Raw genomic sequence first — 72,089 nt, forward strand, 5'->3', positions numbered from 1 at the left:
GCATAACCGATTTCTTTAGCTTATAAATAGAAAATCCGAGCTCATCCTTCTAAAACCACATACAAAACTCCAAATCTATATACCTTTATAACTTTAGATCTTCCGTTTTTTTTTTTTTTTTTTTTGGGGCACAAAAAAAAAAAAAAAAAAAAAAAGATCTTCCGTTTTTATTATTGTTATTGTTGTCGTTGAGTTTTTAACTCCGACCCTTTTATCTGTATCTTCCTCCTCTATTGGAGTTTCTTCCTCCTCTAATGGAGTGTAAACCTATTATCTAATAGATGATTAAGTTCTTCCTAGATAAAGCATTAGAAGATGGTAGACAAAGTAATCGTTTAATTTTCATAAGAACCTTGAAGGAACATATGGAAATTGAAAAACCTTATCGACGATGGTGATAGTTATGTAAGGACCTTTGCTTCTTTCCATAGTCACGAAATAAATTAAACCAAACTTTTTTTTGGATTCTCACCAATCCAAGAGACTGATGCTGAACACATCATTTGCTTGCAAAAGCCAAAGTCAAAGTCACAATTCACAAATTTAGAGCTGATTGTGTTCTTCATTGATAGAATTTTCACATAGACTTAACAAAAGACTAAAAAAAAACAAAAACAAAATCATTGATTCTAAAGATCAAAAACTTTAACCAACCTATTTCCTTAATTTAATCTGCAAAATAAGAATTCAGAGATGACGTGTCCCAAAACTTGATGAAAAAAAAGAACTAAAAATTCCTTACCTCTGAGATAGAACCTCACATCAACACACATAGAAATTGACAAATCAATCAAGACCTACGATCATAAAATCCACGTTTTGAAAATAGAAACGTTAGTCTACCAAAGAAAAAGAGGAGAATATAAATTGCAGAGAACTTTGATTAAGAACTAGAACTTTTTAATTTAACAGAGACATAGAACTTGATAGTGCATAAGAACGACACGAGGATCTTTGGGATGAATCTGACTTAAGCACTTTCTCAAAAAATTTGTTCGCCACCATAAAGAAGTAAGAGGAAAAGAAATCATATGATAGTTATTAGAAATATAGGACAAGGAGTTTTTCATAGGATCCAAAAGCTGTAATCAATATATTTTCTTAACCTAATCTTCATCTAACAGATAAATATGGAAATATATGCACTGAAAGAACCTCATCGGCGAAGGTGATAACAAGCTAAGGATATATGCTTCAAGCGTTGAGTATCGCGAGTCTAATATGCTAGCAAATAGCAATCAAAGCAGCTTTTGATAAATCGATTTTTTTCAAAAACGTTGAAATAAATTTGAAAATTGTGAATCCAGATTGTTAATAATCTGAAATTTGATGAAATAAAAAGGAAGAATAACGCATCACTTACCTCATGATACAGTCCCAAATCAACACATGGATTCGATTATCGGTTAGTCTCTTGAACTCCTTCGAAACAACTTTCGCACTTTCCTTTTCCTTTCTTTTTTTTCTTTTGTCGGCTCAGTTTGTTTTTCTCCCTATTATCCCATATTTATTGTCTTTATTTGTTAACAATGTTTGAATTATAATTCTTTACCCTTTATAAGGTTATTTATTATTTAATGCCGGATTTTGTGATCCGGCAACCCTTTACCCTTAATGGCATTCTTTGTAATTCTTTACCCTTTATAAGGTTATTTATTATTTAATGCTTCTCAATTAATAGTATAGATGATGGTCCCGCATTGAGATCACTAGAAATGGAGCCATATATTATATTTAACTTTTATAATTTTGTAAGAATATCTTTTGTTATTACAATTATTTGAAAAATATAAGAAATTCAATTGGTAAAAACATGGTTATAAACTTTCAACTGATAAAAAATAATGAAAAAAGTTGTGATAAAATGTGGTGCTAATATAACTCACAAAAGTTCTAAATTAGTTTCAGTATTTGACATCATAGGAAGGTTATTTTGGTCAAAAAGTTCAATAGGTTAAAATTTGCTAAAAACTAACTAAACATTCGTAGATGTTTAAGCACCTAGGAAATTAATTAGATATTTTTTTCTTTATATTTTTTGAATATTAAATTATTATTAAATTATTATAAATATATTATAAATTATTATAAACATTATACTAAATATATTATTTCATTTTATTTTTCCTTTAAGACATTTTATTAAAATGTAATTAAAAAACAAATTAATAGGTCTCCTACATGGCTAAGCCAAAACAATTGTTGACCTTCCAATGCCGGCCAAAATAGAGAGTGTGGATCGTTCTAGCCGTTTAGATGCTTAGCCATAACATTACTTTCTATCCAACTATTACCTGTAATTTAAATGATTTATTAATTCTATTAAGAGAAAATAGAAAAATGTATAGATTGAAGAAATATCTTAAATTACCTTTTGATATAATTTTTTTTACTTTGTATGGACTTCCTAAATGAAAAATAAATCACATTACATATGTGATACAACTTTTTTCCTAAATATCTCGTTTTATGCATAAAAGATTATATACCAAAGTTTAATAAGAATCATATAAACATAAATATATGATTCTTATTTCACTTTTATTTGATCTTATATTTATATTATTTTAAATTATTATAAAATATATAAATAGTTAGTAAATTTTAGTTTTTTTTTTTTTTTCTGCATATGTTACAATTCAAATTTTTTAAAACGGACATATATTACTCAATCGATGAATAAAAATATGTGTGTAATCTATATTAACATTTTTAAGAACAAATTGAGCATTTAATCATGTCGTTATTTTATTCAGACCCGAAATTGAGTCATTCGGATCTTTCTTTAATTTTTACAATTATCTAAAATGGGACAGTATATCACGGGTGAAATCCTAATTAGTATTTTAAGATACAATTATAAATTGTTTTTACGGGTTGGTCCAAAAACACACACTAATTTAAAAATATACATGGAAACTATTTGAAAGCAAATTTCAAATTAACTCGAATTATATGACATTTAAATAAAAGTGTTATTAAAAAATAACAAAATGATGTTTAATTTCATTTTAGATTATATGGTTGGACGGGTTTGGGTCAATATTAATACGAGACAATATACCACAGGTGAAATCCTATAAATAACAAATCAAAATACAATTATACAATCTTAAACACTAAACAAAACAAATACAACTTAAAATTTTTTATTTTAGATACAACGCATGTGACCCGCGGTATACAACAAAAAATATTATACACAATAAATTCATCAATTTATAAAAATAAAAAATCAAATAATTAACCCGCGGTGTACCGCGGGTCATATCCTAGTAAATTATATTTTCGCAAGAAAACTTTGAGAAAAACCTTTTCCTTTCCGTCGTGTTTTTTTGTAGGGAATGCATTTTCATTTGCAGCGGAAACTTGAGAACGGGTACGCTAGAGGGGCCAAAACCAAGTTGGGGTCAAAGCAATTTTTATTTACTTATGAGTTTATAAGATCTGGGGCCTATTTATGTAATAGAAAAAAATTATTGGGGCATAAATATGTGACTAATGGGATAAAAAATATTTCAGGCCCGAAACATATGTTTCACTAGAATGTGCTTAAGTCCGACCCTGCGGGCACAGGACGAAACTTAATGAGACGGGTTAAAACACAATGGATGAAACGGATACAAGATGGGATCAAACGGGTCGAGACGAAATGAAACGGGAACTATGCTACTTACATTTTTTGAATAATTTTAAAAATCTATAGCTATACTATTAACTTGGAATCATTGGAAAGAATATAACCTTAGTAAGTGTAGAATATTACATAGAATGTCATTGGTAATTTTGAATTTGAAAAAGGAATAAAATTTATAAAAAGTATTTGTGTCTATTTGTTGCTTAAAAACCAGTGGATCTTAGGTTGATCCGTTGTTATCGGGTAAGATAAACACATGGTTGTTTATAAAAAAATTTCAATTAAATCAACAAATTATAACTACCCAATATTTATGGAAATTGTTTAAAGTAGTTTTTCATAAAAATCAGGCTATTAATGTCGAAATTGTATAAATGTTATTTAATTTGGTGAATCTCAATATCCCACGGGTTTGGGTTGTTTGCGGGCTTTTGAAAAAATTTATATACTATTAAAATCTTAAAATATATTTTAATATATATATATATATATAATAATTTCAGTTTTGTGGAATTATATTTTTATTTATGTTTAAAATTATTTACTATTTATATTAATTTATTGTTAGCTTTAAATATTTTATATAAATTCTTAAAATTGATTTATTGAAATGCCAGTTACCTACGGGTTTTGCGAATTCAAGCGGGACGGATGCACATATTACTCCCGTGGATTTCACGGGTCGAGTTTTACTGTGCAGACCTATCGGGACGGGTTTGACGTACTTGACAATTTAAATCATCCGTTTTGGGAAGTTTAATCTTTTTGGCGGTTGTTTACTGGTTTGATAGTTCACATTCGATTCAAATCCGTCGACATATCGATCTAAATTTTATTGTGAAATAAATTATTATTTCAAATATTCACAAATTGAATAATACCAAACCACCATAAGTTTGAGTTATAATTATATATCAAATAATTATACCTACAAACATAATCCCGCACGTAGGTGCGGGTCCGGATCTAATCTATATAATTAATTGGGAATCACTAGATATTAAATAACCTTATGAAAGATACAATATTACATAAGATGTCATTGGTTTTTAGTGTTTTTAAATAAATTCATTAAGGGTACAATAGATAATCACAAATTTAATATATTTAAATAAAATATAGTAAAATTATTTTATGTAATTATTAGTTTCCAAAAAATTAAACTCACTTTCTCTCTCTTATTAATTATGGACGAAAATATTAAATGAATTTCAAAAAAATTATTAACCAATGAAAATTGAAAAACTAAGATTTGATATCCAACTTACATTTTATCTAAACCAATCCTAATAAATTATTCTATATCAAAAATACAAATAAAAATATCATTTTAATTCAAAATTAAAACACTACCGTTTAAAAAGTTTTATCAATGGAGGATTTTAAGATTACGTGACGAGATGGGAGAAGAATATAAATTAAAAATCAAACTAAATACTCAACTGGTATGAGTTCGGGTTATGAGCACTACATAAAATAAATTTGTTTACACACATAACCCTACACATACATTTTCAATTACACATATTCTATTTATGATGGACACAGGACCATAATATTTTTATTTCAAGTATACGAAACGGGTTAAGGGACGAAGAATTTATAACAAATACATGACGGGATAGGTTTCCCGTTCTAAAATAGTTACGCCTAGCTAATATACATGAAATAACTCAAACTAAAACCGAATCCATATCTTATTTAACACATGTAATCAAACTGTTTAAAATGTTTTGATTAGTTTAGAAAATAAAAACGTAACATCACTTAACTTTCGCAACTAAATTATATCTTAAATATACTTTCGCACGTACGTTTAGGTCTGGATTTTAAAATATAACTATGCACTAACGCAACTGAATTTCTTTTATTACGAAGTTCACTAACACAACAAAATATTTTATACTTTTAAATTATATATAATAATTTCTATAAAAAATATTTACGTACATACGTGTGGATCCAGATCTAATACACTAAAATATATATCATAAAAACAACAAAATAATCTATATTGAATTAAAATTTGTTATATTTTTTTTTTAAAATATGAAACCCCGCACGTACGTGCGGGTCAGGATCTAGTGTTATATACGAAGAATGTCTATATACATTATTTTCTCTGTTTTGTAACAATAAACGAGTAATGAAATTATATTTTATTGGTTTCAATTTGTAACAACCAAACAAGAGGTCGAATGAGCCAACTAGAATACAGCCCACGATCAATAATCAAACCCATGAAACTTCCTTCTCTCTTTCCTTTAACATTTCCAAACACTATATAAACTAATGTCACTTACCTCAATTTTCCATCAACAATACATTTGAGATATCAATGCTCCTGAGAAGAAAATGAAGCTTTCTTGTGGTACAAGTTTTTCGTTCTTAATTCTGTTTCTTCTTGCGGGACAATATGTGCATGTCTATGCGGGTAGCTTCCACAAAGACGTTCAGATACATTGGGGTGATGGCCGCGGAAAGATTCACGACAAAGATGGAAAACTTCTTTCTCTCTCGCTCGACAAATCCTCTGGATCCGGTTTTCAGTCTAACCAGGAGTTTCTCTATGGCAAAGCCGAGGTTCAAATGAAACTTGTTCCTGGTAATTCAGCTGGAACAGTAACAACATTCTATGTAAGTCGTTACATACAACTTCAAACCATTTTTGTCATCTTTTGCTATTCCCTAGAGTACATACATTTAGGCCTACATGTATTGAGTATGTTGGTGTTTATGATGACTTTGTGTAGCTAAAATCGCCGGGAACTACGTGGGATGAGATCGATTTCGAGTTCTTGGGAAACATAAGTGGTCATCCGTATACTCTCCATACTAATGTTTACACAAAAGGCACAGGAGACAAAGAACAACAATTTCATCTATGGTTCGACCCAACCGTTAACTTTCACACTTATTGCATCACATGGAATCCCCAAAGGATTATGTAAGCGTGACCTTTGATCCCTCGTAACATTTGAATAATCTTCTAAGTTTTGAGGCTATGCGCGCATGAACTTACGTTCTCTTTTTTTTTTTTTTTTTCCTTCTTACAGTTTTACGGTTGATGGAATTCCTATTAGAGAGTTCAAAAACTCTGAGGCAATTGGAGTTCCGTTCCCAACGAGACAACCAATGAGGCTCTACGCGAGTCTCTGGGAAGCCGAGCATTGGGCAACAAGAGGAGGATTAGAGAAAACAGATTGGTCAAAAGCTCCTTTTACTGCTTTCTACAGAAACTACAATGTCGATGGATGGTATGGGCTAACGGAAAATCATCATGTTCCGCGAATTCCCCATGGTTCACTCAAAAACTCGATTCAAATGGCCAGACAAGAATGAAAGGTGTACAAAGTAAATACATGATCTACAACTATTGCACCGATAAAAGAAGGTTTCCTCGCGATGTTCCTGCAGTGTGCACTTAAATTGTTGATTCTTTGATGAATAAGTTACTTGGTATTGCCTTTGTAACTCAATTAAGTTTTTATCTATTTTTATCATTTATTTGTTGCTCATATATATGTGGTGTTTATGTAAAGATGTTTGCAAGAAGTAATAAATATAAATTATTGAAAAAAGCTTTTATTTGTAAACGTAATGAAAACTTAACTGGCTTCACTATATTGTTAAAAAAAAAAAAGAAAAACACTGAAGGAGGTGGTTCAATAATTCTACAAGAATGCTTGGGAAGAACATATATCATAGGCTTACTAATAATATGAAGAACTGACGACCTATCTGATATTTGCACTGATTTATTAGTTTTTTGGTAAAGAATTAATGTTCGATTATATCTAAAAATGGATACATTGTTCTGATCAATATACTTTTCTTCAAGAACACAAACAACTATCCTTACAAAACTCTTTTACAACCAAAGTATGGAATCACAAAATACAAAATACAAAAGACACACAAATATTTTCTTATTTAGATAATAAAAAGTAGAAGGGAGATACAATCTAGGATCCACACAACCTTCTACAACATATACGCAAACTGAAAACAACTTATTAAAATACTAGCACCAGATATGTCTAGCCTTTTTGTCACATACACGACAATTATCGTATGAAAACAGTACTCTTAAGGGTAGCCACTCCTCCACTTACATAATCTTGTTTAGACAATTTCAACTTTCAATTGTGGTTTTAGAGTCCTTGGTGCAGAAAGTAGAACATGCCTTGGTACAGTTTTCAGCTGCTCCATTCAAAGTTTCACTTTCATCTAGTTATCGAAACAAAATTTGAATGGATTAGTATTCTCTTGTTCCAGTTATAATAACAATACTATAATGGTTCTTGGTACATAATCTTTTACTTAACAAAATAATAATAATATATGAGTTTGGAGAATTTGCTTTACCGGAGTTCTCTAGAGTGGTTAGGACGCAACACACAGAGTATGCACACCCCAACTTGCAATATTCACTAACCGTATCATGCACCTTGAGTCAAAAATCAAAATACATGTAACTTGCATCAAAAAACAGAATCTTGATCAATGTTGTAACAAATAACATAATAAAGCATAATATAATATAATGTAATAAAAAAAATACTTTTGTCTTTGTGAATGACATGATAATATCCCACAGACTACAAGAAGAATGCACATTCTTAGCTCACGAGAAGCACTACTATACGTAATCAATAGTGTTTTTTTAAACGCTATTTCTGCGCCATCTATGATAGGATCACCGTGTATAATAGCTTTTTTTGGTAAGCTATTATATCGTTTTCGATAATAGCATTAAACAAATGATGCAATATATATTCTTATTCACAATTTTATTGTTGTTTTATATTGTGTCGTAGCACTTTGTATTTGCCTTATTAGATTTACCTATAACTCTTTTTTATGATATAATCTATTGTTATATGCTATTCTATTTCATATATTTGTACCCTCTTTTGCATAATATATTAAATTGGATTTATATAAATTTTCTATTGCATTAATTATATATCCAAAACATACATACCAAATCTTAGACTACATCAAACCAAGTCTTATATAAACTAACACTACTAGCTAACACCAAAACAAGTTGATGAGAGGTGGTATCCATAATGAAGTCTCTTTGAATCTCATGTAAAAATCTATTTGAAACCTGAGTTTCATCCTTCCTCGGATCAACTCCTCTTCAGATCCAGTTGCAACTCTCTGAAACAATTAAAAAAAAAAACAGAACATGTCAACTAAGTAAGACTGCATGGAGTGTATACAAAACGTTGTATTTCATGAGTGTAATGAAGTTAATATCAAATCAATTGTAGTCAGACTCTAGAAACAAACGACACAAATAAGCAAAACGAAAACCCATTCCAATTCCAAACACACAAACCACACTCCAACAGACATATCCACAAAAAAAAAACCGTTAGACCTATTACCTCATTGATAACAAACTTGATCATCGACAGCCATTTCACTGTTTCAGTGATACTATTAATTTACCTTTCACACCAAAGAAAAAGCTTGCAACTTTATATAGAAAACATGAGTTAATAATTGTACATGGAGACCAACTGATTTTATGGAGAGAAACCAAACGCAGAAACCCCACCAAAGATAAACCAGACATCTTCACTACACTTCTACAAGTTAGTGACCTGGAAGGTAGAGTCTTAAGCACCTGGAAGTTTCAACAGCAACACCACAAAACCAAAATCAACACAAACAATTTCAAAACTCTATTTTTTATTCACAACAAATCTCCATTCTATTTAGAGCTTATTGAGGTTTCAAAATCTGAACCTTAGAAGTAAATTTTCGATTTAGTAAACATAACCAAGTAAAAAACAATGACTTAATGCAGCTTTGTCAATTAATTAAACTACTGAATATTCTTAAATCTAGTAATACTAATAGCAAATGAGATATGTATATCAAATAGAAATCAGCTTACAGAAAGCCAAACAATGTTAAGAAACAAGCCAAGCCAATAATGAGGGAATTCGTTGAACGCCTGGAGGGCATGAAAAGCATCATCAGTTTACACAACATAAACCACTCCACTCCGTCCAAACACTTCTAAGAAACCAGGGCTGGACTCACAATTTCTATCCCAAGGAGAAACCAAAACATTTTGATGCAAATTAAATGGCTAACATGTTAAGAAAATCCTATGTTTTCTTGTAGTGACACTAGATAAGATAGTGTCCGAGTGTAAGGGCTGAGAAGGTTGTAGCTTAGCAATAAAGAATAAGAAAATAAATTCGTATCAAAGCCATAGATGAGGAGATAAAAAAAAAGGCACCTGATAATAGTCTCCATCAGACGATACGAGGAGAACAACACTATTGATAATTTTGTCGTATTAATTTGATCGAGCTCATGTTATAATCTTCGTTGTCAAACTCATTTCATTAACTTAAACATCCAGATTACAAAAGTAGATGAGAATCTTCAACAAGAGATTACCACACAGCACAAAAAAAAAAAGAGATAGAATGACAGCAGTTCCATGATGAACCAACAGTGGAGAAAGTCTGGTGTCATGTTATCATCTAGTATATTATTTATACTAAATTCATGATCATCTCGGTGAATATCACCGATGAACGAATGTTTGGTGATATAGAGGCCCGAATCCACCCAACAGTCGTGGAGTTCGCAGTTCAATATTGATCGCAAGATGAGATGTAGTTGCTGGAATTTGCAAACTTACGTCAACGAACCATGTTTTCCGCTTTGCTCGAAGGGCATATTCCAGCTAAGTTGCCCATGCAGCATAATTTTCTACATTCAATTCTCTGATACCATGTAAACTCTAGAATATTATAGTTATACGACTTGTGTAACGAACTTGGGAGATTTTCACTTATATATAAACATCAATATATATCATCTATTGGAGAGATTCACATACATATCATAAAATGTCTTGATAACATTAACAAAAACAGAGGGATCGATCAAACCCAAAACATACAGACACGAGCACTAAGGTGAGATCTGACAAAAGTAAAAGAAAAGCTTTGCGCTTGATATTGTCTTAATACAAACAAGAATGGAAGTTATTTTCAGCACATTCTTCGATTTTTTCTGAAAAAACGAAAGCAGCTCAACATAACCCATTGAAACATTTCATGAAATACCTGGCAGGCAATACTTTGTAGCAATGCCTTTGTGTTTATATTCTGGTTTGAGGGGACGACTGAGGAAGAAATGTCTTGGTTAGAGTCGAAATGGGTTTCACCTGAAGGAGAAGAAGAGTCGTTACATATTAAGAGATCTTTGGATCTTCTTTAATTCTTTGGCAACTTCCACCATCGTTGGAACTTCTTCACTAGGACCGATGCATCTCAGTGAGAGCATTCGGAAAGCTTCCATTTGACAAAGCTCTTGTTCTGAAATTTGACCCATCTTTTCTATCATCTTTGGATCTGCAATCTCTTGGATTCGTCCGTCTTCCTTTAATTTTGACGGCAAAAATTTCTCATAATACTTCGAAATGCGTTGGTATCCTAATAGAAGCCTTAGACCCATAAACATTCCAAAGGTAAAGACATGCCTTATTTAGATACGGTTTTTATAAGGTTCCTCCTTCGAATGAAATTTAATGGGATCCGCAGAGACCATGTCTTCATCCATAGGATTCCAAGTACCCGGATCAATCGAAAGCTCGATTCTCTCTGAACTACTCATTTTCAAATAATATCCACATTGTTCACAAACATTCATTTTGACTTTCTTATACATTAATCCATAACAATTGTCGCATTGAATCCACAATTGATTGTAGTTTTGAGTTATATCAAAATCCTTAGAACTTATTAAATTACTACGATTCCTATTAGTTCTTATCTTGTAATTTTTGCTTTCACGAATCTTTCCACTTTCACTACAAATGAAATTATAAATGTAACTTTCATTGGAATTATTACTATCGCTTAAAAAGTTACTATCAATACAGATGTAAGAACGAAAATAAGAATCAATGCAACTATTAATGTGATTAGTACAATTATATTTAGTATCCTTAATGTAAGGATCATAGTGCAAATCGTTGTCACCTTTAGATCTATTATTCAGATAACTAGAACTACAATAACTATAAAAAAAAATTTCTAGGTCACTAAAATCATTGTCAATCTCAAAATTTTTTTTTTTTTATCAAAATATATAGAATAACTATTATTATTACTATCCCTAACAAAAAAGGTATCATCCGATATGAAATTGCGAATGTCCTTGGAGCTAACTAAAAGATCAACATTATTGGAATAACTAGAACGCTCACCCCAACCATAAAAGTTTTTATCCATATCATATATAAAATGGTCTTGACTTATAGTAGTCTTTTCACCAGGAGCAAAACTATCCATTGCTTTACTTAGCTCGCCTCTGTATTCCAATTCTCCCTTAGAAAACATAAAATTGAACCACGATTTTTCCATAGAGCTTCTGGCCTCTATTTAAATGAAAATACAATAACAATAGATGAATAGTCATTCAATGAAAAAATTGAAAAATGCAAAAAAATTTTGAATAGTTCATTTTCTATTCAGAGTAAGCAAAACATATCGATGCAATTGCTAAGATTATTAAGTAAAAGTAAAGTAATTGAAATTAATAAATTTCAATTCTAAAAGAAAATAAGGATTTTCTTATATTGTGTAAAATTCTCATAAAAAAAAAAAGAAATATTTGTTCTTCGCTTATGAATATAAGGATATGAAGAACTTTTTTAGTAAAATCTCGTATACTAATATAAAATATAAAATAAAAAAACTTTTTTTATTCCAATACGGAATGAAAAGAAAAGGACAACATGCAGGATGGGGTAGAAGAAGCGGGGATACTTGGTTCAAGCCCTGACACGAAAGACTATAACACTCCTAAGAATCCATGTTTCGTATAGGATTTCTTGTGAACACTACAATAACAAAATTGTAGTTGTGTTTAATCTTCTTTTTTTTATTGAAGAGTTTTTTTATATCTAGATTTAAGTATGTATCTATAAAAAAAAATAGTATATACAACAGATAAACTCGGCTCAATCTTTTTAGTAAAAAAAAAGATTGAGCCGAGTGCAATTAAACTAATAAAACAAACGTGAATTACTAATCTAATTTATCTACTCTTGGCCATCTAATTTATCGACGGTTGGGAAGTTAAATCTGATCTCTTTCCATACTTCACAAGCAGCAGCTAGTTCAGGACTCCACTTGCAAGCTTCACGGATAATTTCATTACCCTCGACTGCAAGATCACGTCCCTCATTACGAGCTTGTACACATGCTTCCAGAGCTACTCGGTTAGCTACGGCACCCGGTGCATTTCCCCAAGGGTGGCCTAAAGTTCCTCCACCGAATTGTAGTACAGAATCATCTCCAAAGATCTCGGTCAAAGCAGGCATATGCCAAACGTGAATACCCCCTGAAGCCACAGGCAGAACACCTGGTAGTGAGACCCAATCTTGAGTGAAAAAGATACCGCGGCTTCGATCTTTTTCAACATAATCATCGCGCAGTAAATCAACAAAGCCCAAAGTTGACTCCCTGTCTCCTTCAAGTTTACCTACTACTGTACCCGCGTGAACATGATCTCCACCAGATAGACGTAAAGCTTTAGTTAGTACACGGAAGTGCATACCATGATTCTTCTGTCTATCAATAACAGCGTGCATTGCACGGTGGATGTGAAGAAGTAGGCCATTATCTCGGCAATAATGAGCCAAACTAGTATTTGCGGTGAATCCCCCTGTTAAGTAGTCATGCATTACGATAGGAACTCCCAATTCTCTGGCAAATACAGCTCTTTTGATCATTTCTTCGCATGTACCCGCAGTAGCATTCAAATAATGCCCTTTGATTTCACCTGTTTCAGCCTGTGATTTATAAATAGCTTCGGCACAAAATAAGAAACGGTCTCTCCAACGCATAAATGGTTGGGAGTTCACATTCTCATCATCTTTGGTAAAATCAAGTCCACCACGTAGACATTCATAAACTGCTCTACCATAGTTCTTCGCGGATAACCCCAATTTTGGTTTAATAGTACATCCTAATAGGGGACGTCCATACTTGTTCAATTTATCTCTTTCAACTTGGATACCATGAGGTGGTCCTTGGAAAGTTTTAGTATAAGCAGGAGGGATTCGCAGATCCTCTAGACGTAGAGCAGCCAGGGCTTTGAACCCAAATACATTACCCACAATCGAGGTAAACATGTTAGTAACCAAACCTTCTTCAAAAAGGTCTAAGGGGTAAGCTACATACGCAATAAATTGAGTTTCTTCTCCTGGAACGGGCTCGAAGTGGTAGCATCGTCCTTTGTAACGATCAAGGCTGGTAAGCCCATCGGTCCATACAGTTGTCCATGTACCAGTAGAAGATTCAGCAGCTACCGCAGCCCCTGCTTCTTCAGGTGGAACTCCAGGTTGAGGAGTTACTTGGAATGCTGCCAAGATATCAGTATCCTTGGTTTCATATTCAGGAGTATAATAAGTCAATTTATACTCTTTAACACCAGCTTTGAATCCAACACTTGCTTTAGTCTCTGTTTGTGGTGACATAAGTCCCTCCCTACAAGTCATGAATTTAGAATTCTTGCAATAAAACAAAACAACAAGGTCTACTCGACATAAATTAGGAATAGATTTAATTAACCTTTTTCACAGGAATCTTTCACAAAATTATCAACTAATCAGAATGATTCTTTATTAGACCATGATATTTGATTCGCCAAATACATCATTATTGTATATTCTTTCATATGTATAGCGCAACCTAATACTTCTTTTTCAAGTTTTGAATCTTTGACTTTTTATAAATCCAAATATTTAATATTAAAATATTAATAAAATCACTCTTGACAGTAATATATGTTGTATATGTAAATCCTAGATATGACAATATGCGGAATTCATCCATGAAAATGAAAAACAAGAGGGTGGGGGGGGAGGGGGGTTGCTAAAGGGATGAATAAATGGGACGCATAACCGGATATGCTAAAATGAAAATATGAAAAAAAAGGCTAATGAGATCGAAATAATGAATCATAACTAAAGTTCCGTTTAGAATTCGCTAGATAAAAGATAAAACAAAGGCTTGCCTATTCTATTATGATAAATAAATCAAAGACTTTCCGCAAAAAAATTTTTTATTCATATATTTTTTATTTTAAAACTAGGTTTCAGTTAGTTGAGCTTGAAAATGACTATTCCTTCATTGAATAAGTAAAAAATTGAATTCCACATCCGCTTGGGTGGTACCAACGAAATCGAGCGCTTACTCCCATTTTTTATTGAATTAACCGATGAATTTGCTATCGAAGATTTTTTCTTTATTCGAAAAATTTCGCAACAAAATTTAACATATTTTTTTTATTATGAGAACAAATCCTACTACTTCGGATCCAGAGGTTTCGATACGTGAAAAAAAAAACCTGGGACGTATCGCTCAAATCATTGGTCCGGTACTGGATGTAGCCTTTCCCCCGGGCAAAATGCCTAATATTTACAATGCTCTGGTGGTTAAGGGTCGAGATACTCTTGGTCAAGAAATTAATGTGACTTGTGAAGTACAGCAATTATTAGGAAATAATCGAGTTAGAGATGTAGCTATGAGTGCGACAGAGGGTTTAAAGAGAGGAATGGACGTGGTTGATATGGGAAATCCTCTAAGTGTTCCAGTCGGCGGAGCGACTCTAGGACGAATTTTCAACGTGCTTGGGGAACCCGTTGATAATTTAGGTCCTGTCGATACTCGCACAACATCTCCTATCCATAAATCCGCGCCTGCTTTTATACAATTAGATACAAAATTATCAATTTTTGAAACAGGAATTAAAGTAGTAGATCTTTTGGCCCCTTATCGTCGTGGGGGAAAAATTGGACTATTCGGTGGGGCTGGCGTGGGTAAAACAGTACTAATTATGGAATTGATCAACAACATTGCTAAAGCTCATGGTGGTGTATCCGTATTTGGTGGAGTAGGCGAACGGACTCGTGAAGGAAATGATCTTTACATGGAAATGAAAGAATCTGGAGTCATTAATGAACAAAATCTTGCGGAATCCAAAGTGGCCCTAGTCTATGGTCAGATGAATGAACCACCAGGAGCTCGTATGAGAGTTGGTCTGACTGCCTTAACTATGGCAGAATATTTCCGAGATGTTAATGAGCAAGACGTACTTCTATTTATCGACAATATCTTCCGTTTCGTACAAGCAGGATCCGAGGTATCCGCCTTATTGGGTAGAATGCCTTCTGCTGTGGGTTATCAACCCACCCTTAGTACCGAAATGGGTACTTTACAAGAAAGAATTACTTCTACAAAAAAGGGGTCCATAACCTCTATTCAAGCAGTTTATGTACCTGCAGATGATTTGACTGACCCCGCTCCTGCCACCACATTTGCACATTTAGATGCGACTACCGTACTATCAAGAGGATTAGCTGCCAAAGGTATCTATCCAGCGGTAGATCCTTTAGATTCAACGTCAACTATGCTACAACCTCGAATCGTTGGCGAGGAACATTATGAAACTGCGCAACAAGTAAAGCAAACTTTACAACGTTACAAGGAGCTTCAGGACATTATAGCTATCCTGGGGTTGGACGAATTATCCGAAGAGGATCGCTTAACCGTAGCAAGAGCACGAAAAATTGAGCGTTTCTTATCACAACCCTTTTTCGTAGCAGAAGTATTTACAGGTTCTCCGGGAAAATATGTTGGTCTAGCGGAAACAATTAGAGGGTTTAAATTGATCCTTTCCGGAGAATTTGATTCTCTTCCTGAACAGGCCTTTTACTTAGTGGGTAACATCGACGAAGCTACTGTGAAGGCTACAAACTTAGAAATGGAGAGTAAATTGAAGAAATGACCTTAAATCTTTGTGTACTGACTCCGAATCGAATTGTTTGGGATTCAGAAGTAAAAGAAATCATTTTATCTACTAATAGTGGACAAATTGGTGTATTACCGAACCACGCGCTGATTGCCACAGCTGTTGATATAGGTATTTTGAAAATACGCCTTACTAACCAATGGTTAACGATGGCTCTGATGGGCGGTTTTGCTAGAATAGGCAATAATGAAATAACTATTTTAGTAAATGATGCAGAGAAGAATAGTGACATTGATCCACAAGAAGCTCAGCAAACTCTTGAAATAGCAGAAGCTAACTTGAGAAAAGCTGAAGGTAAGAGACAGACAATTGAGGCTAATCTAGCTCTCAGACGAGCTCGGACACGAGTCGAGGCTCTCAATACGATTTGATTTTGTAACTAGCTGACGTGTAAAAAAAAAAAAGAATGTATAAAAAAAATAGGATCGAAAAGCGAGAAAAACAATAAAATAAAAAAAGCTGGTTACAAAAACTTATTAGACACCATTGATCATGGTGTCTAATAAGTTATACCTACTATTGGATTTGAACCAATGACTCCTGCCGTATGAAAGCAATACTCTAACCACTGAGTTAAGTAGGTTATTTATCATCGTAAAGAGAAGGAAAGGGGATACCTATCACATCGATAGGATTATAAATCCAATATTATTTCTAAGCAATACCAATAAACAACGAGATCAAAGAGATATAATGTTCAATCATGTAATATTAATCTTGACAAGAAATTATCTACATGATAAGATAAAATGTGTATCACAAACACAAGGTCTATAGCTCAGTTAGGTAGAGCACCTCGTTTACACGTGCGCCAAAGTTTTTCAGAGGAGTCCATCACGCAATCAAACTAATTGATTGATCTTATTAAGAAATCGATGTCTTACTCCATGACTTTTTTTTAGGAAAAAAGAGGAGAACAACAGCCTGACATTAGGTCCTATTAAAGTACCCCGTTAGGTAGGGAATGAATAGAACCCATCATTGATTTGAGATATTGATAGGGTGAATACCCAGTCTACTCAATGCTAGGTAGAATGAGTATAAGGAACTCAAAAATAATCTTTTCGTCCTATGAACCTTAAGGTGTATCAAGTTTCATGTTTGATTTTTTAATCAGGATGTTAGAGACTATATTTAACTTAAGTTGATCTAGACCAAAAGCAAACCTACGTCAAGAGAACCCTTTTTTGAAACACTTTGGTAGTTCTTCTGTATTGTATTAGAATTTAAAAATAATCAATCAGAGTACTTGGAACCATTTCTTATCTTTTTTTTAAGAAAAAATATGGTAGACTAACTGATCCAAAGATCAGTTAATGAAAGAGCCCAATGCAAAAAAAAATGCATGTTGGGTCTTTGAAAGAGTTCGAATCATTTTGATAATAATAAGTTCGAACTCTTTTACCGAGCAGGTCTACGGTTCGAGTCCGTATAGCCCTAACTAAGAAATTCATTCTAATAAATCACATTAAAATCAAAATAATTGGATAATTTTTTTTACTTTTATTGTATTCTTTATTTATAACAGGTTACTTTTAATTGCTCGGTTCATAAAAAAAATTTCCATACCAAAAACCATAAGTCCTGGGGATCGTTCAGAATAAAACGGAAAATTAAATTTTATTTCAATGGAGCCAACCACTATCTATCGATATATCTAGATAGATACTTTTTTCTAATTTTTTTAATTTAGAATCAACTTTTTTCTTCATTAATTTTCATAGTTGTAATTTTTTTATATGAATTTTCCTCGTTCACTAGCTACAATCAAAAAGTTCCTAAGACTTTCTTTTTTTGTATCCCCACCCAATCTTGGTTACTTTTTTTATGACACGGCCTTGTTTAAAAATAAAAACAGAAATCTAATTAAATTCAACCAAAATTAAATCTATCTAATACTAAGTAAGATGAGTATGGTAAAGTCTTACTGGATTTTTTGATACGTCATCATTTTAAAAACGAAGAGATTTTTCGAAAATGTTTTTTTAAACATAAACAGAAATAAAAAAAAATTACTAGTTATTAATCAGATTAATATTATATTATTAATATTAGAAACTATAGTAATAGAAACATGGAACTATTAAGTAATAAGTGTACTGAAAATACGAAATTAATAAATCTTAAAATGAGACGTCTACCACAGCAACCAAACGAAAATAAATGATTCGATTAACCTGAATTTTTTTTTGACTCAAGAGTTCTATATCCCTTGCCCAATCCACTCCGATTGGAATTGACTAAGCGGGTATTTTTTCCACATTCATAGGAGTTCGTCTATGTTTCTGCTTTACGAATATGATATTTTCTGGGCATTTTTACTAATATCAAGTGCTATTCCTGTTTTGGCATTTCTAATTTCCGGAGTTTTATCTCCAATTAGGAAGGGGCCGGAGAAACTTTCTAGTTATGAATCAGGTATAGAACCGATCGGGGATGCTTGGTTACAATTTAGAATCCGTTATTATATGTTTGCTCTAGTTTTTGTTGTTTTTGATGTTGAAACTGTTTTTCTGTATCCGTGGGCAATGAGTTTCGATGTACTGGGGGCATCTGCTTTTATAGAAGCTTTCATTTTCGTGCTTATCCTAATTCTTGGTTTAGTTTATGCATGGCGAAAAGGAGCATTGGAGTGGTCTTAGTTCGTTTCCCGAATACTTGTACAATAAAAAAAAAAAAGTAAAAAAAACCATTGAAACAATTATGAATTCCATTAAGTTTCCCGTACTTGATCGAACAACAAAAAAATCCGTTATTTCAACTACGTTAAATGATCTTTCAAATTGGTCAAGACTTTCCAGCCTATGGCCGCTTCTTTATGGTACCAGTTGTTGTTTCATTGAATTTGCCTCATTAATAGGCTCCCGATTTGACTTTGATCGTTATGGGTTAGTACCAAGATCGAGTCCTAGACAGGCGGACCTTATTTTAACAGCAGGTACAGTAACAATGAAAATGGCTCCTTCTTTAGTGCGATTATATGAACAAATGCCTGAACCAAAGTATGTTATTGCTATGGGAGCGTGTACAATTACGGGGGGGATGTTCAGTACCGATTCTTATAGTACTGTTCGAGGAGTTGATAAGCTAATTCCTGTAGATGTCTATTTGCCGGGTTGTCCACCTAAACCAGAGGCTGTTATAGACGCTATAACAAAGCTTCGTAAGAAAATAGCTAGAGAAATCTATAAGGATCGAATTAGACCTCAACAGGGTAATCGGTGTTTTACTACCAATCACAAGTTTTTTGTTGTACGCAGTCCGCATATTGGAAATTATGATCAAGAATTACTCTATCCACCATCATCTACTTCAGAGATCTCTACTGAAAAATTTTTTAAATACAAAAGTCCAGTATCGTCCCACGAATTAGTGAATTAGGGAGGCTTTTAGAGAATAAGAAAAAAATCTTCATAAATTAGAACTCATGGTAAATGTGAAAAACTTAATTTTATATAAAAAAGGTGTGGGGGAAATAAAAAAGATGCAGGGCACTTTGTCCGTTTGGCTAGTCTTTACCTTTGGAATGTTTATGGGTCTAAGGCTTCTATTAGGATACCAACGCATTTCGAAGTATTATGAGAAATTTTTGCCGTCAAAATTAAAGGAAGACGGACGAATCCAAGAGATTGCAGATCCAAATATTAAAATACTAGCACCAGATATGTCTAGCCTTTTTGTCACATACACGACAATTATCGTATGAAAACAGTACTCTTAAGGGTAGCCACTCCTCCACTTACATAATCTTGTTTAGACAATTTCAACTTTCAATTGTGGTTTTAGAGTCCTTGGTGCAGAAAGTAGAACATGCCTTGGTACAGTTTTCAGCTGCTCCATTCAAAGTTTCACTTTCATCTAGTTATCGAAACAAAATTTGAATGGATTAGTATTCTCTTGTTCCAGTTATAATAACAATACTATAATGGTTCTTGGTACATAATCTTTTACTTAACAAAATAATAATAATATATGAGTTTGGAGAATTTGCTTTACCGGAGTTCTCTAGAGTGGTTAGGACGCAACACACAGAGTATGCACACCCCAACTTGCAATATTCACTAACCGTATCATGCACCTTGAGTCAAAAATCAAAATACATGTAACTTGCATCAAAAAACAGAATCTTGATCAATGTTGTAACAAATAACATAATAAAGCATAATATAATATAATGTAATAAAAAAAAAATACTTTTGTCTTTGTGAATGACATGATAATATCCCACAGACTACAAGAAGAATGCACATTCTTAGCTCACGAGAAGCACTACTATACGTAATCAATAGTGTTTTTTTAAACGCTATTTCTGCCCCATCTATGATAGGATCACCGTGTATAATAGCTTTTTTTGGTAAGCTATTATATCGTTTTCGATAATAGCATTAAACAAATGATGCAATATATATTCTTATTCACAATTTTATTGTTGTTTTATATTGTGTCGTAGCACTTTGTATTTGCCTTATTAGATTTACCTATAACTCTTTTTTATGATATAATCTATTGTTATATGCTATTCTATTTCATATATTTGTACCCTCTTTTGCATTATATATTAAATTGGATTTATATAAATTTTCTATTGCATTAATTATATATCCAAAACATACATACCAAATCTTAGACTACATCAAACCAAGTCTTATATAAACTAACACTACTAGCTAACACCAAAACAAGTTGATGAGAGGTGGTATCCATAATGAAGTCTCTTTGAATCTCATGTAAAAATCTATTTGAAACCTGAGTTTCATCCTTCCTCGGATCAACTCCTCTTCAGATCCAGTTGCAACTCTCTGAAACAATTAAAAAAAAAACAGAACATGTCAACTAAGTAAGACTGCATGGAGTGTATACAAAACGTTGTATTTCATGAGTGTAATGAAGTTAATATCAAATCAATTGTAATCAGACTCTAGAAACAAACGACACAAATAAGCAAAACGAAAACCCATTCCAATTCCAAACACACAAACCACACTCCAACAGACATATCCACAAAAAAAAACCGTTAGACCTATTACCTCATTGATAACAAACTTGATCATCGACAGCCATTTCACTGTTTCAGTGATACTATTAATTTACCTTTCACACCAAAGAAAAAGCTTGCAACTTTATATAGAAAACATGAGTTAATAATTGTACATGGAGACCAACTGATTTTATGGAGAGAAACCAAACGCAGAAACCCCACCAAAGATAAACCAGACATCTTCACTACACTTCTACAAGTTAGTGACCTGGAAGGTAGAGTCTTAAGCACCTGGAAGTTTCAACAGCAACACCACAAAACCAAAATCAACACAAACAATTTCAAAACTCTATTTTTTATTCACAACAAATCTCCATTCTATTTAGAGCTTATTGAGGTTTCAAAATCTGAACCTTAGAAGTAAATTTTCGATTTAGTAAACATAACCAAGTAAAAAACAATGACTTAATGCAGCTTTGTCAATTAATTAAACTACTGAATATTCTTAAATCTAGTAATACTAATAGCAAATGAGATATGTATATCTAATAGAAATCAGCTTACAGAAAGCCAAACAATGCTAAGAAACAAGCCAAGCCAATAATGAGGGAATTCGTTGAACGCCTGGAGGGCATGAAAAGCATCATCAGTTTACACAACATAAACCACTCCACTCCGTCCAAACACTTCTAAGAAACCAGGGCTGGACTCACAATTTCTATCCCAAGGAGAAACCAAAACATTTTGATGCAAATTAAATGGCTAACATGTTAAGAAAATCCTATGTTTTCTTGTAGTGACACTAGATAAGATAGTGTCCGAGTGTAAGGGCTGAGAAGGTTGTAGCTTAGCAATAAAGAATAAGAAAATAAATTCGTATCAAAGCCATAGATGAGGAGATAAAAAAAAAGGCACCTGATAATAGTCTCCATCAGACGATACGAGGAGAACAACACTATTGATAATTTTGTCGTATTAATTTGATCGAGCTCATGTTATAATCTTCGTTGTCAAACTCATTTCATTAACTTAAACATCCAGATTACAAAAGTAGATGAGAATCTTCAACAAGAGATTACCACACAGCACAAAAAAAAAAGAGATAGAATGACAGCAGTTCCATGATGAACCAACAGTGGAGAAAGTCTGGTGTCATGTTATCATCTAGTATATTATTTATACTAAATTCATGATCATCTCGGTGAATATCACCGATGAACGAATGTTTGGTGATATAGAGGCCCGAATCCACCCAACAGTCGTGGAGTTCGCAGTTCAATATTGATCGCAAGATGAGATGTAGTTGCTGGAATTTGCAAACTTACGTCAACGAACCATGTTTTCCGCTTTGCTCGAAGGGCATATTCCAGCTAAGTTGCCCATGCAGCATAATTTTCTACATTCAATTCTCTGATACCATGTAAACTCTAGAATATTATAGTTATACGACTTGTGTTACGAACTTGGGAGATTTTCACTTATATATAAACATCAATATATATCATCTATTGGAGAGATTCACATACATATCATAAAATGTCTTGATAACATTAACAAAAACAGAGGGATCGATCAAACCCAAAACATACAGACACGAGCACTAAGGTGAGATCTGACAAAAGTAAAAGAAAAGCTTTGCGCTTGATATTGTCTTAATACAAACAAGAATGGAAGTTATTTTCAGCACATTCTTCGATTTTTTCTGAAAAAACGAAAGCAGCTCAACATAACCCATTGAAACATTTCATGAAATACCTGGCAGGCAATACTTGGTAGCAATGCCTTTGTGTTTATATTCTGGTTTGAGGGGACGACTGAGGAAGAAATGTCTTGGTTAGAGTCGAAATGGGTTTCACCTGAAGGAGAAGAAGAGTCGTTACATATTAAGAGATCTTTGGATCTTCTTTAATTCTTTGGCAACTTCCACCATCGTTGGAACTTCTTCACTAGGACCGATGCATCTCAGTGAGAGCATTCGGAAAGCTTCCATTTGACAAAGCTCTTGTTCTGAAATGTGACCCATCTTTTCTATCATCTTTCGATCTGCAATCTCTTCCATTGGTCGGTCTTCCTTTAATTTTGACGGCAAATATCCATCATTATACTTCAAAAAGCTTTGGTTTCCTAATAGAAGCGTTAGACCCATAAACTTTCCAAAGGCAGAGACATCTGTTTTCTCTGAGACATCTGTTTTCTCTGAGACATCTGTTTTCTCTGAGACTACTCCGTCAAGACTATCGTACAAGTAACTACATAATATCTCTTCTCTGTCAACCTGGACAAATGTTTCTCCTTCTGGGATTGAGACGCAGTGAAAGAAATCAATTAGCTTGGCGGCCCCATCTTCATCCAATAAGATATTCATATGAGACAAACTCCGATATACGAAGGGCCTAGGGAAGGCAGTGTGAAGGTAAGCTAAAGCAGTAGCGATATCTTCAGCTATCTTCATTCTCCTTTTCCACGTCTGTTCACTTATTTTTAATCGATAGTGTTTCTTCACACCATCATAAACCGAGACTCGATTTTTCAACTCAAGACAACATCCAACCAATTTCAAAAAGTTTTTGTGACCACTCACCATCGATGAAACTGCTATGTCCCGGCACAAAAGATCTTCTCCCCACCAGCCAAGATCTGTCTTGATGAGTATCATGGGATAGTTCTCGTTCTTACCTGAATACCAGTCGAAGGGAATTGATGGAAAAACAAGATTAGAGTCGCTGAAATAGTTGGTGGCTTTGAGGATCTCATCAGCAGAGAAGAATTTGATGGGATTGGATATGCCATGGCCGAATTCGATCAGATCTTCTAACAACTTGGCTCCTCTCTCCAATATTAGCTTCTCCAATTTTCGCTTCTTATTCCTCTTCCTCCACCACCAACCCATCTCTAAACCTAAATTGTTTTTTCTATGAAACTTTATGTTGAACAATCTTTGATTAATTTTGAAATAGGATGAGAGTGGTGAGAAGAGATCCGTAAGAATGGTCGCAGGAGGAAGAAGAAGAGACATGATTTATGCTAGTTTGTTCATATTTCTTTAAAATATGATCGCTCCATGCCCTCACCCGATTGGATCATATCATAAAACCCTAAAAATAATGCCCCATCATTTCTTTTTAAATATTTTCATTGACTCTCGAAAGTTGAAGCTTTCAAAGAAAATTGAGAGTTTTCACAAGTTGTACAAAGTTTTTGAACCCGTTGGAATTCTTCCACAAGTTGTTGGGAGACATGATTCTTTGTTTAATTGAGTAATGCCGTGACGATAAATTCATTTAATCATAGCTCTAAAGAATCCAACAGTTTATAGAAAGTCAAAAATATATAGATAAAAATAATGTATTTGAAACAAGATTGTTCGACTAAATCATTGTGTCATTTTATATTTTCACTCATGATCAGTTTTGTTAACAATATCAAATCATACAAAATCTAAAAGATTTGTTTTTTCTTTCTCATTTCCGTTTCAAATGATTAGGTTCTTTCATTTGTTGGAGTAAAAGCAATCTTAAGAAACAGAAAACTGGTGAACAAGAGAATGGATAGATATAAACTACAGCAAAAGACTTTCGTCGTTTAAGGGCTGTACCTGTGCAGTGGCTTGACGCATCTTTGTCAAATCACTATTCTTTTCAATGACAGTTTGCTCCAAGATTTTCTCCGGGTCTTCGAAGGAGCTTATGAACGCATTTGCATATGACTTTGCTTATTGAAATGAAAAATAAACAAGAGAACTGATTAATGAACTCCAATGCATTATGACAGTCAGATACAGAATCAGAAAGGTTAAAAGTACCTTGACCACTCTAGAAAACCGTTCAAAAAGATTCATCGTAGCACCGTGACCATTGCACCTGAGTCTATTAGCACAAGCTAATCTCAGCACATTCACTCTCAGAGCCCCACCTTGTATAGAATAACAATAATCCTTATTGAATCTAACAATAAGTTCATGGAAATATCAAACCAACAACATATGTTACATAGCTAAAAAGCAAGAGAAGTAAATGTTAGACATGTGAAACAGTCAAAGCATACTAAAGTTATAGAAAATGACTAAGAATAAGACCATGTCCTGCATTTTAACACAAGGTCACCCCAGAGAGTATATGGAAGCATGAGAGACCCTATTTATCTCGTTCATAGTTACTAAATCAAGAAACACAAAATCTACAAATCACATACACAAATCACACCTCGGCTGGGATTAGATCATCTAATTGTTAAGATTTTCGGTTACTACATTTTCAAAGTTACGAAAATATGTTCTGTAAATCAATTTTTCTTTCTTTTTTACTCTAAATTTTTACGAAAACCGATTAAAACCTATGATCCACTGCGAATCAACCCGTGTGGCCCGTTTATTTACGGGTTTAATATATTTTCACAAATATGCCCCATATTGAGATGATTTGGGCTCGACCCACGGTTTTTGACCTATTTTTACTGCTCTAATTCCTATGAATCATCTAATTTTAGAATTTTAAAACATAAAATTCTATTTTTTAATCATAATTAATATGATCGGTTTAATTATAAACAATTTAACATTTTCTCTACAATTCGTTATTATGAATATTTATAAGTACACTATCTGATTCGCTCTACTTAAAACACGCACTATTAAAATCAACGTATGTAAACCAATATTCTCCCGCGGTGGACCGCGGGTCCGATCCTAGTACACATTTTAAAATGACAATCATAATAATTCACTAATATTCTTTGATTCTTAATATGCAAAATACAACTCCAAAAGAAGTTTTACATATTGTGTCCATGGGCTAAAATGCTTTCACTATTTGCGGAATCAAAACAATTTAGATATCAAGTGGTAACCATACGAAAAATATGTAAATAATACCCACACAAAAAGTATGGGTATTGTGTGATATTTTGTACTGGCTTTCAATATTTTTGTAACCAAAAAAAAAAAACACTATTTACTATTTAGACTTACAAATGGTAAGTGGTAACCATACAACAACTACGATAATAAGAAGAACAAGAACATCATCGTTGATTGGAATTTGATTTTCTCTCATCAAGAACTGCCATGGGTCATGCATGTTTAATGTTGGCTTTGACTTTTGTATTTAACTCACTTATCATGCCATGTTACTACTAAACCAGTCCAATTCAATTGTCATTTCAAAAATTGGACCAATCAACTTTATGTTGAACAATCTTTGATTAATTTTGAAATAGGATGAGAGTGGTGAGAAGAGATCCGTAAGAATGGTCGCAGGAGGAAGAAGAAGAGACATGATTTATGCTAGTTTGTTCATATTTCTTTAAAATATGATCGCTCCATGTCCTCACCCGATTGGATCATATCATAAAACCCTAAAAATAATGCCCCATCATTTCTTTTTAAATATTTTCATTGACTCTCGAAAGTTGAAGCTTTCAAAGAAAATTGAGAGTTTTCACAAGTTGTACAAAGTTTTTGAACCCGTTGGAATTCTTCCACAAGTTGTTGGGAGACATGATTCTTTGTTTAATTGAGTAATGCCGTGACGATAAATTCATTTAATCATAGCTCTAAAGAATCCAACAGTTTATAGAAAGTCAAAAATATATAGATAAAAATAAAGTATTTGAAACAAGATTGTTCGACTAAATCATTGTGTCATTTTATATTTTCACTCATGATCAGTTTTGTTAACAATATCAAATCATACAAAATCTAAAAGATTTGTTTTTTCTTTCTCATTTCCGTTTCAAATGATTAGGTTCTTTCATTTGTTGGAGTAAAAGCAATCTTAAGAAACAGAAAACTGGTGAACAAGAGAATGGATAGATATAAACTACAGCAAAAGACTTTCGTCGTTTAAGGGCTGTACCTGTGCAGTGGCTTGACGCATCTTTGTCAAATCACTATTCTTTTCAATGACAGTTTGCTCCAAGATTTTCTCCGGGTCTTCGAAGGAGCTTATGAACGCATTTGCATATGACTTTGCTTATTGAAATGAAAAATAAACAAGAGAACTGATTAATGAACTCCAATGCATTATGACAGTCAGATACAGAATCAGAAAGGTTAAAAGTACCTTGACCACTCTAGAAAACCGTTCAAAAAGATTCATCGTAGCACCGTGACCATTGCACCTGAGTCTATTAGCACAAGCTAATCTCAGCACATTCACTCTCAGAGCCCCACCTTGTATAGAATAACAATAATCCTTATTGAATCTAACAATAAGTTCATGGAAATATCAAACCAACAACATATGTTACATAGCTAAAAAGCAAGAGAAGTAAATGTTAGACATGTGAAACAGTCAAAGCATACTAAAGTTATAGAAAATGACTAAGAATAAGACCATGTCCTGCATTTTAACACAAGGTCACCCCAGAGAGTATATGGAAGCATGAGAGACCCTATTTATCTCGTTCATAGTTACTAAATCAAGAAACACAAAATCTACAAATCACATACACAAATCACACCTCGGCTGGGATTAGATCATCTAATTGTTAAGATTTTCGGTTACTACATTTTCAAAGTTACGAAAATATGTTCTGTAAATCAATTTTTCTTTCTTTTTTACTCTAAATTTTTACGAAAACCGATTAAAACCTATGATCCACTGCGAATCAACCCGTGTGGCCCGTTTATTTACGGGTTTAATATATTTTCACAAATATGCCCCATATTGAGATGATTTGGGCTCGACCCACGGTTTTTGACCTATTTTTACTGCTCTAATTCCTATGAATCATCTAATTTTAGAATTTTAAAACATAAAATTCTATTTTTTAATCATAATTAATATGATCGGTTTAATTATAAACAATTTAACATTTTCTACAAATCACATACACAAAAAAGCTCCTTCACAGATCAATACCCAGTTTTTCAGGTAAAAATCTAGATAGCTGCAATCAAACCCAACTTTACTTCAATTCACTCGCAGACCAATTACGTTCACAGAAAATTCTAGATAGCTGCACCATTTTCTTCCGAGCAATTCAAACAATGAGAAAGCAAAACCCTAAGCGAATTAGAGAAGACGGAGACGCACTGGAGTTACCGAAGAAGGATGGTCTGAGGGGGAGAACCCTGAGGGAATAAGGGCGATTAGAAGTCGAAGGGGAAGAAGAAGCAGTAGGACGGAGAGGAGGGAATAATCCGGCAGCTGGTGAAGCTTTGAGAGCCATTTCAATGGCAATTTCGTAGGCCTGGGCACAAGTACTCGTTATTCGGTTGATACTCGCTACTCGGCTCGTACTCGTCTTGAAAAAACAAGTACCCGGTGTTGTCAAGGCAAGTACCAAGTAGTATAATTCCATTACTTGCAAGTAAGGGTCAAGTATCAAGTATCATAATTTTTTTTGATATTTGGCTCGTTACTCGCCCCGTTTCGATACTCGCCCCGTTACTCGCTCCGTTACTCGCTCCGTTACTCGCTCCGTTACTCGCTCCGCTACTCGTCCCGTTTTGTATTACAAGATACTTCATGATTTTCAATTTTTGTTTTAAAGCGTAATACACTAATAGTAACATTTGTTATGTTGGTTTTATTTATATGGAAAAAAAAAAGAGAATCAAGAAGACAAGAACTCAAGAAGGAAGATAGAGACAAGATTTCAATTTGAACCAAGTTGTTTTAAAATGCTTATCTTTTGGAACTTTCAATGTGTTGTGATTCTAAGATGTTTTGCGATTTTACGATGTTTAAAATTCTGAATGTTTTATAATACGTATGAGATTGGTTTTAAATCATGCTTTGAGTGAAAAATTATTGTGGGAAGAAGCTCAGTTGGATCCGATCGAAACTAGTTCTATTACGGAAACTTTGGATCGATTGTCAGGTGTTTGAAACAGACTGCTCGGAGTTAGTCTCGATGATACAGTCACCGGATGAATGGCCTGCTTTCTCCAATCTGCTAGACGAATTTGGTTTTCTCCGTGTCTCTTTCCCGTTCTTCTCGCTTTCTCTTATTTCTCGTTTATGTAATGTTCAAGCGGACTGCTTAGCCCGTTCTTCTAGACTTTTATTTTCTGAAGTTACTTTTGTAAACTCTTCTCCTCCTAATTAGGCAACCAATCAAGGAGTTATTTATTAATTAATGTGTGGTTGACAAAAAAAAAAAAAAAAAAGAATTTATGAATAAAAATGTAAAAAAAGGATTATAATTGAAAACACTTTTAAAATATTTTATATGACTGTAAAATTATTTATAAGTGACAAAATACACAACAAAGAGTTATAATATAGAGATGAAAAATTCTAATGGGTCAAAACCTATTAATTTGGATAAAAGTGGTACTCAAAATGACTTGTAGGTTACTAAGAACTTCGTCCGAGAATTGATTTTTTTAATTGTCCATTGTTCTTTAAATATAAAATTAATATTTATTCTATTATATATAATCGAGAAAATATAAAATTTGATGAGGTAAATTACATCTATAACAAAAAATAAACATTTAAAAGATGTCATAAATTTATATTTATTTTGATAAATTAACTGAGTGAAAAAACTTCTTCCTTGAATATTCACGTGACGAATTGGAATCATTGCTTTTTTTCCTAATAATGTAGATGATTTCTGGAATACTAAACCATTAGAAACAGTTCATTTGACGCTTACCACATTTAAAACACCTAATCACAAGCGTCACATGTGGATGTCTTCTCATATTCAGACTTTGTAATAGTGTTAACGCAACATCATATTTCCTTGTCTACAACCCATATATATTGCCTTAAGATAGAAAGCATCATTGTTAATATATAAAATAGTTAAATAAAATTTTTTTACTATATAATCCATCCAATTCTAAGAGAAAAATTGTTGGTATCTTCATTACAATTTTATATGTAAAGTTGATTAAAACTTCTCATTTTTATAATCATTCCAAAAAACTTTGGTTAGAACAACAATGAGAAGAATTTATTTAATATTAAAATGATGTATGTTTAGAAATTGTTTAGAGAATAAATAATTTGGAGCCATTTTACATATTATTTTTTTGGATTCATCATGAAACAAATAATCTATGTCCAAGAACAAAAATTTGGGAACTACTTAGGAAGAAGGACAAATATATATAGTTCAGAAGTCATAAACATTTAAATAGACAACTATTCATACAAAAAGTTGTAACGAAAAAATGCAATGAAATCTAGTGAAGAAATGAATGTAAATGAATAGATCGATGCAACTATAGAGACACAACCATAAATTGAAAAATACGACTATAATTGAACAAATAGAACTGTGCCAAAGAAATAACCGTTAATATTTTAACGAAAAGATGCGACAAAAAGACACAACTTAGAAAAATAAACGTCAATGTTTTAACAGAAAGTTGCGATAAAAAGAAACAAACAAAAAAATTAACTGTCAATATTTTAAAGAAAAATTGCGATAAAAAGGCACAACCGAAAAAATAACCATCAACAAAAAAAGAAACGTTAATATTTTAACGAAGATTTTTGATACAAAGACACAGCCGAGAAAAAATAACCGTCAATATTTTAACGGAAAGTTACAATTAAAAGACACAATCGAAAAAATCCGTCAACAAAAAAAGTAACCGTCAATATTTTAACGAAGATTTTTGATAAAAAGATACAACCGAGAATAAATAACCGTCAATATTTTAACGAAGAGTTGCGATAAAGGGACACAACCGAGAAAAAATAACCGTCAATATTTTAACGGAATGTTGCGATAAAAAGACACAACCGAGAAAAAATAATCGTTAATATTTTAGCGGAATATTGCGATAAAAAGACACAAAAGAAAAAAGTAACTGCCAATATTTTATTGGAAAGTTATGATAAAAATACACAACTGAAAAATAACCGTCAAAAAAAAATAACCGTCAATATTTTAATGAAGAGTTGCGAAAAAAAAAACAACAAAAAAAGACGATAAAAAGATGCAACCGTTCAGATGTGCAAAAAGCATTTATTGAGATTGCTATTATATATAGATTAAATCATCTCAACCATTTTTTTTTACAAGTCATTTTTACGGGAAAAAGAAATGCGTAAAATGCGTAAGATCATTCCAAATACATATGCTATTGGCAGTCTCATTGATAGTAGGATTTTAGCTAAGATCAATTATCCTTAAATCATTATCATGTCATTGTAGTATTTAAGGTGTCAATCCAAATGGGTGTGATGCTAGCAATCAAGATGCAATCAGATATCACAGAGTCAAGCCAAGCAATAACAGGTTTTGGCGTTGTTAACAGCTCTAGCGATCATGCAGATAACATAAATTCTAATTATAACAGGCAATATACTCGATCACACAGCTTGATGCCAAGCACTGGATGTGGTCGAGTATCAGGTCGAGTAATTTAACAGAAACTGTAAACAGGGTACTCGACTGCACAGTTTGTTACCAAACTACTGGGTGTGGTCGAGTACTTCAAATGAAACAGGGTAGAAAGGATAAAACTGAGCAACAAGTAACCAGATCAAGCAATTAATAGCGATGTAAACAAAGAAATCAAATGGAAGAGAAATTCCCGAGGATGGGGTAATCGAGTAGTGAAGTCTCCTTAATCTAACAGGTGGTTAACATGCTCAACAAACTATCCCTAGACAACAAGTTCAATAGCCAAATCAAAGTGCTACCGCAACAGAGATCCTCAAGCAAAGCTAGTCCCAGACTCAATCACCATTGACGAGAGCTAACCTAACAGGCATTACGAAACAACAAGTCTAAGCCAAAACGCTCCCTGTAACCAATACCTTGGTACAGAGCCACGAATCTCTGGAATTAGTGGTTCAGACATTTCATCGAACACCTTTTGGGTGCGGAAATGTCTGGGCTCAGATTCCAGTTGATCAGAAAGCAATCAGCATTAAGAACAACTAATCCAGAAGGGATCTACCAATCAAACTCAACCACCTAGCAGATCAAGGATTCTAAACTACTCTAACCCATCCTCAAGAACCCTAATCACTACTCAAAACTCATGAACATGAACATAAACCCAGAAATGCATAAAAACTTCATACTAGCAAGATCTCAACAAGATGAACAACTTTGTAGAAGAAATCAAAAGCAAATACTCAATAGATTAAGAGAAATCTGGATTACAAAGATGAAGAAACACTAATTGTTCTGCAGAAAAATAACTTAGTCTGAAAATTATGAGAAACCACTTATTTATAGCAAATACTAGGAAACCCTAAATCACAAGACGACAAAGTATTAGGGCGGTTTACGGAGATACTCGACCCTTGTGATCGAGTAGAGAGGTTGAATAAAGTTGGCGCCTTGCGATTTTCTTGCTCTGGGCATGTTGTGATCGAGCATTTGGGTCGAGTATGTGCTCGCGTTCTGCTTCATCCTCTTCTCTTCCTTATGCTCAATGTCTGGTTGAGTGGGAATCTGAGAAGACTCTGAAGCTTGTGATCAAGAGGCTGCTTGGAGGTGGTGATCGAGCATCTGCTCGAGTGATCTGAGGGAGGCTTGCTGGGGAATGCTCGACTGACACGATCGAGTATGTCAACAGAGGATGCGATCAAGTGTTGTGGCAGGTTGTGGTCGAGCATCTGCTTCAGTGGCCAGGATGATGGTACTCGACCTCGTGATCGAGTATGTGGTCGAGTGATGGCGTTGAAGTGGTGATCGAGTCATTTGGTGAAGAGCATGGTCGAGCGCTTGAGAAGCGGTGGAGCTGATCTACTCGATCACCGTGGTCGAGTGGTTCCTTGTTTTGTCCCTGATCATGCTCGACTGAGTAGGTCGAGTGTGCTGTCTGATTTAGCTCTGCTTCTCTCAATCTGCTCACAAGTGGCTCCGAAGCACCTGAAAACAACTCAAATATGCAGTATGCATGCAAAACTATCCTAAACATGTAAAGTGATGACAAATGATGAAGAATGGTATGAAACAATGATGAAACGATGCTAAAGTGATGCTAAATGGTTGCTTAAAACAGGTAAAATATAGACATATCAACTCCCCCAAACTTAGTCTTTGCTTGCCCTCAAGCAAACAATCAAGAACAAGCTGGAGGAGAGGTTTGAAGGTGGGGGCTCAGAACCAAGTTAAGCATCAGATGAAAGATTCAACTTAAAGTCCTTGAGAATAATTCAAAGCTGCAAGGATCAAACAATATACTCTTTCGTACTTCTCCATACTTATGTTAATGCATGATCCTAGTTCAACTTCTAGCTATTAGCAAAAACTCACAATCAAGCTGAAACAACTCTTTAGCATTCATTAGTGTTTGGTGCAGTCTCGCAGATGGTAAATGAATCAAACTCAATCGGCTTAGGGACAAAGGCTTTTGAGGGAGGTTTCAAGTGTTTTATTTTTTTGGTGGCTTTCTCTCAGAAACAAGGAATGCAAGACAGTCATGAAATTTATCTAAGACCAAGAACAGTTTACGCTACAAAGTTCAACTCTTGCTGCTCTACCCATCTTAGATGTAATCTCTAGTATCCACCCTTAACTCAATCTTATCATTCTCTCTTTTCCCAGAAACCACTTAGACCATTTGGTCTCTCTTTAAAACACAACCCATAAGATCATCTTTCTTTTACTAGACACCTAGGGAATCCTTTTAAACACTTAGCTCTTTCTTTAAACTTTTCTTAGACTTTTCTTTGTTCCCAATACTTGTATAACTTTGAGACTTTTCTTTTCTGTTTGGGGAACTAACTTATTCACTTCTCTTATTTTAGAGGCTTAGAGCTTTTACTTATGACTTTCATTCCCTAGGGACTCTTTTAAAACACTTAGTGATCAACCTTTCTTTTTCATTCCCTTTTCTTTCTCTCAAACCCACTGACCAACCCCATATATTGTTCTAACCACTTATGCCTTTTCATTCCCAACCTATTAGCTATCCTTAATGAAGTTCAGGAGTCTAGCCTAAAGCAAGAGTTAAAGCCTTGTTGTTCTCGATACTCTCAAAGTTTCACAACCTATTGCATTATCAAACAAAAAGGCCTCACACACAATCAAATCATAGGCTTCAAAGAAAAGGTTAAGGTTAAGGGTAGGGGAGCCATTCTAAAGATGAGAATGGTCATTCGGGTTCACAATAGATTGGCAAAATGGAGAAGAAAACCCGAATGAGTCATATAGACAACCATGAGGATGCATTTAGATACCATAAGCGAGAGAATTAAATCAGTTTTAAGTCCAAATTCATAGAGATGTTTCAGAGATCATGTAAGCATCACACAAGTAGAAATTGCTTTCAAATCATACAGAAGTCTAAGCATGGAATTTTCATTTTTTCACAGATGATCAAGCAGCAGTCAACTATGCTCAAGGGCTTTAAGTTCAATCTTAAACCAGAATTTCTACAAGGCAATATCATCATAATCCCCAATGCAAACTTCATGATGCAACAGTCCTAAGTGATTGCATACTAAACAATCCTACATGACAATGCAAACTACATGAACACTCTTTTTATGAAATCATTTTCAGTAATTTTTCAAATTTTTTTGGTTTTTTCTATGCTTTAGATGCAATGCAGACTATATGATGTAAAAATTTGAAATAAGAACAGAACAAACTTCATTAGATAACAAACACTTCCTGAGCCCTCCCCCAAACTTGAATCATACAGTCCTCTGTGTGATCAAACTTGGAAGAGAGTACTCAGGACAAACAAATAAAGAAAGAAATCAAGAGATGGTATAAACAATGGTGGTTGAGTGTGGTACCTCAGTTGAAAGTCCTGGAGATGTAGTTATCCATCTCCTCTCTGGTGTATTCCCATGGAATGTTGGGACCTTGTTGTTGCTCTTCCTCCTCAGGTGCATGGTGCTCGATCTCAGGGTCAGCTTGGCGGTCAGTATGGCGGTTGAGTGGTCGCCTAGCATTGAGGAGCCTCGCCTTGCTGCTGGAGCGAACCGGTGCTTGCTTCTTTCTTCTTCTGTGCTCTCTAGGTTCGTGAGAAGAATGTCTTGCTGGTGCGTGGGGAGTGTCTGCTTCCCTTGGTTCATAGGTGGATTGCCTGGGCACTTCGTAGACATCTTGAACCGGTGCTAAGGTTGAGTCCCTTGGTGCATCTGAATCATAACGTCTGGAGTATATCTCTTCAGGAGGGTCGACCCTTGGTGCAGTAGTGCTAGTAGAGGAGCGGTTCAACTTCTTCTGTATGGATGTGCACATCTTGAAGCACTTACCAATGAACTTGTCCTGGAACTTGCACCAGGCTTGGAGCTTACTGATCTTCTCATGGCTCTCAGCGAGACTCCTGCTCTCCTTTGATGGCGAGATATGCTCAGCGAAGTGGAACCTCCTGGTGTTATACTCCTCTATATCTGGGTCCGCTTCTTCTTCCTCAGCTTTGTTTTCTTCAGCGTTGGCTCCTTCTTCTTCAGCAGGTTGAATGACTTCACTCACGCCATAGAGCATTTGAGCAGGTGGTTTGAAGTCAATATTGCTTATGTCCGTGATCGTGGTGTATGCCTGGTGAGGGAGGAGAAACTTCGCCCCTTCTGCTTCTGGAAGGTCAAATATCCAGGCATACCTTTCATCTATCATTCCCCAAGCCAAAGAGGTAGTTTTCCTCAAATGCTCGATGTCAAGCCACTTAGGAAGGACTTCCTGTGATTCCAAGGGTACTCCACATGCCATCAATATAGGTGTTATCAGCCCACCCATACACAACTTTCCTTTAGTAGTTTTCTTGGCATTCGCAACTGCCCATGATTTGTAGCTCCACAAGTGGCCAAGTAAGAAGAAAACAGCAGAAGTGTTTGACTTGTCACCCATTAACACGGTATTGTCTTTGGTTATGCCCAGGGTTTCCTGCAGTGCCATCACCAACACTTCCATCTCTCCGTTGATGATTGTGCCAGTTGCCTCCCTTGCGAATAGAACACTGGCAAGGCTGCGGTGGAAGTAGCGGAGGACTGGGCTCCTGATGGTGTTGCTCTTTGATCGGGAAGAGAAGAACTTGACATCATCTCCAATCGTCTCCCAGAGACCAACTATCTCTTTTCTGTCAACACGGTGGCCAGTGCCAACTCCGCTCTGAAACTCAAAGAGAGATTCCAGCTGCTTCATGGTGATGATGTAGTCTTGGCCATGGATAGTGAAGGTCATGTAGCCGAGCCCGTAGTCTCTTTCCCTCTTCTTCTTCTTCTCAGAAAAGATCTCAACTTGGAAGGAGGAGAGAAACTGGAATGTTTCCTCCTTGTAAGCTCTGTAGGGGCGGTTCAGGAGGGTGAATAGACTGGTTTGCTCACAGAGATACTCGATGTCTTCATAGATACCGAGCTCCATCATCGTTCCTGGATGCGGGTACCTAGTCCCGACAAAGTGATGACGCCTGAAGAACTCACAGTACTCGTCCATTGAGATGTTCTTCTTCTCCGTCTTCCAAGGCTTCGTTGGAATGTCCTTCAACGAACTGGATATCTCTATCATGGTTTTCTTGCCGCTGGCGATGTCGTCTCTGAGCCGAGAGTACTCTTGACCTTCTCTTTCTGGAAGAGATGTGGACCATGACTCGTCCTCATTAACATTGTAATCCTGATCCTGGCTAGAGGCATAGCTCACCTGGTCATTGTATGAACTCATTTTTTTTTTTTTTTTCGAACTGAATGAATCAAACTCAAAACTACAAATTAGTAGGTTAGTGAGTCCAGACAAATCAAAACCAAGATAGAGGAAAGAGTTAAAGTTTGGGGGAGACAAAGGATTGAGTGAACCTTAGAATGTGGCTGATGGGAGCGGATTTGGGGCTGCTTGGTCGAGCAAGTGAAGTAAGCGTTGGGAATGAGCTCGCGCTCGAGTAAACGGAGTGAAAGACGGACAGTTGTGCTTCCTTGGCGATCGAGTATATGGAGTAGCGGAGGTGAAAAGCTGGGATGTTGATGATTTTAGAGAGAGAAGTGAGCTTTGTAGTGATAGGTAGAGCTTGGAAATGTTTGTATATATAGCGGAGTGGTGTGAGTGGTTTGCCTTTGAAGATGTGGAGGAGAGTGAATGAGAAATCATGTGGAGGAGGATGGAGTTCTCATTTAAAACGTGGGGAAAGGAAGTGGTTAAGTTGGTGGCTTTAGCTTGGTGGGAGACAAGATGGGATGTAGGAGACATGATGGGACGCCTCCATTGACTCAAGTGGGGAATCTCTTTAATCACCATTAGCAGAATCGCAACTCATTAGAGTGATTACTGTACCTCCAAACTTGTTTTAATCGCTTGATCCTTCTTCTACCTCTTCAGCTCCAAGACAATCAAATTTGCACCAAACTGACCATTATACTCGATCTCCACTGGTAGGGTGCTCTGTTGCACTCTCATCGTCTTGTTCTCCTTGTGATCGAGTAGGTGATGATGAATGGGGATTTTTGTGATCAAAAACACGCATGCTCGACTCTCCTACTCGATGGCGGGGTCTCCAGGTGCAACAAAAGATTTTCAAATTTTTGGACTCCACTGGGCTAATATACTCGATCTCAAGGTCCATGGTGGAGTAAAAAAAAAAAATTTTAAATTTTTACTCTATCTCCAGATTGATCCTCCATTCCTGAGAACCACAAACACTACCAAAACAAATCAAAAATAACAAGAAAGAAAAATTATTTACAGAGATAGTCATGGGACTTCCTCCCAAGTGAGCTCGTTTTAAGTCATTAGCTTGACTTCCTTACTCCCTTAAACATCAAGAGGGTCCTGGAGATGAACCGAGGTCACCTCTGGAAGGATTTGATCTGCTAAGTATTTCTTGAGTCTTTGGCCATTTACTGTAAAATCTCCACTCTTACCAGCTAGAGTGACTGCTCCATAAGGGCGGACTTCAGTAACACAGAAGGGACCAGACCATCTAGACTTTAGCTTTCCTGGAAAGAGTTTTAGGCGAGAGTTGAATAGCAGCACTTGATCACCAACTTGGAAGTCCTTGGTGATGATCTTCTTATCATGGAAAAGCTTAGTCCTCTCTTTGTAGATTTTAGAGCTTTCATAAGCTTCCAACCTAACTTCATTGAGATCATTCAGCTGGATCAACCTCTTCTCTCCAGCAGTTTTGATGTCGTAATTCAGAAGCTTCACAGCCCACATAGCCTTGTACTCGAGCTCAACAGGTAAGTGACAGGATTTTCCATAGAGAAGGTTGAAGGGAGTTGTACCAATAGGGGTTTTGAATGCTGTCCTGTAAGCCCATAGTGCATCATCTAGCTTTGCAGACCAGTCTTTCCTTGTAGTCCCAACAGTTTTCTCCAGAATTGCTTTTATCTCCCTGTTGGAGATCTCAACCTGACCACTTGTCTGTGGATGATAAGGAGTGGCTACCTTATGCTTCACTCCGTGTTTCTTCAATAAGTTCTCAAAGACTTTGTTGATGAAGTGTGTACCTCCATCACTGATGACGACCCTTGGTATACCAAATCTAGGGAAAATTATTGTTTTAAACATCTTCAGAACCACCCTTGAGTCATTTGTCGGACTTGCAATGGCCTCAACCCACTTGGACACGTAGTCTACTGCTACCAAGATGTATTTGTTCCCATAGGAAGAAGGGAACGGCCCCATAAAGTCGATTCCCCAGACGTCAAAGATTTCTACCTCTAGTATAGGATTTTGTGGCATTTCATTTCTTCTGCTGATGTTTCCCTTCCTTTGGCATGAGTCACATCTTGATATGAACTGCTGGGCGTCTTTGAACATGGTTGGCCACCAGAAGCCTGCTTGCAGTACCTTAGATACTGTCTTAAAAGTCGCAAAGTGACCACCATATGTTGAACCATGGCAGTGAAGCAGGATGTCTTCTACTTCCTCCTCTGAGATACATCTTCTGTAAATTTTGTCTTTACAGAGAGTGTAAAGATATGGCTCATCCCAGTAGTAGTGGTTGATATCTCTGAAAAACTTCTTCTTTTCATAACTGGTCAGGTTGGGAGGCGCTACTCCGCAGGCCAAGTAATTGACATGATCAGCATACCATGGAGATTTTCCTTCAACAGCATTCAGTTGGTGAAACTCATTCCCACTGTAATTCTTTCCAAAGAATTCTGTAACCATGAGTTGCTCCTCTGGCATCGAATCATCAATAGGGACTTCATCATCGATCCTCATCCTTGATAAGTGATCAGCTACACCGTTCTCTATACCCTTCTTGTCTACTATTTCCATGTCAAACTCTTGCAGAAGTAGTATCCATCTCAATAGTCTTGGCTTAGTGTCCTTCTTTGCATAAATGTGTCTCAAGGCTGCATGATCTGTGTAGACTATGACTTTAGAACCCACCAAGTAGCTTCTGAACTTTTCAAACGCAAAAACAACTGCCAATAACTCCTTCTCTGTCGTGGCGTACTTCACCTGAGCATCATCCATTGTTCTACTTGCGTAATAGATGACATGGAGCTTCTTGTCAATCTTTTGTCCCAAGACTGCTCCTACAGCGTAATCTGAGGCGTCACACATGATTTCGAATGGATAGTCCCAGTTTGGAGCTTGGACTATTGGAGCTGAAATCAGAGCTTCCTTGATGAGTTGAAAAGCTTTCAGGCATTCCTCATCAAAATCAAACTCTGTTTCCTTACACAGCAGCCTTGTCATTGGTCTTGCCAGCTTGGAGAAATCCTTGATAAACCTTCTATAAAACCCAGCATGTCCCAGAAAACTTCTCACGTCCTTGACACTCTTTGGTGGTTGCAGTTGCACCATAACCTCAATCTTTGCTCTGTCAACCTCTATACCCCTCTCTGAAATCTTGTGCCCCAATACAATGCCTTCTTTGACCATGAAATGGCATTTTTCCCAGTTGAGTACCAAGTTCGTCTCTTCACACCTAGAAAGTACCCTGCACAAGTTTGACAAACAAGAGGAGAAGGAGGAGCCATACACGGAAAAGTCATCCATGAATACCTCAACCATCTCCTCAATTAAATCCGAGAAGATAGAAGTCATACACCGCTGAAATGTAGCTGGTGCATTACAGAGACCAAAAGGCATTCTTTTATATGCAAAGGTTCCATATGGACATGTGAATGTAGTTTTCTCTTGATCATTAGGGTGAATTGGTATTTGAAAGAAACCACTATAACCATCAAGAAAGCAGTAATATGGGTGATTAGCCAACCTTTCTAGCATTTGGTCAATGAATGGAAGTGGAAAATGATCTTTCCTAGATGCAGAATTCAACTTCCTATAGTCAATGCACATTCTATGTCCAGTTATAGTTCTAGTGGGTATTAGCTCATCTTTATCATTTTTTACAACAGTCATACCTCCTTTCTTTGGAACACAATGAACTGGAGATACCCAAGTGCTATCGGAAATAGGGTAAATTACACCTGCTTCCAATAGTTTAAGTATCTCTTTCTTTACAACTTCTTTTAAATTAGGATTCAACCTTCTTTGGGGTTCAATGCTCGAATAAGATTCATTTTCAAGATGAATGCGATGTGTGCATAAACTAGGTGAAATGCCCTTTATATCATCAAGTGAATAACCAATGGCTCTTCTATACTTTTTCAGTTCAGTTAATAGAAGATGCACTTGTTCATTAGTTAATGCATCATTCACAATGACAGGATATGTAGAGTTATTACCTAGAAATGCATACCTGAGTCCTTTGGGAAGCGGCTTAAGTTCAACTTTTGGTGCCTTGAGTTCAGACCAGTCGTCTGATGTTGGAATGATCAGCTCCGCAGGGATGTCAACTGTAGTGGTCGAGTGTTTAGTCGAGTAAGTCCTCGAGTGAGCAGGTTGAGCCTGAGTTGAGTCCTCGTCATTCACTGCCATTACCTCTGTTGCTGACCCATTCAATTCCTCAAAGGATTCTGACTCTTCTACTGCTTTGTGTGAGTCTAACAGCTTCTGGTAACCCAAAGTTTCTAAATGCAGAAACCCTTCTTCACCATTCTTGGTCAAAGCATTCTTAAGGTGATCTTCTTCAGCTAGTTCCTCTAGTAACTCATCAGCTAACTGATCCATTTCTTCAATCCAAAAGAGTTGCCCTTTTATAGTTGGCTTCTTCATTGCATCCTTTATATCAAAGGTCATTTTAAGGTCTTTACCAAGGTTCAGATCGATCTTCCCCTTCTTGACATCAATGATGGCTCCAGCAGTCGCCAAGAAAGGTCTTCCCAAAATTAAAGGATCCTTGGGTTCTTCATCCATCTCAAGCACTACAAAGTCAGTTGGTATCTCCACAACTCCTATCCTGATTGGTAAGTCTTCAAGTAGCCCATGAGGTATCCTTACTGATCTGTCAGCAAGAATAAGGGAGATGTTGCAGGACTTGTATTTGCTGAAACCAAGTCTTTTCGCAACTGAGAGGGGCATGAGGCTCACTGATGCGCCTAGATCGCAGAGGCATCTATTGAATGATAAAGGACCTAATGAACACGGTAGAGTGAATGAGCCAGGATCACCAAGCTTCTTTGGAATGATCTTCTTCTGAATAATAGCACTGCATTCATGACTCAATACTACCATTCCTTGCACTTCTTGAATTCTTTCCATGATCAGGTCTTTCAAAAACTTGTGGGAATCCGGAATAAGCGCGAGAGCATCAACAAGAGGTATTCTTAATTCAACTTCTTTGATGTTCTTGGCAAACATAGCTCTATACTTTTCTGCCAATGCTTTCTTGTGTCGTCCAGGGAATGGAAGTGGGGGTTTGTAAGGAGGAGGAACAAAAACCTTCTCCTTGTTCTTAGCAGCAACTGGTCTTAGAACAGCAGGTGATGTTACTGGAATTGGTGATCGAGTAACATGGTCGAGTGGAGGGTCGAGTATTTCTGTTGGCTTGTCAGCTTGATCTTCATTGAGATTGAAATCCTCCCCATATTGGTCTGCACTGTCCTCAGTGGCTGGCTTAGGTCCCTCTCTGGTTGGAAGTTCTTTACCACTGCGCAGGGTGATAGCATGAGCCTGAGCATAGTCTTTTGGATTCTGAATCGCTTTGCCTGGAAGTTGGCCAGTAGGTTTTGGAGCAGATGTTGATGCAGATTGTCCTTCCAAGTATCGGACTTTAGAATTCAGTGCTTCCACTTTGACATTTAAGTCATTGTAGCTACAGTCCAGCTTATTGTGTAATTCGGATATCTTCTTAGCAATCTCCATGGAGCCAGATGCCTGTCCTTGGAGAATCTGTTATAGCATTTGCTTCATGTCAGAATCAGGAGCAGCGGAACCTTGGTGTTGCTGAGCTGCAAACCCAGGTGGTGGTTGCTGCTGGTAGTTCCCCTGAAATTGTTGCTTGGGAGCAAAACCTTGGTTGTAGGGAACAAAAGGTTTATTCTGACCCGGCTGTTATTGTGGAGGATACACTTGATCCTGTGGATTAGCAACGTTGGTGCTGCGGTAAGAAAGGTTGGGGTTATTAGTCTTGAAGTTGTTATACCCTTTGTAGCCGCCTTGATTGTTGATGTAGCTGACCTCTTCTAACTGGTTCCCCTCCCCATCTTGGACTTGATACTGCTCGTCATCAAGTAGAAAGTGCACATTCTTCTGCTGGCCAAGGATAAGCCTATCCAGTTTCTCATTAAGAGCTTTCATCTCTTTACTATGCTTTGCATCCGATTCTCCAATACCTCTGTTGGAGCGATCAAAATCCTCGTTATAATTACCATCGGATTGAGCTAAGTTCTCAATTAATTCCCAGCCTTCTTCAACATCCTTATTCAAGAAATTCCCATTAGAAGCAGTGTCCAGCAACATTCTGATCTTGGGCAAAACTCCCCTGTAGAGTGTGCTTAGTAGAGAAGCCTTCTTGAAACCATGGTGTGGACACTGTATAGTGTAGCCTTTGAATCTCTCCCAGGCTTCACAAATGGATTCAGACTGCTTTTGGGTAAAACTGGAGATTTCATTCCTAAGCCGTGCAGTTCTTGAATTTGAGAAGAACTTTGTTAAGAAGGCCTTCTTGCAATCGTCCCAAGATGTGATGGAGCCAGCAGGTAACGTCTTTTCCCATTGGTGTGCTTTGTCTCCCAGTGAGAAGGGAAACAGGCGCAGCTTGAAACTGTCCTCACTAACACCGTTTATCTTGGTGAGGCTGCAGAGCCTATCGAAGTTATCCAAGTGGTCTAAGGGATCTTCCAGAGGCAGACCATGGAACTTGTTTCCTTGAATCATCGAGATGAGACCACTTTTAATCTCGAAGTTATTGTTTTGGACAGCAGGAGGCACAATTCCTTGCCTCTGATGGTGGTTTCTTGGTGCATCTCCAGCACCAATGTTTGCAGGCAGATTGTTGACATCTTGTTCATCAGCCATTCTGAAAGGATGGTTGTGTTCAAGGTCTGTAGTGTCTCTCCTTTCCCTTAGTTCTCTGTCAATACGGTCAATGTTATCGTTGAAAAGGAGGTTCTGGTTGCCTTTTGATCGAGTTTGCATACAGCAGGGTTGTACCTGGATCAAGAAGACAACAAGAAAAAACACAAAGTTAGTAGCCTAAGTGAAAATTGAAATAGAACTTGATCTAAGCAAGTCTGAAATCTCAAATGTAACAAACAAACACCCAAATGGCAACGGCGCCAAATTGATAGTAGGATTTTAGCTAAGATCAATTATCCTTAAATCATTATCATGTCATTGTAGTATTTAAGGTGTCAATCCAAATGGGTGTGATGCTAGCAATCAAGATGCAATCAGATATCACAGAGTCAAGCCAAGCAATAACAGGTTTTGGCGTTGTTAACAGCTCTAGCGATCATGCAGATAACATAAATTCTAACTATAACAGGCAATATACTCGATCACACAGCTTGATGCCAAGCACTGGATGTGGTCGAGTATCAGGTCGAGTAATTTAACAGAAACTGTAAACAGGGTACTCGACTGCACAGTTTGTTACCAAACTACTGGGTGTGGTCGAGTACTTCAAATGAAACAGGGTAGAAAGGATAAAACTGAGCAACAAGTAACCAGATCAAGCAATTAATAGCGATGTAAACAAAGAAATCAAATGGAAGAGAAATTCCCGAGGATGGGGTAATCGAGTAGTGAAGTCTCCTTAATCTAACAGGTGGTTAACATGCTCAACAAACTATCCCTAGACAACAAGTTCAATAGCCAAATCAAAGTGCTACCGCAACAGAGATCCTCAAGCAAAGCTAGTCCCAGACTCAATCACCATTGACGAGAGCTAACCTAACAGGCATTACGAAACAACAAGTCTAAGCCAAAACGCTCCCTGTAACCAATACCTTGGTACAGAGCCACGAATCTCTGGAATTAGTGGTTCAGACATTTCATCGAACACCTTTTGGGTGCGGAAATGTCTGGGCTCAGATTCCAGTTGATCAGAAAGCAATCAGCATTAAGAACAACTAATCCAGAAGGGATCTACCAATCAAACTCAACCACCTAGCAGATCAAGGATTCTAAACTACTCTAACCCATCCTCAAGAACCCTAATCACTACTCAAAACTCATGAACATGAACATAAACCCAGAAATGCATAAAAACTTCATACTAGCAAGATCTCAACAAGATGAACAACTTTGTAGAAGAAATCAAAAGCAAATACTCAATAGATTAAGAGAAATCTGGATTACAAAGATGAAGAAACACTAATTGTTCTGCAGAAAAATAACTTAGTCTGAAAATTATGAGAAACCACTTATTTATAGCAAATACTAGGAAACCCTAAATCACAAGACGACAAAGTATTAGGGCGGTTTACGGAGATACTCGACCCTTGTGATCGAGTAGAGAGGTTGAATAAAGTTGGCGCCTTGCGATTTTCTTGCTCTGGGCATGTTGTGATCGAGCATTTGGGTCGAGTATGTGCTCGCGTTCTGCTTCATCCTCTTCTCTTCCTTATGCTCAATGTCTGGTTGAGTGGGAATCTGAGAAGACTCTGAAGCTTGTGATCAAGAGGCTGCTTGGAGGTGGTGATCGAGCATCTGCTCGAGTGATCTGAGGGAGGCTTGCTGGGGAATGCTCGACTGACACGATCGAGTATGTCAACAGAGGATGCGATCAAGTGTTGTGGCAGGTTGTGGTCGAGCATCTGCTTCAGTGGCCAGGATGATGGTACTCGACCTCGTGATCGAGTATGTGGTCGAGTGATGGCGTTGAAGTGGTGATCGAGTCATTTGGTGAAGAGCATGGTCGAGCGCTTGAGAAGCGGTGGAGCTGATCTACTCGATCACCGTGGTCGAGTGGTTCCTTGTTTTGTCCCTGATCATGCTCGACTGAGTAGGTCGAGTGTGCTGTCTGATTTAGCTCTGCTTCTCTCAATCTGCTCACAAGTGGCTCCGAAGCACCTGAAAACAACTCAAATATGCAGTATGCATGCAAAACTATCCTAAACATGTAAAGTGATGACAAATGATGAAGAATGGTATGAAACAATGATGAAACGATGCTAAAGTGATGCTAAATGGTTGCTTAAAACAGGTAAAATATAGACATATCACTCATGTACACGATAATATGTACAACAGTACAAGGCTTAATGGTGTGTATGCAATGAGTTATTGTTAGCCTGCTTAAGAGCAACCACGAAAAATCGAAAAGCAACACTCAAAAACTTTAAAAGTGGATTTTCAAAGACAGTATATAAGTCAATCATGACTTTTCAAAAAGTTTGAAATCGAGTTGATGCAGACCACACACGTTCAGTGATACTACAATTTGTTAGATTTCAAGATTGCATATACATAATACATGTACCTAATTAACCAACTAGCCCAAACAAATTAAAGCGCTTTACAATATTTTCAGTAACTCATTTTGTAAACATTTACTTCCATATATTGTGTCTAGGTCCTAATAACGAAGATCTTACAATTTGTGCTTCAACAAAACTATAGAAATGCACACATAAAATAGAAATAAGAAAAAATTAAATATAGATAAATAAAAGTTTTGACCAATTAATTTTATCTTCAGAAGCATCAATTTAGTTAAAAAAGAATTAAAAATATAGTTAACTATGCAATATATAGAATGATAATCTAACAAATACAGCAATACCGGTCAACGGTTTCCCTGCAAAATAAACAATAATTAAAAAAATAATTAGAAATACAAACTTTCAAAGAAACTTTTCACAAACTCGTGAAAATATATATGTTAATGGTCATAGTTGTGAGACTATATTTCTTGCATGAATTATATTCAATAAGTTATTGAATCACTGTTTACTCTTTACTCACATATTCAATATCGGAAATTAACGGGTTGGATAAGCGGAAAACAGATCGGGTAACGGGACGAGTATAAAAAAATATTAATATCCGATACTCGATTCTTACCCACATGTAGTAGAATTATACCCTTTACCCGACCAAACAACCACGAGTACCCTTTGTTCAAGACGGATATGGACCGGATAACGAATCAAATACATGTAATATATATCAGTATCTAGCCCTAAATGTTATATACAAAATATATATATATACAAACAAAACCTTGCACATATGTTAATAGTCTTCTTTATATTTTGTTTATGTTTCTGTGCAAAAAATATTTTTCATAAAATCTTTTAATCGTTGAACTTATGGAATATCCGAAAATATGAAAGACAATTATTTCATCATTGTAATATTAACTATGTATCTATAAAGTTATTGTGGGTGGATAACACTCTTAAGCATCCAAATTACGAAACCCCTGAAAAAATTAATCAAACTGGTACAGTCGGTGAATAAATGTTTGTCGAATTCTCACACCAAACTTTATAAACAATATGGGCTAACAAAACATTTGGCCGAACAATATTTTTTAAAACAATTAAAAGAAAAATAAATCGGCCAAACTGAAATTAGGTATTTATAGATTCTTCGGCCTCTATAATTTTTAAATATCTAATAAGAAAAATACTAAGGGGGTGATTGGCAGGAAGCTTTAAAGATTTTAAGAAAATTCTTAATTTTTTCTAGTTATTTTTTGACTTTAACTTTTTTAAAAAGTTTTTAGAGCCCCCCCTCTTTTTTCTTTGGTATCCTTCTTTTTTAAAAGTCTCAAAAACAAATAATAAAGCTTTTAAATAAATAATAATTAAAAACTTTCTTTTTTCTTCTCCCCATTATAATTAGAATTTCTCTATATGTTTACATATATTTTTCACAAATACTTTTTGATAAATTAATTATTATCATTTTTCTATCTTTCTTTTAAAATCCAATTCAATAATAATCATTTTATTTTCATCATCACCATTAATATTGGTGTAAGAAAGTTTATAGAATAGTATTTTTAATAAAACATATACTTTTCATATAGGCCATTCAATTATTTCATAAATTGCTTCATCACTAATAGTTTTACTGATTTTTGATTACTCAAAATTATACAACTACTCAACAAAAAGGAAACATTCAAAACATTATTATTAACCATAACAATTGCTCAAGAATCATTCAAGATAAGTATTTTAATTATTTCTATCTTTTAATTTATTTTGTCACATGATTCATTTATAACATTATTTATATATATTATGAATATATATCATCTTTAAAAAATAACCGTCACAATTTCTACAACTTTATTCTACCAATGAGACTTTAACAGCCAAAGTTTCTACAGCCAAAATCTCTGTATCCAAAGTTTATACATGCAAAGTCCTTAAAACCAAAGTATTTACAACCAAAACTAACAGCCCTTACCAATCGGCCCCTAAATTAGAAATACTTAAGTTTTACATATAACAAATCACATGTTTAAGATGGATTATCACACGATTAAAAAAACATATCTATTATTATCAATTGAATAAAACACATTTTTTTTTTACCAAACTTAAACCCTCCAAAACCCAAATCATACATTCCGCATCAAGTTTTGGGAAGAAACTCGCATGACTCGAATTACTCCTCATACCGTTCGCAATTTCTTTGTCTTTAATGATTTTTCGGGTATCAAACACCAACGTGTAAGCAAGAAAATTTCAATAGGTAAACTTATTTTTACCTACACATATCAACTACTTTTTAAGTATTTTAAATTACAATAATTCATTTTAATTTTGGGTATTAAAACTAAAAATGATTTAATAGACATGTAGAATATTCATTGATTTTTCAAAAATCATAATTGAGGATGGTGTTGAGATTCTTACTTTCACTCTACTTGATCCAAAAGCTTTAAACTTTTGTAAAATTCTATACAATTAAAATGAGGTAGTTGTCTATTTCATTAGTAGTTACTTTTACCATTACAAAATAAATTGTACAAACGAACAATTGTGTTGTCATTTGATTGGAGAGGATGATAATTATATTATACGATTGTGGATAGAGAAATGTTAAGATAACAAGATTAAGGAAGATCCAGTATTCACTATTTTGAGTTTTTTTTAGATAATTGAATATGAAGGTACTTACGTATTCGTTAGCAGTGGCGGACCCAGAAATTGTTTTTACCGGGGTCAAATTTTTTTTTCCAATTATATCATATAATTTCCTGTTTTATATTATTACACAAATACTAAACAAATGTGATTTTTTTTTATAAAAACATTTCTACTTTGTCATGGTTAATTAAAAAAGGTGTACAAGTTCCAATAAATGCTTTGATTTGATAACACTCATAAACATACAAATAACGTACTGTGTTATTTTATATGTTGATATGGGTGATTAAATGTTTCTCTATTCCCACACTAAACTTTTTCAAGAAAATGGGATAACTCAAAATTTGGCCCAACAAAAAATATTTAAAAAAAATTAATCGGCCCAATTAAAATTAATTATTTACAGTTTATTGTATTTTTATAATTTATAAATGTTTAATAAGAAAAGTACTAAATTATAAATGTTTAAATTATGTATAGCATATTACATGTTTAAGATGGATTATCACACTAATTTATAGTGATCTATTATTATCTACTAGGTTTTGAACCCACAAGTAGCGTGGGTTTATTTGATATATTTTGGTGAAAATTATATACGATTGATGATAGATTTAAATTACTATTAAAGCAGAATTTCATTTCAAATGCACAATTATAAAAATTATAAAAATCAATAGTGTTGAAGAATAAAATCTTATCAAGAGAATTATGAATCAATCTTGTTTTCTCATATTCAATTGGCCGCCAACACTTATGTCTTCGTATTTCTCTTCACATTCATCGTTTCTAACTCTTCATATACCTTCTCGTCATCTAAATTTTTAATTTTACATGGCCGTTGTCATCGTTACTTTTCGCTTCATCGTTACTTTTCGCTTCTTCGTTACACTCTTCCTCTTTATCTTCCTCACTTTTTTCCTCATCTTCTCCATCTTCTTCTATGTAAAACATTCGTAATTATTTGGTTAAAAACAGAGCAAGAAATTTAAACTTACTAACATCAACCAAACATAGCTCCATAAACCTACGAATTAACTATCATTTGACCTTCTCAACTCAAAATTTGATGTCTTTCTACCAAAACTTAGTTCCACGTCTCCAGAATACTCCTACCAAATTTCAGATGATTTCGAATACGTTTAGATGTTCATGTCTCCATTTTTTTAGTTAGATCTAAAACTTTAAAAGAAATCTTCTCGAACATATTGAAGAAGCTTTCTTCTAAAATTCCGATTAATTCTATATCTCACCACTAAACGTCAAGAAAGTAATACCAAAAACCTCGCTATCAAGTTTCAGCTAAATATGAACTCAACGTTACCATAAAGTGGTCATGTTATAACTGTTTTCTCACTTTTCTTTTCCATATATGATAATCCATTTTTTTCTTATGGTATCACAATCAGGCATCTTCTCACGACAATGGGTTTCTCTCTATCTATCTATCTATCGCTCTCTGGTTTGTCTATATCTATCCGTGTTTCTCTCTTTCCCCTTCACTTTTACGTGTAAAATAACCCTCTTTGTTACCTATATTATGACGTCAATTGTTTATATTGCAAGGAAACTCTCATCAATTAAATCTATTACTTTTTTTTAAGTCTCGTTAATTCTCGTTTTGATTAAAATTTGTACTCCAAAAAGAGCAACTTTTTCCATAATTTTAACAAAAGTCTTTATACCTTGTCTGGTTAGATATCATCCAACTAAAGTATAAACAACCTAAGTTATAAAAAAAAACAGAATTATGCAAGAAGTTACCTCATTAGCCATAGTTGCATCCACTTACATTTTAACGACAACAATTATCACCTTGCATGACCTTACATGTATGTTCCTAAACTTCCACCACCACCACCACTTCATTAGATTTATTAGCTCATGGCACTTCTTGGGCACAAGCAATTGATGCTGAATTCGTTAGAACCATTAAATAACCAATCAAAATAATTTGTTTTAGAGTAACACAACTTGTTTTCCAAGGAACCTCTTGCAACCTCCAAGACCAGAATCATTGCCTATTTTCTCATAAAATTTCTGCTATTCAACCAGCATAGCCACTACATGTTCTCAATTATTGATAATTTCACACGTATACTCGATTTAAGATCCACATGTTTTGAAAATTTTCAAACAAAAATCCTTAATGCTACAAAATTGCAAATTACTTGTGCAGAAAGCAACATGAACATGGCCACATGTATAGCTAACAAGACATGTGTGCTTGTCATTGATCCTTCTTCTTTAAACCAAAAATTTAACTCAAACAATCAAATCAAGGTCTTATGATTCACAACCGATATGAAAGAACACAAACATCGACCAATGATGCTTGTCATCGATCCTTCTTTTTCAGACCCAAAACTTTTACACAAACAACATCAAATCATATATAACATCATACACAAACACATGTTTTACGGCTCATCGAAGATATAAAACACAAACAACGTGACAAAGAGAGAAAAGTGCCCACAGTGGCAAAAGCGATGAAAAAATAATAAGAGGCGCCATTAAAAGGAGTTACCAACCCTAATTCTACTAACGGTTTGAAATTTATAGTTTTAAAAATTATGATGAATCTGATACCTCCGGTTACTATTTATATAATCCTAAGTTAATCGAATATGTTTTTTGTTAACATAATAAGAATATAAGTTTAATGTATCCCATATAATGTATTTCAAAAATTTAATTTTTTTTCTCCTATAGATTGCTTTTCTTATTTCTGTATGTTGTTTTTCAAAAGTTTATATTTCTATTCTTTATATATATATAATTTTTTTCTTTACTCATAAATATCTTAATATATAAAATATTAAAATCTTAAAATATTAATTAATGTTATTTCAAAAATGTTAACTAATGTCAAAAAATATTTACATTTTTTTATTATTTTATTTTATGTATTTGATAACAAAATTTATTTTTATAATTGTTTCATATTTTTAGATATTTTGTTTATAGATTTAATAATCTATAAAAATTAAAAACATTACATTTTGATTATTTATATTATGTTTTAAATAACACAAGATAATAATTAGAAATATTTCCATATTTTCAAATATTTCTGTTATTTTTTTTTTCCTTTTTACTAAATTGTTTTAAAAAAAATTATCGGAATCAAAATATGTTAATTATTGAAGTGGCAAATCGCGATTGGGTGTTTTAAATCCCAGGTGGACTGCCTCAGAAGATTATAACCTCGACTTTTATATAGTATAGATTACATATAATACATCTTACCTTTTTTTATTTTTACCCTTCAAAGTTCAACTATCTTTTAATACATACAGTACACACATACATCTTTTAGATATATGTTACCTTAGTTTACCGTACCATATTTTTCAATTATATTATCTCTAAAATATAATCAGAATTACAGTAAAACCTCTATAAATTAATAATGTTGGGACCATGATATTTTATTAATTTATAGTGATATTAATTTATCTATAAATTAATAATTATTAATTTATAGCGTAAATTAATATTTATTAATTTATAGAAAGTTTTGTTTCAATTGTAAAAACTTTTTTAAAAAAATACGAGCTAAAGCAATGTGATCTAACTAAGATTAATGTTTTGGATGTTATAAATTTTATAGTTTTAGCCTTAAACACTTAATATTTCGAAAAAAATAATTTATTTTGACAATGAATAACAACGATTATAGAATTCACATATACAAACGATATACATAAATTAAAATTCACAAAGACATCCATTGTTGTATTTTAAAAACATATACGACTATTAAAAAAAAATTATGCATATTCAAAATTTAAAAACTTACAAGATGTTTTGGCTATTTTTATGAAAAACACTAAAACTATTATATATATATGTGAAAATTACATGATTATTAATTTATGATATTATTGGGACTGAGATTTCAAAAAAATTATTATCTTATTATCTTATCGAATTTGGTTAATTTTTACATTGGCCCGACTCGGGACCAGCCAAATTTATTAATTTATCGTGTTTATTAATTTATCGAGTATTAATTTATAGAGGTTCTACTGTACATAGTCACATAACCTAAAAATATGAATTTTTCAACTTATAAAATTTTCTATTAATATAACCTGAACGTACGTCCGGATCCGATCCTAGTTCAATATAAAACCTCTGCATATAAGTTTTATCAGAAAACTATCATTTCTTGTCTAAAAGACAAGTGACATGATGAGTTTGAGAAAGACAGAGCTATTTGTGACGTGCTCACCCCCCGTAGAGACACGGCTTCGGAACAAGATATTTGATTATTATGGCATGATTTGAATGCCGAAACTCGGACCTGTTTTATTGGACGAGTTGGAGAAGTTTATGAACCTCTTACGATTTCGCTATTTCCCCCGACGAAGACCTTGAATCCCAAGGAATTGACCAAAGCAATGTTGGTGTTTGTGGAGAGGGTAACAAAGGTGAAGTGGGCAAAAGAAAATGAAAGATGAGTAATCTCAATTGTTCTAATTTGCTTACATCATAGTATTTGTTCCCGAGAAACATAATGTTTGTTCTAGAACTGACATTGAGGTTATAGTTATTTCTGATGACAATGATGATGACGAGTACGAGGACGAGGAAAACAGAGAGATTATGACAATGACAAAAGCTCGAGTAGCAAAATTGTGATTAGTTGATGGCAAGAGAGGTAAATTGTTACCATTTAAGAAGAAGAAGCAGTTGCATCAATCACAGGGGCGGAGGCAATGCTTTGGTAGGGGGCTCAACTGACCCCCATAATTTTTTAAAACTCTATTATATGTTATTAGTAATAATTGAAATGACCCCAACCTAAAATTTTTTTTGACCCCAATTCAAAATTAATGTTAGAACATAAAACAGAAAATAGTTCAAATACTTGAAATTTAGTCTTCCAATAAAATTTTTTTTTTTTTTTTTTTGTCAACCACACATTAATTAAAAAGTAACTTCATGATTGGTTGCCCAATCAGGAGGAGAAGAGTTTACAAAAGTAGCTTCCGAGAGTAGAAGTCTAGAAGATCGAGCTAAACAATCCGCCTTAGAATTACATAAACGAGAAATATAAGAAAGCGAGAAAAAGGGAAAAGAAGCACGGAGCAAACCAAAATCATCTAGCAAATTGGAGAAAGCAGGCCATTCTTCAGGGGACTTAACCATCGAGACTAACTCTGAACAATCTGTTTCAAACGCTTGACAATCAATCCTTCTTGAAATGATAGTTTCCATAGCCCAAATTAATGCTTCCAACTCCGCGTGAAGGGGGGAGGGACACCTGCGAAGACACTTAGCACCCAATAGTATGGTATGATCATTTCCTTGAAAACACCACCAACCAAGACCCATAGTTGGATCCGAACATTTCCATGAGCCATCAGTCCGACATCTAATATTTTGTATTGGATCATTCAGAGCTTCCCTAATAGCTGAAGATTCAATCGGCTCCAATTGAGCTTCTTCCCACATTAATTTTTCACTTAGAGCGTGGTTTAAGATATCTATGGGTTCAGATTGACAGCCCTTGAAAACCTTTTTGTTCCTATCTTTCCATATAAACCATAAAATCCAGGCGTAACAGTAATTTTTCTCCCTCCCTTCCAGAGGAGGTGGTAACCTCCAATAGAGGTAATCTAGATTTGAATATTCCGAAGTTAGAGGAAAACACCCTGTTACTAAGGGAATCTCGGATAACTCCCATATCTTTCGAGAATGTGGGCACTCAAAGAGCGCATGATTAATTGTTTCCTCGGCCATCTCACACCGTTGACAGATAATATCGCACCGAATCCCACGATGAGCTAGTTTAGACGTAACTGCCAAGGATCCCGAAACTATTTGCCATAAAAAATGTTTTATTTTTGGAGGAGCTTTGATTTTCCATGCTTGTGCTTGTAGCAATTTACAACTTGGACCCCACTCAATCGTTTCTGTCATAGATTGGGCAAGCCGATAACCTGACTTTACCGTATACCTTCCTGAGTTTGTATGATGCCAAATAAGCTTATCCGGCTTATACATTTGACTTGTAGGGAGACCCCTAATGATTTGTATATCTTCCGGGTCCATAAATTCTTGCAAAATAGGTAGGTGCCATTGTTTAGATACCGGATTAATTAAATGGTTAACCAAAAAAATTTACCTAATATTTTAGACTCATACTTTATCTTAAATAAAATAAATATTTACCTAATATTATTTAATTGTTTACAAAAAACACAAATAAAAAAATATCAAATATTTAATGTATTTTCTTTATATTAAAAAAAAAATTTTGACCCCCATAAAATAAGATTCTAGCTCCGCCACTGGTCAATCATACACAAAATGAAAAAAGAGTTAAGACCAGAAGCACTTGATTAGTAAGAGGTAATAATAAGCTAATGCAAAAGCTCATACTTGCTTAAGCTGTTAGACCAACTGTAACAGTGGTATCTAAATTTGAACGTGGAATGGATACTGATTGACACCAACAAAAGTGATTCGACATGAGGGAACGAATGCAAAATTCAAAACTTAACCAACACAGACACGTAATTAGCTAATGTAAAAGCTGGTACATAGTTAACATGTTACAACAATAGTGAATGTTAAATCTACTTGTCAGTAGGAGCAAATTACACCAGTTACTGGTCTCCGTGTAATGAGGACAAGGGATCATCGGAGTGATTGCTTGAGGGATTTTTTTTTCTTTCCTTTTTTTTATTTGTCAACTTGGGATTCTTTTATCTTTATAGAAATTGGCAGGTCAGCATACTTGTAGATGCCTATAAAAAAATTGTCAATGGAACGTTCTTCCATGTACTAATATTAATTTTTTATGGGTCCTGTCTCTTTGTATTTATATCATCGGCTCTAGTGACTTTTAAAATTGTTTTCCTCATGATAGTTTTAGTTAATTTCTGATCTGTCCTTAGTTTAATTATTTAACTCTTAAACCATAAAAATTTAATATAATTGTTACACCAAGAGCATCTTTGAGAGTATACATTGACTTTTAATTAGAGAGAGAAGGAGCATAGCTTTGAGATCTCAGATTCAACTTTTCTTCATCTTCTTCTTCCTTTTCTGCTCTATCTTGTTGGAGACGACCATGGAATCTGAGGGAGTGTCACTACCGTTGATCCACGAGCATGTTATGATGCCTTGGAATGATCTGCGGAAAGGTGATTGTTGTGAGCGCTTGGAAGCAATCAGTGAAGGCTATTACTGCAAAATCTGTGATTTCTTTGTTCACAAGAAATGTGGCGACTCCTCTGAATATATCCAACACCCAATTCACCCCGTTCACACTCTTCAGCTTCAACGTAAGAGCGATGTTGCTTACTGCGATTTATGTGGCAGCAATATCACCGATCTATATTATCGTTGTGAGATCTGTGACTTGAACGTGGATATATACTGTGCCAAGTACCCACCACCAGAGGTTATTGATATTTCCGAGACGCATCACCACAAGCTCACCCTTCTCAAAGAGGAGATCGAGTTCGAATGTGAAGCAAAATGTGGGGAGGTTAGGTATGGGTTGTCATACCAATGTCGTGAATGTGATTTAGCCTTCCATGTGGATTGCATATGGAATCCGCCGGAGGCAAAACACCCATCAGAGGTAAACCACACTTACCACCCCTTACACCCTCTTAAGCTCCACACAGGTCAACCACCAGACTATTCTGATGGAATATGTCGTCTTTGCTCAAGAAAGATTGATGATAGATTCTTTTATCATTGTTCTGCTTGTAACTTTAGCTTGGATTTGCGTTGTGTTTTAAACCCACCACCACAATCTGTTCTGGATCTGAAAGTTCATGCTCACCAACTCATCTTTCGCCCAAGACTTGATTCTTTTACATGTAATGCTTGTGGGTTGAGTGGAGATCGAAGCCCTTACATATGTGTTCAATGTGATTTCATGATACATCAGGAGTGTCTTACCCTTCCACGTCTCATAAACATTAATCGGCATGATCACCGTGTTTCTCGCACTTCTGTTCTTGGTGTTGTCAATTCTGTGTGTGGAGTTTGTCGCCAGAAGGTGGATTGGACTTGGGGCGGGTATTCTTGTCAGAAGTGTCCACGCTATGTCGTTCATTCAAAATGTGCTACTAGAAAGGATGTATGGAACGGGAAGGAGCTCGAAGGAATACCTGAAGAGACAGAAGATATTGAGCCATATATGGTAATTGACGACAACACAATACAACATTTCAGCCACAAAGAGCATTTCCTGAGATTTCACGTTAACGGTCTTTTTTGGGAGGAAAACAAGCATTGCAGCGCTTGTAGCCATCCCATTTGTCTTCAATCCTTCTATGGCTGTATCGATTGTGATTTCATGCTTCACCAAAGTTGTGCTAATTATCCTAGAAAGAAGTGGCATGTGTTACACAATGACCGACTTGCTTTAGTTGCAAGCGGGGGCAACCATTATCGGTGTGACGCTTGTCATAGAATATCTAATGGTTTCAGGTACAAGTGTGGGTATACAGAGTCAGATGTTCTGTGCGGTTCTGTTTCAGAGCCTTTTGTTCATCCAAGCCATCCCCATCATCCCTTATATTACATTCCACGAGTAGGAAACAAAACATGCAGTGGCTGCAACAACTCGGCATCTCGTGTGCTTACGTGCATTGAAAGTGGTTGTGAATTCGTCTTATGCTTCCATTGTGCCACGTTACCACAAGTGGTAAAGCATAGAGTAGACGATCATCCTCTCTCATTATGCTATGGCGAAAAGGCAAGTGGCAAATACTGGTGTGACATTTGTGAGAAAGAAACGAATCCAAGTAAATGGTTCTACACGTGTAAAGATCACCGAGCTAGTTTGCATAAAGAGTGCGTGCTGGGAAACTTTGCAGGGTTCATGCCAAGAAGCACAATAAAGTCTCGCAGCGGATCATTCGAGGTGGTGCTCAATAATAGTATATCTCGTCCATTTTGCATTGTTTGCGAGTCGCATTGCATGTACCCTATCGCCTTGAAGATGCTTGGTCTCTCACTCTCAGATCTATACATTTGCTCTTTAGACTGCATGCGAAAAGCTTTTACACTATGAAAACATTCTCTATTTTCTTAGTTCAACACTTAAATATTAATCTATTTTCAAATAAAGAATATTGGCAATCTCTGTAATTTGTTTTGCCACTAAATATGTCTTTCAATAATTCTGTTCATCGAAAAACCCAAAAATGTATTAGTTATCATTTAATGAAAATGATTTATATCTTCTTAACATTTAACAGTCATCGTCACATGTCGAGAAAGAAATAAATTATGGCTTTTTTGAGTTTTTCTTTTTTCTTCTTTTATTAATTTGTAGTAGATACTATCATTGTTCTTTTCTTGTTGTTGTTACTATGCTTTACTATGAATTAAACCCCATGCGATGTCCCTGTGGGAAAATTTTCAAATTTTATTTATTTTTTAAAATATCAAACGAAATATCATAATGAATTATATGATAAAGAGATGTAAAACCTCGAAAATAGTTTTTAAGATTTATATTATCATTAAAAAATATTCTGGTGAAAAGATGCGATCATAAATAAAAAAATATTAAACAAAAAGTTATAATGAGTAGATGCAATTTTTTAATTTTCTAAAATATTATAAATATAACTATATAAATATATTTATCAAAATATTACGATAAAAAGACGTAATATTTAAATTGTATTATGTTAAAAAGAGACAATTTCGGAAAAATTTAACAAATAACCAAAATAGGTAATTATTTAGGAAACAAATAATAATGATATAGATAACAAAGTTTATACATGAATGCTAAATAGCAAAAATTGTAACTTTCTATGAAAATATCAAAAAAAAAAATAGTAATAAATTTACACCATTTTTTTTTGAAAAATATATTTATATAGAGTTAAAAAGACATGAAGTTTAAATAGGAAAACTGTTTGTAAAATACACAATTATTGGAACCAAGTGTAAGTGACAATCATTCACTAAGTCATCCGGATCAGAGGTAATAGTACGCCCCTCAGCAACATTTCCATCACCACCAGTCCAGTTAGTCAAGATACACACATTGGTTCTGATCTCTTGTTCACACTCTATAGAAAGATTAATAAAATAAATAATAGAGTATATAGAAACAAAGAAATAACACATCTGATATAAATATCGTACTCTAGCTACAGCTGAGTTTTCGCCAACTTCAGGATCTTGTCTCTATTAAAAACACAAAAACCAAAGTCAAATATTGTGTAATAATGGAGCATCTAAATGTAGAAATAGGGAAGTGTGTAACCTAGTTCTTCTTTTTTTGCAATTACATCTTGTAACTCATTCACTTTAAGCTGGAGATTAGCTTATTTCTCTTGCATTTAAGCCATACTTTTGTTCTTCACTTGGAAACAAGCTAATTTGGTCTTAGTCATGTTTCTACCCATTACCCTCAATCGACCAGGATTATCAGGTCCTAATAGTTGGGTAAGTGAATCTTCTGCTTCAAATGTTGCAGATGATGGACCATCACTATTTACAAACTCAGCTGCCTTTCTCTGCAAATCACAAGATACAGATTTAACAGTGAGTATTTATGTCAAAGGAAAACTAAAACAGAGAAAACCACAAGTGTTATTTTATTCCTAACATGCAAATCTTAGTAGCAAAATTGTATAACTCAAAATCTTTTCAGCCGCATTTGTATTAACTAGTGTACCATCTTTTTTGGTACGTGACTTGACCCAGACTTTAAGCCTTGAAACTTCACCTAGATTTGGACTGTCTTTTTTCTAAACCAGCCAAAAAAAAAAGGTTAGATTGAATAAGTCTTTGAAATTAAAGTAGACTGATGAGTTAAAACAACATAACTGTAGTATGATTACCATTTCTTCTGTTAGTCTAACCATTCCTTTGCGGCTAGTGGTGTGAGGAATCTAATTGCGCCTTGTTTCCTTATAGCTATCACTGACAACCTAACAGAGTAATTGTATATGTTATCTACTATATCTGAAATAAACTTAGCTAATTACAAATGAATACCTTGAATTCTTTGCTACTTTTGAGCTTGACAAATTTACGCCATTCAAATGGAGAAACATTCTTAGGTCGCAGTTTCATCCTATGTTGGTTAGTCTTGGCTTCTCTAATCTTGGTAACAAGACGTGATTTCGATGACCTCCACAGACATCCCATCTGTTTAAGCAGTGCAGTCTTCTGGTATTCTTCATCTAACTTAAACCTTGCCTGCACTCATTTAAAAAAAAAAACAGTAAATGGAATTGCAATATCTGAAGATCAATATATGATTAAGCTAATATAGTACCTGGACTAATTTCTAGAGAACTATCCTAATATCTTCAGTTATTTTAGTCCAACGAACAAACGTGATGGGAACGTGTTCCCTTACCAATGCGCCTACGTATGATGACATTTTAACTGACCCTTCACCATAAGGTTCTACCATGGCAGTGAACTCTACTTGTACTCTGGTATTTGGATCCTTGGCATGTCTTTCATGCGTGTTGGTCCTCGCTGTCTCTTACTCTTTCTACCAGCAAGCTCATGGTCTCCATCAAACTGTATCTCACCTTCAGGCTCTTCAGCATTCCAATCTAATTCAGGCTCGTCTTCATTAAGCTCTTCATTAAGTTCTTTATCAGGAACTTCTTCATTCAGCTCTGTTTCTACCAAATGCTCAGGCCCAACTTGTACTCCAGCGACTGGTTCTTCCAAATTCTCTGTAACATCTTGTACTTGTGCTTCTATTTCTATCAAATGCTTTGTCTCATCTTGTACTTGAGATTCTGGTTCTACTGGTTCTGGTTCACGGGTAACCACATATTCTACCTCCTCAATCTTCTTAGAGATTCTTCCTCTCTTTTTCTTTGGACGTACCATTTTAACTCACCTAAAAAAAAGGAAAGAAGAAAGAGTTAAAACATTTATGAAACAGATCATATATGATACACAAAAAAAATGAGGGATTAAAGAGATAAAACAGGCCAACAAGAATACTTTGTATTCTTCATGTTGAATGGATTAAATCCATCTGTTGAGAGTCCAAGCCTCAGGTTCCTTTCTTCAGCTGCGAATGAAGGGTAGTTGTGATTCATCTGGTCCCATGTGACTGAATCCACAGGATGACGGAGTTTTCCATCGTTGCTCTTGTTTTTGGAATGCCATCTTAAATTCTTAGCCATTTCCTCTGACCTATACATTCTCTTCAGCCGTGGAATCATCGGAAAATACCTTAATATTTTCTGTGGGACTCCTTTCTTTAATTCACCAGTGTGCATATTAGTCTTCCATCTTGATGCCTTGCATTTAGGACAGTTCTCTAGCTTCTTGTACTTCTTTCTGAATAGGCAGCAATCATTGACACATGCACGAATCTTCTGGTACCCCATATCAAAGGATTTCAAAAATTTCTTCACCTCGTACAGTGATGTGTGCAGCACATTATCAGCTGGTAGCATCTCCGGCAGTGTCTCTAAGAGATCATTGAAGCTTTTGTCAGACCATCCATTCTTGGTCTTAAGTCTGAATAATGATACAATAGCAGATATCTTGCTATGGTTAAAACAACTTGGATATAGTGGTGTTTCAGCATCTGCAAGCTTTGCTAGGAACTCATCTTCTTCTTTGCCCAAACCCTCTGCAATCTCACACAAGTCAACTTTCGAAGCAAACTCTTCATCCAAAAATTCAGCAGCTTGATATAACCCAATAATCTCATTATTCCACTGACTTTTATTGCTTTCACCTCCAGCCACTGGATTCAGTTCTCCATGATGATACCAATTAGACCGCATCTTGTAAGCCTCGCCCATTCCCCTTGTTACAAGATGATCAACTACAACACTGTCTGTATGATGATCTATATTACGACAATCAATGCAAGGACATACAATCATATCAACGTCTCCCATCGCCGCAGCCACAGCCCGTACAAAATTTGTAGCCCCTCTCTCATAAGCAGGATCAACTCTTCATTGAAGATGAAGAGTTAAAGGGAAAAAAAAATAGAAACTCTCAAATTTCCCTAATAAAACTAGCATATAAAATAAAAAATCTTACAAGCAAAGGTGCACCCAATCTTTGTCCACCATTATATAATGTAACTGTAATTTAAGCCTTAAGTTATATAAAAACTAGTTTAGATTTATATAACTCAATCTCAGACCAGATCAAAGCATATGTAAAACACAAATCCCCATATTTAAAACCAATTAAAAAGTGAAATAAATATTACCAAAGATAAGCTGCAAATTCTCATTACTTCACACAGCAACAATTGCAAAACAGAATTAGAGAATGAGTATATCAAGTTTCACGTGTTTGGTTATAGTAGCATATTTAAAAAAATGAAACTGAAAACAAGAAACATGGTAATCAATCAAACTCATATACTAGAAATAAGAAACATGGTACTAACATGTCTTCATATATACTAGCATACCCAACAAAACATCAAGAGTAATGTACTAAAATCAAGAAACATTGTAATCAATCAAGAAGATGGTACTAACCTGTCATGTGATAAGAGCAAATGATAAGCTTCAAAGTCCCATTATTTCACTCAGCAACACTTGCAAAAAAATAATAATAGAATGAGTAAAAGGTTATTCAATAAAGTGAATAACTGAAAGTTTAAGTAAACAAAAAAACTTAAACAATAACACAATAACAACAAGATTCAAACAACAAATAAAGCTAGAATACTGAACTTTAAACCTGATAAATTAGTCTAAGCAAACAAAAGTGATAAACAAAATCTCAGTAAAAAAACAAATTTGGAAAAAAGAAAGATACTCGTGTAAGAAGCAATGCTCAGTTTCTGTTTTCTTTTCAAAGTACTAAAAAATTCTGACTTTTCATACAAATACTCGTGTAAGGACCAAACACAGAAAAATAGATACTCGTGTAAGGACCAAACACAGAAAAATAGATATTGGTCCCCGCAATGCAATGCTCATTTTCTGTTTCCTTTTCAATGTACTAAAAAATTCAGACTTGTCATACAAATTGAGCTTAGGTTTTTATCAGGTTTTGGTTTAACATAAGCTAGTCAGACTCCAACAAAGCAAAAACAGATTATTAAGGTATTGAATTGACAACCAAGAGAATATATATGATCTCACGCGTTCATACAATCTTCTACTCAATTTATAACAAAAAGAAGTTCCAAATTTCAGAGCAATATTGTTCACCTACGCCTATATCAAACCACAAAAGCATTTATATGAAGAAATTGCTATGAATTCGCAAATAACAGAGGCATGCAAAAGAAGAAACGAAATCAAAACAACCAAACTACCTAGAACATTAGATTAGTCACGAAAACGAATAAAAATCAACCAAAAAGAAACCTAGAACAAACCTAGAACAAATCTAGAGTAACGAAAAAGAGGAACAATCAACTGAGTAAAGGGGTAAGGCGGAATTAGTGCCTTCGATTTGAGCTCAAAGCCGACTGAAGTAAGGCGGAATTAGTGCCGACGGCGGGTTCAGACACTTGGGTAACCTTCAGCGACGGCGACAGAGGGTTTAATTGGTGGTTGGAAGAGTCGATTCGACAGTGACAAAGAGTTAGGTCTGAGAGAGTTAGGGTTTTTCGAGAAAGAGGGGAAAATGAGTTGAAAGGATAAAAGTCGAAATATTTGCCTAAGCGTTTGGCGGAATTATGGATTTTGGGTTCCCGCTTATTAAAACTATATCTTAGCGTTTATGCAATGCTATTATATATTAACCGAAATTATATTTCATCTTCAATAGCAGTTTGGTAAACCGTGCTATTACCTAATGCTATCAATGTGTACTTTTTTGTAGTGATAATTTTAGAGTAAATTGTGATGGTTTGTATTGTTGTTTGGTTAAACGAGTTTGGTTTGAGCCCAAACTTTGCAGGAGCCTTTAAGACTCTCATAATTATGTCTTGGTTGATGGAGAGACAAGGTGGAGTTCAAGACTATGTAGTTGCGATCAAGCGGGTAAATTTGTCTAAAGGAGAAAGGAGAAGAGAGATGTTCTTCATTTTCTATAGGCTAAGGTGAGGGTGGTATTTACGGATTTGCAGTAACCTCTTTCCTTATATACTCTTCGATAGTTGCTGAGTATAGGCTAGAGAATTGTCTTTGTTGATTTATGTGAATTTGTGTGTATGATAAAGTTAGATTGTTAGTAACATGATATGTAAAATACATTAGTGACATGATTTGATATCATGGTTAACATATATTAAATTATAAAAATAATTAAGTATATGTATATGAGAAGATAAAACTAAAGAGTATGTGAAGGATACTTGAAGAGGTTGGACTGTAATGGACCGACAGAGTAATGGTTCCAGTGGGCAGAGTTGATCTCTTCACTGAGTAAACTTTTTTTACTCTCCCCTCTTTCCCCTTTTCTCTAGGTTAGTAACTTTCAAAAGTTGCGGGTTGAAGTTTGTTCGTTGGTGAATTTTAAAGAAAGAAACGTTTTGGCAAGACCGGATGAATAACATAGAGTCCCATCCTTTGTGACGGGACAGGTGTTACAAATGGTTCAACTAAACTGTTGCAACCGTTTACGAAAAATTACGATTTCAAAAGCGTAACTGTAGAAAACATTTATTCGGAATAACTTTCTAGAAAAACTTCAACCGTAAAATATATATTTTAGCTTTGAAAAAAATAAATATTTTAACGATTTATAAAATAAATTAAAAATTACAATTGTTCGTTAAATAAAATAAATGTTGCAATGGTTCAAGTAAACAATCGCAATTGTTTAGGAGGTGTTATGATAAAAAGATGCAACCGTAGAAAATAATTATTTAGATTGCAACTTTTGAAAAAAAAACAACCGTAAAATATATATATTAGCTAAAAAACCAAAATTTAAATCTATATAATATGAGACGTAACTTTAAATGAATAAAATGAAATATGAAGACACAACTGTAAACTGAAAAATACGATTGTAATTGAACAAATATAATTGTAAAAAACTCGTAAATATGTTAATGAAGAGATGCGATAAGAAGACACAACCGTAAAAAATAATCGTAAATATTTCAATGAAATTATGCGATAAAAAAACACAACTGGAATAAATAGCAGTAAATATTTAAACGAAAGGTGCCGATAAAAAGACACAACCGTTTAGAGATACAAAAGATATTTATTGAGATTGCTATTACATATAGATTCTTTATTTTTTTGGGTTTTCTATTGCTTATATTGAGTATAGCTTTATAACAAACCATTTGATAAAATTATTATATCTAATATGGTGACATAGCACTTTTTATTTGGTAAGTAGGAGATACCATTTTAATTGTATATAAATTTGGTTTATTTTCTATATGAATGTTGCTTTTTTTGTTCTTTATAATAGGTTTTTTTAAGAATGTATAACATATATTATTATAATGTTTTAGTTATTTTCTTTTCCTTTTCTATTTTTGTTTTGATATGGTTTTTCATTAAAAGTAGCATATAATTTTAAAAATCACTTATAAGATAATTTGCATAACTTATTGAGTATTCAGTTTGAATTTTTTTAAATACGAAAAAGTATTTTAATCCCAATTCTGAATTGTAGATATTTTATTATTATTATAATGCATGTTTGACACTGATTTCCATATACAAAATATTGCTTTCACCACTATTAGCAATATCTATAATATGATATTAAACGGTTTGCATAGTATGTATTGTATACTTTTTTACTTTTAGATTTCTGAAAATGGAAGTACACTGCTTTTTTTGTTACGTAATTTTCCTTCGTTTTCATACAGTTTTCTTAGTAGATATATGTTTGGCGAACAAAAAGAATCCAAGTTTAATTTCTTACCATCATCATCTTTATTTTTAGATTAAGTGTATATGAGGAAGACAGAAGATTACCTCGATATAGAGAAATTATGTAAGAATATTTTATGCTCTAGAGATAATTAAAACACAACTAAAAAAGTATGTTACTAATTAAAAATTAAATAATACTATTCATTGAAATTGAAAAAAAAATGACACATGTCAAAATTTGGGGAATCATTTGGCGGCTTCTAAGAGTTTGAATTATTTGGCAGTTCCTAAGAACTTAAATAATATAATAAAATATAGAAAAGATAAAAATATTAGGTTATAAAAACAAATAAAACAACAAAATCATTATTTTCTCATAGAATATGATAAAACTAAAATTATCAAATGTTACCGGTATACTTTCTTTGAATCCCTTGAACCTCTTAAAAACATAATAATACATAACATGTACCAACTAAAATCAACATTTGCTTCCAAATCTACAAAAGTGACATATGAAACAAAATTGAAACACCACTAGTTAAATAGAAAAGTGATGTTATAGAATTTATGAAACGCCCCGACCGTCCCTACCAGTGGGCTCCACGTCCTCTTTCAGGCCCATGGGCCCACCCCTGTCCGACGGCCGGTCCGCTACGTCCGGGAGGCTTTAAAGACTTGTTTACAGACCCTACAAATCACCACATGATCTTTCCCTGTGTTTTGTCCTCACTCACACAGTTCCGACAATCACTTCCCGGAAGGTCACCCATCCTGAAACTACTCCAGCCCAAACACGCTTAACTGTGGAGTTCTCTCAGGACAGTTGACCGAAAAGATAAGTACACTTTGATGACTAATATGATCCTGGTTAGAGATCACAGTCCCTTGATGCATTTCGTGTGGTTGTTGAATAGATCAAGTAGGAATGATGCGGAATGGGTGTGAGTGGAATGATGTGATCGAGTAGTTTCGGTGGTGATGAGGAGGATGTGGTCGAGTAGAATAGGTGAATAAACAGATTGAGTGAACAAGGGTGTGGTCGAGTAGAGTGGAGATGTTGATCGGACGATGTGGTCGAGTATATGAGATGTATGGTCGAGTGAGTCGTGAAACGATGAGATCTAGTGATGATGTCAAAAGGCGAAACGAGTGAAACGTGCAGATAAAGGGTTGAGTGTGATAAGGTGAGGTCGAGTATGAATGATGGGATGATGAAGAATGATGATCGTTTGGTGAAAAAAACGATCAAGTAGGTGACTGTGGTGATGGTATGATGAGATCGAGTAAAACAGGTGGTGATGGAATGATGAGATCGAGCAATTGAGTAAATGAGTGGTCGAGTAGAACTTCCAAAGGCTGCGCGATTCCTTTGAACTTCTGGGCTTGATCCTGCTTGGATATGACACACCAAGAGCATTCACAAGTTGAGAAAGGATATGACACACCAATCTCGTGATCAAACAGAATCAGAAAGAGATTTTGATAAGAAAAAAATTGATGAGTTCGAATACAAGGAGAAGAAGCGAATTTAAAGAGATAGAAGAGAGTTCTAGGGAGATGAAGAGTTATCCTAGGGAAAGAAAACAACATTAAACACACAAAGACTGAATTTAAATGAAATGGACTTCTCCTTGGCAATGGGCTGCGAGACAACATTGGGCTCGAGTATGAGTGTGTGAACTTGCCTCGTTAAAAACCTCTCCTGGAAAACCCATTGGGACAAAACCAAGAGGAGGGAAAAAGAGTGCAAGTCACACACCTCCAATGATGTCACTTAAACGGCTTGAATCACAACCAACGTGGTTGGACAAGCTTCCGGTTTAAGGCTGTCTTCAATGTGTTGTAGAAGTGTGTTGATAGCTTGATTCAACAACTTAGACTTGGATCTTGTCATTGGTCCAGTAGCAACTTGCAATGTCATATCCTATTCAGCTCCAAGCTCTCCATCTTCATACTTGGTTGAGTGCTTGGTCGAGTGGTCCATGGAGTCATCAGGTTCAAGATGCATTGAGTCTTCAGCTGCATGGTCGATTGAGTGATCGATCGAGTGCTCGATCAAGTGGTCAGTCGAGTACTTGGTCGAGTGGTCAGTCGAGTGCCTGGTCGAGCGGTCAGCCGAGTGCTCGATCGAGTGGTCAAGTGACTGGTCGATTGCCTGGTCGAGTGACTGGTCGATTGACTGGTTGAGTGAATGGTCAAGTGACTCCTCTGGTTCAAGCTGGTTCTTAGCTCCATGATCCAAGCTTCCCATTATCACATCATCCTCTTCCAGTTGAAAAGGATTTGACCTCAAATCTGTTTTACCTACAATAAAAGGAACAAAGTAAGTAACATTAAAACCTTTATCAATATTATACTTACCTTGGAGATCAGTTGGATAATCTTGGTTGTTGATATGTTTGAGTGCTTGAAAGCGTCTATCCATCTTTGGCTTTAGCTTCGACTTGTATACTTCATCTAGCGGTGCTTCTTTGATCAATATGAAGATGCTGATGTCTTGATGTTTATCTTGGTCCAAATCAGGAGGTTTAAACCGATTGTCTTCGTCTCTCCTTTCAGTAGTTTGATGTAGGTCAGGTGGGTTGAATCGTTTGTCTTTTTCTCTCCTTCCAGTACTTCCCATGTGCTTCAATATAATGTTGCTTTACAACCTACATTGGGCTTTTTTGACAAAGACAAGCGAATCATATCTGTGTGATCAGGAATAAAAGGATTTTTGAGAACGTAGACACTTACCTTAGGGATGCCTTTCTGCTCAAGTAATGTATATGGCGGATTCTCTTTAATTTGAATAGAACATTTGAGTCTTTCTCCTTGACCAAGCTGCATCAAAACCGAATTACTTCTAGCAAAATCTCCAATTCACTCATGGATCCTTGTTTGGGTTCGTTGCGGATGTATTGAGGTTGAGGCCAATCAGGTGGCTTCTCTTTGATTGTCAATGGATTTAGGGCACCTTTAGCTCTTCTCAAGTCTTCATCTCTATGGGATGAAATCTTGAATGTGTTTTTCCTCCTTGTCACTTCTCCTAAGTATGGATTCTTCTTCATGGTTCCTATTCTTTTCTGAGCACTCAAGGGACAGAGCAAGTGCATGATACTTGAAGTAGAAAATTTAAGAACATGATTTTTCACACTGGCATTGCAAAGCTCAATGAATGGGTTCAATTCACATGTTTTTTTGCACATGTTTCATTTCAGAAAATGTTTTAACCAATGCATATTTAGTTTTACTACTAAACAACTCAAATGCATTGCTCCACAAAGAAATCCTCAAAGAAGAGTTAAATTCATGAAATTCATCAAAAAGAAAACCGTTTGACTTAAAGAATTCTCCAGGTTTGAATGCTTCAAAATTTGGAATCATTTTGTCAAAAACAGATTTTGAAAGACGAAACTCTTTTACCTTTTCTAAACCAAAACGTTTTTCTTCTTGAGAAGAAACCAACACAAACAAATTAGTTTCCTTACAGTGCTTTAGTTTGCATCCATTTGCCTTAAGGATTAGTTCTGGAATGAAGTCGAGTGGCTGCTCCAAGTGACTAACTAAAGGCAAACTCTTTGGTGTTTCTTCTTGTGATTCTTCTTCTACGACCTGTGAAACAGAAACAATACAACTCGGATGCACCGGTTCTGATTGGATTAGTGTTTCGCAAGCTTGATCATTTTCAAGCACAGAATCAGATTTCTCAGAAAGATCACATGTATCTTTCACAAATTCAGAAGGAATAGGAAACTTAGCTTTTTCTGGAGGAGAAGGAAGAGCACACTTAGCTTTTTTGGGTTTGTTATAAGTGTTGAGAATCTTGAGAACTTCTTCTTTAAATTGTTCTTCTGCTATGAAGTTGCTCCTAGCGTTTTCCTTTTGTTCCTTGGGAGCTAAGCTCTTCTTATGATGATCAGATCTCTCTTTAGTAGCAAAATGTTGATGGGAGACTGGTTTCTTTTCTCTAACTGCTAACTCTTGGACTGTGGCATTAGCTGGTGGAGTGCATGGTGCTTGCGGAGCATACTTATTCCTTAGTAGTTTCTTAAGATCTCTCCATGAGGTGATACGTGGCTCCTTGTAATACCAGCGATCATCAATTTCTTGTACCCACCAGTTGTAGGCATCTCCAGTGAGTTGGCTAATTGCACATCCTAATCTCTTCTCGCTCAAGAAGTTATGGTAATAAAACCATTCGTCCATGTTTTTCTCCCACTCTATGTAGTTTCTTTTCCCTGAAAATTTCCCTAACAATTAGATTTTATGATTAAACGAGGTTAAATATCGGTTTGAGTTTATAAACGGATTTAGATTTTACAACTAAACGAAGTTAAATGTTGGTTTGGGTTTAGAAAGTACGATTAGGGTTTAGATTTTTTACGATTAAACGAGTTTAACTATCGATTTGGGTTTATAAACAAATTAAGATTTTACAATTAAACGAGGTTAAACGTCGGTTTGGATTTAGAAAGTACGATTAGGGTTTAGATTTTTTACGATTAAACGAGTTTAAATGGCGGTTTGGGTTTACAAAGGAGATTAGGGTTTACAAAGACCTCTTGTCACTACATCTAAAGATGTAAAACCTGTTGGATGCAAGTGGGTATTGTGCGAAAAAAGGAATGAGAAAAATGAATTCACACGATATAAAGCCCGACTTGTTGCACAAGATTTTTCTCAAAGACCTGGAGTTGATTATGAAGAAACATATTCTCCAGTCATGGACGCAATTACATTTAGGTACTTAATGAGCCTAGCGGCTTTTAATAATTTAGAAATGTATCTTATGGATGAAGTGACAGCATATTTATACGGATCATTGAATAATGATATTTCTATAAAAATCCCAGAAAGATTTAAAGTCCCGGAGGCATTAGACTCAAAGTCTAATGAAATATGTGCGGTCAAATTACAGCTATCACTTTAGGGATTAAAACAATCTGGACGCATGTGGTATTATCGTTTAAGCGATTATTTATTAAATAAAGGGTATGTTCATAATGAAATTTGTCCCTGCGTCTTTATTAAGAAATCTTCATCAGGATTTGTGATCATTGTTGTATATGTTGATGACGTAAACATAATTGGAACTTAAAAGGAGATTGATGATGCAAGAACTCATGTGAAAGAAGAGTTCGAAATGAAAGATCTTGAAAAGACAAAATTTTTTCTCGGACTCCAAATAGAACATTTCCAAATGGAATATTCGTACATCAATCAAATTATACCAAAAAAATCATTATGCGTTTTTATATGGATAAAACGCATCCTTTGAGTACTCCAATGGTCAATAGGTCTCTGAATGTTGATAATGATCCATTCAGACCTTGTCAAGATAATGAATAAATACTTGGTCCAGAAGTACCTTATATGAGTGCTATCGGTGGACTTATGTATCTTGCAAATTGCACTCGGCCGGTTATTGCATTTGGCACTAATCTACTTGCAAGATACAACTCATCCCCTACCCACAGACATTGGAATGGGATAAAACACATCTTCCAGTATCTTCACGGTACGATTGACCGAGGATTATTCTATCCTAGAAACTCTGCGTTTCGTCTAGTTGGTTTTGCAGATATAGGATATTTATCGGATCCACATAAATTCAATCCCAAACTGGATACGTTTTCACAATTGGAGGAACTGCAATCTCGTGGCGTTTTCAGAAATAGAGTTTAGTTGCCACCTCTTCAAACCATGCAGAAATGATTGCGCTTCATGAAGCATGCAGAGAATGTTTATGGCTCAGATCTATGACCAACCACATACAAAAAGCAAGTGGAATAGTCACCATTACAGAGCCAACAACATTATTCGAAGACAATGCTCCATGCGTCGCCCAAATCAAAGAAGTTTATATCAAGAGAGACATAATGAAGCATATCCCTCCAAGGTTTTTATCCTACACTCAAGAATTCGAGAAAAACAATGAAGTTGATATCCAATATATCCGCTTAAGTGACAAGGCAGCAGACCTGTTTACAAAGGCGCTTCCTACGTCAACATTCAGAAAACATATTCACAGTATTGTAATGCGTCATTTATGAGACCCATGAAGATAAGATTATACTTATCTTTTCAGAGGGAGTTCGGTTTCCTGTACTCTTTTTTTATGTCATGGTTTTTATCCAAATGAGTTTTTCCATGATAAGGTTTTTAACGAGGCAGTACGCAATACGTTAATAATAATAGATAATAAAGGGGAAGTGTTGTAAAATAATAATTATTCATTAGGGATAGTTATCTTTTATTGTCCCTTATCCATTATTAATATTATTTACTTAACAAATAAGTTACTTAATCATCAAGCTATTGTAACTTGATCATCAAGCTATTCTAACCTATATATATGTTAGACGTTGGGCCAAAGTAATAATAAAATGAAGTGTTGATCTCTCTTGTAACACCCCAGTTTCAGGAATATGGTTGTGCATGCGGAGAGCTTTAAAAGAATTGATTTGGCCACCTATGCCACTAAAGTGCACTTATCTTTTCGGTCAACCGTCCTGAGAGAACTCCACAGTTAAGGGTGCTTGAGCTGGAGTAGTTTAAGGATGCGTGACCTTCCGGGAAGTGATTGCCGGAACTGTGTGAGTGAGGACAAAACACAGGGAAAGATCATGTGGTGATTTCTAGGG

At 34.9% G+C, this 72,089-nt stretch overlaps 3 protein-coding genes, 1 long non-coding RNA gene and 1 pseudogene across 5 annotated transcripts in view; 2 read left to right on the forward strand and 3 right to left on the reverse strand.

Moving 5' to 3' along the window:
- Positions 1-1,497, reverse strand: part of LOC110230630 — a 1,894-nt gene extending 397 nt beyond the window's left edge. The window contains exons 1-2 of the long non-coding RNA XR_002333762.1: positions 1,364-1,497; positions 382-797 (exon numbers count right to left, since the gene is read on the reverse strand). This is a non-coding gene — a long non-coding RNA (uncharacterized LOC110230630). The remainder of the gene's footprint in view (positions 1-381; positions 798-1,363) is intronic.
- Positions 1,498-5,786: 4,289 nt separating this feature from the next.
- On the forward strand, positions 5,787-7,073 carry LOC9322940 (probable xyloglucan endotransglucosylase/hydrolase protein 17). The gene is given in 4 exon segments (XM_021034045.1): positions 5,787-6,274; positions 6,391-6,584; positions 6,694-6,890; positions 6,893-7,073. Coding segments are annotated over 4 exon segments (846 nt in total). The 5' UTR covers positions 5,787-5,992; the 3' UTR covers positions 7,066-7,073.
- A 15,884-nt stretch (positions 7,074-22,957) lies between these two features.
- On the reverse strand, positions 22,958-26,838 carry LOC110231146 (annotated as a pseudogene).
- Positions 26,839-27,166: 328 nt separating this feature from the next.
- On the reverse strand, positions 27,167-29,489 carry LOC9322944 (membrane-associated protein VIPP1, chloroplastic). Of its 2 annotated transcripts, none has more exons than XM_021036131.1 (3): positions 28,523-29,489; positions 27,539-27,648; positions 27,167-27,442 (listed from the first exon to the last, which is right to left on the reverse strand). In XM_021036131.1, the coding sequence occupies exons 1-3, from the start codon at positions 28,779-28,781 to the stop codon at positions 27,296-27,298; spliced, it is 516 nt and encodes a 171-aa protein (XP_020891790.1). In that variant the 5' UTR covers positions 28,782-29,489; the 3' UTR covers positions 27,167-27,295. The 2 variants fall into 2 exon arrangements, with proteins under 2 accessions (XP_020891790.1, XP_020891789.1); XM_021036130.1 differs by having other exon boundaries at positions 28,514-29,479.
- Positions 29,490-54,987: 25,498 nt separating this feature from the next.
- Positions 54,988-57,835, forward strand: LOC9324423. The gene has a single exon (XM_021034094.1). The coding sequence runs from the start codon at positions 55,797-55,799 to the stop codon at positions 57,756-57,758; it is 1,962 nt and encodes a 653-aa protein (XP_020889753.1). The 5' UTR covers positions 54,988-55,796; the 3' UTR covers positions 57,759-57,835.
- Positions 57,836-72,089: the final 14,254 nt, after the last annotated feature.

The sequence above is a fragment of the Arabidopsis lyrata genome, assembly GCF_000004255.2.
Source record: "Arabidopsis lyrata subsp. lyrata unplaced genomic scaffold ARALYscaffold_2, whole genome shotgun sequence".
In the NCBI taxonomy this organism is placed as follows: Eukaryota; Viridiplantae; Streptophyta; class Magnoliopsida; order Brassicales; family Brassicaceae; genus Arabidopsis; species Arabidopsis lyrata.

Bases quoted from the DNA above. Each gene is read 5' to 3' on its own strand.
- LOC9324423 (XM_021034094.1), top strand. From the start codon at position 55,797: ATGGAATCTGAGGGAGTGTCACTACCGTTGATCCACGAGCATGTTATG.
- LOC9322944 (XM_021036130.1), bottom strand. From the start codon at position 28,781: ATGGAATTATACTACTTGGTACTTGCCTTGACAACACCGGGTACTTGT. The intron at 27,649-28,513 runs GTGCGTCTCCGT...ATTCTATACAAG, and splicing joins ATCCTTCTTCGGTAACTCCA to GTGGGGCTCTGAGAGTGAAT. The intron at 27,443-27,538 runs GTACTTTTAACC...CAATAAGCAAAG, and splicing joins GGTTTTCTAGAGTGGTCAAG to TCATATGCAAATGCGTTCAT.